Source organism: Corvus moneduloides, chromosome 3 (assembly GCF_009650955.1).
Source record: "Corvus moneduloides isolate bCorMon1 chromosome 3, bCorMon1.pri, whole genome shotgun sequence".
In the NCBI taxonomy this organism is placed as follows: domain Eukaryota; kingdom Metazoa; phylum Chordata; class Aves; order Passeriformes; family Corvidae; genus Corvus; species Corvus moneduloides.
The window spans coordinates 3523029-3586825 of NC_045478.1; the positions used below are offsets into that span (position 1 = coordinate 3523029).

The 63797-nt window shown below is 55.3% G+C and overlaps 1 protein-coding gene and 3 long non-coding RNA genes across 5 annotated transcripts in view; 2 read left to right on the forward strand and 2 right to left on the reverse strand.

The window, feature by feature from the left end:
• The first annotated feature begins 11304 nt into the window (after positions 1 to 11304).
• On the forward strand, positions 11305 to 13890 carry LOC116442134. The gene is made up of 4 exons (XR_004239413.1): positions 11305 to 11392; positions 12396 to 12483; positions 13070 to 13178; positions 13654 to 13890. It is a non-coding gene; the product is annotated as an uncharacterized LOC116442134 (long non-coding RNA).
• An 11851-nt stretch (positions 13891 to 25741) lies between these two features.
• LOC116441835 lies at positions 25742 to 27525 on the forward strand. Its single transcript, XR_004239257.1, has 3 exons — positions 25742 to 25797; positions 26801 to 26888; positions 27465 to 27525. It is a non-coding gene; the product is annotated as an uncharacterized LOC116441835 (long non-coding RNA).
• Positions 27526 to 54419: 26894 nt separating this feature from the next.
• Positions 54420 to 58074, reverse strand: LOC116441799 (gallinacin-1-like). The gene is made up of 4 exons (XM_032104121.1): positions 57793 to 58074; positions 56702 to 56789; positions 54601 to 54709; positions 54420 to 54511 (listed from the first exon to the last, which is right to left on the reverse strand). Exons 2-4 carry the CDS (start codon positions 56757 to 56759, stop codon positions 54499 to 54501), a joined length of 180 nt encoding a protein of 59 aa, XP_031960012.1. The 5' UTR covers positions 56760 to 56789; positions 57793 to 58074; the 3' UTR covers positions 54420 to 54498.
• Positions 58075 to 62415: 4341 nt separating this feature from the next.
• The window catches only part of LOC116442079, a 2123-nt gene continuing 741 nt past the window's right edge, over positions 62416 to 63797 (reverse strand). For both annotated transcript variants that reach the window (XR_004239373.1, XR_004239372.1), the window contains 3 exons: positions 63710 to 63797; positions 63175 to 63279; positions 62416 to 62660 (listed from right to left, as the gene is read on the reverse strand). The exon at positions 63710 to 63797 ends at the window's right edge or, in 1 of these variants, runs on beyond it. This is a non-coding gene — a long non-coding RNA (uncharacterized LOC116442079). The remainder of the gene's footprint in view (positions 62661 to 63174; positions 63280 to 63709) is intronic.

The following is a 63797-nucleotide window of genomic DNA, read 5'->3' on the forward strand; positions in this document are numbered from 1 at the left end:
CAGTGGGGTTTTCCAGGTCCTGGGAGGTGATCAGGTTTCTCAGGTATTTATAACATTTGGGAGGGATTTGCTGTGAGGAAGGTCTGGGCAGCTGAGGATCCAGCACAGCAACTCGTGCAGCTCATGCTGCTCTTTCCCTGGGTCTTTGCCCACGGGCACACGTTGCAGTAGAAAAAATGAACTCTGACTGGAGAGTTTAAGATGTTGGGTTTGGTTCTCAGGTCATTGGAGACAGGGACTCAGAACCAGCACCGGTTCCTCTGGAACCAGACACATTTTTTACAGTTAAGCCATACTCACTTTGGCCTCTTTCACTTTGCAGGATCCTCCTTGGGTCCAACAAACAGGAAACAATGTCAGAAAGAAAAGGGGTACTGCTCACTCCTGAACTGCTCTTTCCCCTATGGCATCGCAGGAAAATGTTCCAGGTTTTACTTCTGCTGCAAAAGGTAAGTTTTGGAATTACAAAAGCTGCTGTCATGGCAGAAGGTGTTTAAGGGTCCATTAGCAGCAAATGGCTCAGTGCCCTTCATGTCCTAGGCAGAGCTGAGGGGAGGGAAGGGAAGGTGATTGGAAGTGCCCCAAGAGGGGCTGCAGCAGCCCCAGGTCAGCCAGGGCCTCCCCACTCTCCTCCAGCCCCAGGGGCGTCATTCAGGCTCTGCAGAGGACTTGCCCAAGACTCCAAAGAGTGAAACACTCCCTGTCCTTGGGCAGCACTGAGGACATGATCCAGGTTTGCTGCATCTGCACGCACTCGGAGCCAGGGCTGCCAGCACTGAGATAGCCCAGGTCCAACCTGTCTGCACCAAGGACTGCAGCTCACCTCCCCGAGCCTGAGTCTGCTGCAGCACCCACTGGGCATTGCAGGGCAGGGGGAGAGGGTGGCAGGACAAGTTACAGCAGCTGATGGGCTGGTTTTGTTTCTTTCAACAGAATCTGGGGTTGAGACCCTGAAATTCCCAAGCAGGACATTCCCTCGCTTCTGGCTCCTGGACCCATCTCCTGATGTCCCCTCCCGTCCCTGCCTGTGCCGTGCCCAGCTGCGGTGACAGCAGCAGTGGCAGCTGCTCCTGCTGGGCGCTGCTGGGCTGGAGCCCTCTGCTGCCAGCGCCGGTGTCTCTGGGGCAGGGGCTGCTTTTCGCGGCTTGAATAAAGACTTGGAGCACGTTGGCATTGCAGGGCTGGGCCGTGTGTGCGTGTGCTGCTGCCGGAGGGGTGCTGTGCCTGCTGCCTCTGGGGGTGGTACTGGCTTGGTGGCAGCACAAGGCCCTGGGGATGGTGCTGGCGGTGAGCAGCGTGTGTCCCTGGGGATGCTGCTGCCTGGCCGTGTTTGGGGATGCTGAGCCTGGCAGTGCCTGCTGGGCCAGGCTGTGTGGGGTGCCTGTGCTGGAGCTGCCCTGCACACGCTCCCTCTGGGGGAGCAGGAACTTTGTCCCGGTGTTTATAGGCCCAGATATCGTTCTTTTCTCAGGACCAAACTCCCATGCCAGAAAGACACGGGCTAGGAACTGTGGAGATAGGGGCAAAACCTCATCCCTAAAATAGCCACACCTTGGTTACAAGGTCCCAGCTCCTGTCCCAGCTGCAAAACCTGCGGCAGGAACCATTCCTTAAAGGGATGGCAGTGAAGAACCTCAGGGAGCATGGCACAGCCACCAGGAGAACTCACATGTGACTCATGAGATTGATAGGGATAAAATAAATACCTGAACCAAAAGCTTTGCTTTGTCTTCTCTCCTCTGCATTATGTCTGTATGGAACACTCGGTAGCCACAGCACAGCTTCCCTGTAGCATCACTTAAATCCTCCCTGTGTCCGTGCATTCAATTCATTATTATCTTACCTGCTGCTCCCTGCAGCATCAGGAGGAGGGCACAGAGGACGGGCTGGAGCCACCCGTAGCCCAAAAGTTCCTTTTCCTGATTCTCCCCCTGCACCAGAGAAAAGGAGGCCTTGGTTCCCTCTTCTGACACCTCTGAGAAGGATTCCCAAGCCAGGGCCTTGCGTCATCCTGCCTTGTGTAAGGACCCTGCGGTGCTGCCGTTTGCTGGACACATCCAGGGACACAGACACGCAGGGACACAGCCACACAGACCCTGCTCACTGGAAACCAGCACCACCCTGCTGCTCTGGCACAGGGTGGAACTTTTTCTGAGTCCCTTCAAGAAACACTCCCAGTAAAACCCACCCTCACTAATGTGGGCAGGTGGTGCCTCTGCTTCTGCTCAGCATGCAGAGTCCATCTCCTGCATTTTTGGGGATTGTCACCTTGTCACTGTGCCTTCACATCTCAGGGCTGTGCAGGAGAAAAGGTTGAGATGCCAGGTTCCACTGCCAAATCCCCAGCAGCTCAGCCCCTGCAGCCTGGGGGGACCAGATTGCTCTGCCAAACACCTGGAGAGGCAGCTGCCAAACTGGGCACAGGGCACAGCCCCTCCTGCCCAGCAACCACTGTCACTTCTCTCAGTGGCATGGCTGGCATCAAACACACTGGATTCACAAGCAGTGACTGCATCATCTTGTATTTCTTCACCTTGCTTGGCATTTGCAGGGGATACTGGTTTTTTGGATCACCTGGGCTACAGAACTTACCATCTATCCTGCTGTTGCTCTCACTTTACCTGAAGAGCCACGAGAGAAAACCCTGTTTATCCCCCTGACATGCCAGCTGCACAGACCTCTTGTCTAGCAAGGTGTTCTTGCAGTGTCCAAACTTGTTTTCCATATTCTGTGAGTTTTTGCCCATCCCACACCAATTGGTGATTCCATCAGAGGAGAAGAGACAAAGGATAGGAGTGAAGGAAATGGTTTCCCACTGAGAGAGTTTAAATAAGATATTGGGAAGAAATTCTTGATTCTGAGGTTGGGGAGGACCTGGCACAGGTTGTTGCTGCCCCTGGATCCCTGGAAGTGTGCAAGTGTTTCTTGTCCAGGCTGAACGGAGCTTGGAGCAACCTGGGATAGTGGAAGGTGTCCCTGCCCATGGCAGGAGGGGGGGAAAGAGAGGATCTTTAAGATCCCTTCCAACCCAAAGCAGCCCAGGATGAGTCTGTGGAGGAAGGATTCTGCTTCCCCCAGGCCTGGGCTGGTGCTGGTGGCTGCACCCAGCAGTTCCTGTGCCCATCCCAAAGATTCCCCAGCTGGCCCCACAGCCCGCTGCCGCTGTGCCGCGGGTGTCACAAGAGGTGTTGCATGGGGACAACGGTGACGATTGCAACAGCCCCAGGAGGCACCTCAGCCTCTGTCCCTGCAGCAGGGAGGGACCAGCGCCAGCCCCAGCAGCCCCACGCACATGGGGCACTCTCGGGTTGGCCCCGGGCACTTGTGCCAGCAGCAACTGGGGCCTGTCCCACCCACCAGCACTGCTATAAATCCAGCGTGGTTGGGGCACAGGGACACTCCCCCATCGGGACTCCTCACACAAGTGATTCCAGGTTGCTTTGTTACAGACCCTTTCTGCCTTGGTGTGCTCTGACCGACACCTCCATCAGGTAGGTCACTAGGTGGTCACTTCCAGGCCCTCAAGACACTTCCCTGCCCTCCTGCTCCTTCCTGGCTCAGTGCTGCAAAGGGATGGGCAATGTGCTGGCTGGGAATCCTGAGAATGCTCTGGAATTAGGGATAAACACTCCCAAGTGAGCTGGGAAGACTTTCCTGACCTCAGGAAGGCAGAGGGGATTGTGCAGGGTGTTTGGGCAGCCAGCTTTGGGCTGGCTGGGGGATGGAGAGCACTGGATAAGACTTCATTTAGCTTGGCCTCTCCAGGAACAAGGATTCGCCTAAATCCTTGACCCTGGCTTGGCTCTCGATGTGTCCCCTCTGCAGCCCTGAGAAGACCCAGGACAGGCATCAGCCATGAGGATCCTCTACCTGCTCTTCCCCTTGTTCCTCCTGTTGGTCCACAGTGCTGCAGGTGAGAGGGACAGAGGGGAGATGGCTGAGGTGTGAGCCTCAGCCAGTGGGGTTTTCCAGGTCCTGGGAGGTGATCAGGTTTCTCAGGTATTTATAACATTTGGGAGGGATTTGCTGTGAGGAAGGTCTGGGCAGCTGAGGATCCAGCACAGCAACTCGTGCAGCTCATGCTGCTCTTTCCCTGGGTCTTTGCCCACGGGCACACGTTGCAGTAGAAAAAATGAACTCTGACTGGAGAGTTTAAGATGTTGGGTTTGGTTCTCAGGTCATTGGAGACAGGGACTCAGAACCAGCACCGGTTCCTCTGGAACCAGACACATTTTTTACAGTTAAGCCATACTCACTTTGGCCTCTTTCACTTTGCAGGATCCTCCTTGGGTCCAACAAACAGGAAACAATGTCAGAAAGAAAAGGGGTACTGCTCACTCCTGAACTGCTCTTTCCCCTATGGCATCGCAGGAAAATGTTCCAGGTTTTACTTCTGCTGCAAAAGGTAAGTTTTGGAATTACAAAAGCTGCTGTCATGGCAGAAGGTGTTTAAGGGTCCATTAGCAGCAAATGGCTCAGTGCCCTTCATGTCCTAGGCAGAGCTGAGGGGAGGGAAGGGAAGGTGATTGGAAGTGCCCCAAGAGGGGCTGCAGCAGCCCCAGGTCAGCCAGGGCCTCCCCACTCTCCTCCAGCCCCAGGGGCGTCATTCAGGCTCTGCAGAGGACTTGCCCAAGACTCCAAAGAGTGAAACACTCCCTGTCCTTGGGCAGCACTGAGGACATGATCCAGGTTTGCTGCATCTGCACACACTCAGAGCCAGGGCTGCCAGCACTGAGATAGCCCAGGTCCAACCTGTCTGCACCAAGGACTGCAGCTCACCTCCCCGAGCCTGAGTCTGCTGCAGCACACACTGGGCATTGCAGGGCAGGGGGAGAGGGTGGCAGGACAACTTACAGCAGCTGATGGGCTGGTTTTGTTTCTTTCAACAGAATCTGGGGTTGAGACCCTGAAATTCCCAAGCAGGACATTCCCTTGCTTCTGGCTCCTGGACCCATCTCCTGATGTCCCCTCCCGTCCCTGCCTGTGCCGTGCCCAGCTGCGGTGACAGCAGCAGTGGCAGCTGCTCCTGCTGGGCGCTGCTGGGCTGGAGCCCTCTGCTGCCAGCGCCGGTGTCTCTGGGGCAGGGGCTGCTTTTCGCGGCTTGAATAAAGACTTGGAGCACGTTGGCATTGCAGGGCTGGGCCGTGTGTGCGTGTGCTGCTGCCGGAGGGGTGCTGTGCCTGCTGCCTCTGGGGGTGGCACTGGCTTGGTGGCAGCACAAGGCCCTGGGGATGGTGCTGGCGGTGAGCAGCGTGTGTGTCCCTGGGGATGCTGCTGCCTGGCCGTGTTTGGGGATGCTGAGCCTGGCAGTGCCTGCTGGGCCAGGCTGTGTGGGGTGCTTGGGGTGGAGCTGCCCTGAACACACTCCCTCTGGGGGAACAGGAACATTGTCCCGGTGTTTATAGGCCCAGATATCATTCTTTTCTCAGGACCCAACTCCCATGCCAGAAAGACACGGGCTAGGAACTGTGGAGATAGGGGCAAAACCTCATCCCTAAAATAGTCACACCTTGGTCACAAGGTCCCAGCTCCAGTCCCAGCGGCAAAACCTGCAGCAGGAACCATTCCTTAAAGGGATGGCAGTGAGGAACCTCAGGGAGCATGGCACAGCCACCAGGAGAACTCACATGTGACTCATGAGATTGATAGGGATAAAATAAATACCTGAACCAAAAGCTTTGCTTTGTCTTCTCTCCTCTGCATTATGTCTGTATGGAACACTCAGTAGCCACAGCACAGCTTCCCTGTAGCATCACTTAAATCCTCCCTGTGTCCGTGCATTCAATTCATTATTATCTTACCTGCTGCTCCCTGCAGCATCAGGAGGAGAGCACAGAGGACAGGCTGGAGCCACCAGTAGCCCAAAAGTTCCTTTTCCTGATTCTCCCCCTGCACCAGAGAAAAGGAGGCCTTGGTTCCCTCTTCTGACACCTCTGAGAAGGATTCCCAAGCCAGGGCCTTGCGTCATCCTGCCTTGTGTAAGGACCCTGCGGTGCTGCCGTTTGCTGGACACACCAGGGACACAGACACGCAGGGACACAGCCACACAGACCCTGCTCACTGGAAACCAGCACCACCCTGCTGCTCTGGCACAGGGTGGAACTTTTTCTGAGTCCCTTCAAGAAACACTCCCAGTAAAACCCACCCTCACTAATGTGGGCAGGTGGTGCCTCTGCTTCTGCTCAGCATGCAGAGTCCATCTCCTGCATTATGGGGGATTGTCACCTTGTCACTGTGCCTTCACATCTCAGGGCTGTGCAGGAGAAAAGGTTGAGATGCCAGGTTCCACTGCCAAATCCCCAGCAGCTCAGCCCCGCAGCCTGGGGGGACCAGATTGCTCTGCCAAACACCTGGAGAGGCAGCTGCCAAACTGGGCACAGGGCACAGCCCCTCCTGCCCAGCAAGCACTGTCACTTCTCCCAGTGGCATGGCTGGCATCAAACACACTGGATTCACAAGCAGTGACTGCATCATCTTGTATTTCTTCACCTTGCTTGGCATTTGCAGGGGATACTGGTTTTTTGGATCACCTGGGCTACAGAACTTACCATCTATCCTGCTGTTGCTCTCACTTTACCTGAAGAGCCACGAGAGAAAACCCTGTTTATCCCCCTGACATGCCAGCTGCACAGACCTCTTGTCTAGCAAGGTGTTCTTGCAGTGTCCAAACTTGTTTTCCATATTCTGTGAGTTTTTGCCCATCCCACACCAATTGGTGATTCCATCAGAGGAGAAGAGACAAAGGATAGGAGTGAAGGAAATGGTTTCCCACTGAGAGAGTTTAAATAAGATATTGGGAAGAAATTCTTGATTCTGAGGTTGGGGAGGACCTGGCACAGGTTGTTGCTGCCCCTGGATCCCTGGAAGTGTGCAAGTGTTTCTTGTCCAGGCTGAACGGAGCTTGGAGCAACCTGGGATAGTGGAAGGTGTCCCTGCCCATGGCAGGAGGGGGGGAAAGAGAGGATCTTTAAGATCCCTTCCAACCCAAAGCAGCCCAGGATGAGTCTGTGGAGGAAGGATTCTGCTTCCCCCAGGCCTGGGCTGGTGCTGGTGGCTGCACCCAGCAGTTCCTGTGCCCATCCCAAAGATTCCCCAGCTGGCCCCACAGCCCGCTGCCGCTGTGCCGCGGGTGTCACAAGAGGTGTTGCATGGGGACAACGGTGACGATTGCAACAGCCCCAGGAGGCACCTCAGCCTCTGTCCCTGCAGCAGGGAGGGACCAGCGCCAGCCCCAGCAGCCCCACGCACATGGGGCACTCTCGGGTTGGCCCCGGGCACTTGTGCCAGCAGCAACTGGGGCCTGTCCCACCCACCAGCACTGCTATAAATCCAGCGTGGTTGGGGCACAGGGACACTCCCCCATCGGGACTCCTCACACAAGTGATTCCAGGTTGCTTTGTTACAGACCCTTTCTGCCTTGGTGTGCTCTGACCGACACCTCCATCAGGTAGGTCACTAGGTGGTCACTTCCAGGCCCTCAAGACACTTCCCTGCCCTCCTGCTCCTTCCTGGCTCAGTGCTGCAAAGGGATGGGCAATGTGCTGGCTGGGAATCCTGAGAATGCTCTGGAATTAGGGATAAACACTCCCAAGTGAGCTGGGAAGACTTTCCTGACCTCAGGAAGGCAGAGGGGATTGTGCAGGGTGTTTGGGCAGCCAGCTTTGGGCTGGCTGGGGGATGGAGAGCACTGGATAAGACTTCATTTAGCTTGGCCTCTCCAGGAACAAGGATTCGCCTAAATCCTTGACCCTGGCTTGGCTCTCGATGTGTCCCCTCTGCAGCCCTGAGAAGACCCAGGACAGGCATCAGCCATGAGGATCCTCTACCTGCTCTTCCCCTTGTTCCTCCTGTTGGTCCACAGTGCTGCAGGTGAGAGGGACAGAGGGGAGATGGCTGAGGTGTGAGCCTCAGCCAGTGGGGTTTTCCAGGTCCTGGGAGGTGATCAGGTTTCTCAGGTATTTATAACATTTGGGAGGGATTTGCTGTGAGGAAGGTCTGGGCAGCTGAGGATCCAGCACAGCAACTCGTGCAGCTCATGCTGCTCTTTCCCTGGGTCTTTGCCCACGGGCACACGTTGCAGTAGAAAAAATGAACTCTGACTGGAGAGTTTAAGATGTTGGGTTTGGTTCTCAGGTCATTGGAGACAGGGACTCAGAACCAGCACCGGTTCCTCTGGAACCAGACACATTTTTTACAGTTAAGCCATACTCACTTTGGCCTCTTTCACTTTGCAGGATCCTCCTTGGGTCCAACAAACAGGAAACAATGTCAGAAAGAAAAGGGGTACTGCTCACTCCTGAACTGCTCTTTCCCCTATGGCATCGCAGGAAAATGTTCCAGGTTTTACTTCTGCTGCAAAAGGTAAGTTTTGGAATTACAAAAGCTGCTGTCATGGCAGAAGGTGTTTAAGGGTCCATTAGCAGCAAATGGCTCAGTGCCCTTCATGTCCTAGGCAGAGCTGAGGGGAGGGAAGGGAAGGTGATTGGAAGTGCCCCAAGAGGGGCTGCAGCAGCCCCAGGTCAGCCAGGGCCTCCCCACTCTCCTCCAGCCCCAGGGGCGTCATTCAGGCTCTGCAGAGGACTTGCCCAAGACTCCAAAGAGTGAAACACTCCCTGTCCTTGGGCAGCACTGAGGACATGATCCAGGTTTGCTGCATCTGCACACACTCAGAGCCAGGGCTGCCAGCACTGAGATAGCCCAGGTCCAACCTGTCTGCACCAAGGACTGCAGCTCACCTCCCCGAGCCTGAGTCTGCTGCAGCACACACTGGGCATTGCAGGGCAGGGGGAGAGGGTGGCAGGACAACTTACAGCAGCTGATGGGCTGGTTTTGTTTCTTTCAACAGAATCTGGGGTTGAGACCCTGAAATTCCCAAGCAGGACATTCCCTTGCTTCTGGCTCCTGGACCCATCTCCTGATGTCCCCTCCCGTCCCTGCCTGTGCCGTGCCCAGCTGCGGTGACAGCAGCAGTGGCAGCTGCTCCTGCTGGGCGCTGCTGGGCTGGAGCCCTCTGCTGCCAGCGCCGGTGTCTCTGGGGCAGGGGCTGCTTTTCGCGGCTTGAATAAAGACTTGGAGCACGTTGGCATTGCAGGGCTGGGCCGTGTGTGCGTGTGCTGCTGCCGGAGGGGTGCTGTGCCTGCTGCCTCTGGGGGTGGCACTGGCTTGGTGGCAGCACAAGGCCCTGGGGATGGTGCTGGCGGTGAGCAGCGTGTGTGTCCCTGGGGATGCTGCTGCCTGGCCGTGTTTGGGGATGCTGAGCCTGGCAGTGCCTGCTGGGCCAGGCTGTGTGGGGTGCTTGGGGTGGAGCTGCCCTGAACACACTCCCTCTGGGGGAACAGGAACATTGTCCCGGTGTTTATAGGCCCAGATATCATTCTTTTCTCAGGACCCAACTCCCATGCCAGAAAGACACGGGCTAGGAACTGTGGAGATAGGGGCAAAACCTCATCCCTAAAATAGTCACACCTTGGTCACAAGGTCCCAGCTCCAGTCCCAGCGGCAAAACCTGCAGCAGGAACCATTCCTTAAAGGGATGGCAGTGAGGAACCTCAGGGAGCATGGCACAGCCACCAGGAGAACTCACATGTGACTCATGAGATTGATAGGGATAAAATAAATACCTGAACCAAAAGCTTTGCTTTGTCTTCTCTCCTCTGCATTATGTCTGTATGGAACACTCAGTAGCCACAGCACAGCTTCCCTGTAGCATCACTTAAATCCTCCCTGTGTCCGTGCATTCAATTCATTATTATCTTACCTGCTGCTCCCTGCAGCATCAGGAGGAGAGCACAGAGGACAGGCTGGAGCCACCAGTAGCCCAAAAGTTCCTTTTCCTGATTCTCCCCCTGCACCAGAGAAAAGGAGGCCTTGGTTCCCTCTTCTGACACCTCTGAGAAGGATTCCCAAGCCAGGGCCTTGCGTCATCCTGCCTTGTGTAAGGACCCTGCGGTGCTGCCGTTTGCTGGACACACCAGGGACACAGACACGCAGGGACACAGCCACACAGACCCTGCTCACTGGAAACCAGCACCACCCTGCTGCTCTGGCACAGGGTGGAACTTTTTCTGAGTCCCTTCAAGAAACACTCCCAGTAAAACCCACCCTCACTAATGTGGGCAGGTGGTGCCTCTGCTTCTGCTCAGCATGCAGAGTCCATCTCCTGCATTATGGGGGATTGTCACCTTGTCACTGTGCCTTCACATCTCAGGGCTGTGCAGGAGAAAAGGTTGAGATGCCAGGTTCCACTGCCAAATCCCCAGCAGCTCAGCCCCGCAGCCTGGGGGGACCAGATTGCTCTGCCAAACACCTGGAGAGGCAGCTGCCAAACTGGGCACAGGGCACAGCCCCTCCTGCCCAGCAAGCACTGTCACTTCTCCCAGTGGCATGGCTGGCATCAAACACACTGGATTCACAAGCAGTGACTGCATCATCTTGTATTTCTTCACCTTGCTTGGCATTTGCAGGGGATACTGGTTTTTTGGATCACCTGGGCTACAGAACTTACCATCTATCCTGCTGTTGCTCTCACTTTACCTGAAGAGCCACGAGAGAAAACCCTGTTTATCCCCCTGACATGCCAGCTGCACAGACCTCTTGTCTAGCAAGGTGTTCTTGCAGTGTCCAAACTTGTTTTCCATATTCTGTGAGTTTTTGCCCATCCCACACCAATTGGTGATTCCATCAGAGGAGAAGAGACAAAGGATAGGAGTGAAGGAAATGGTTTCCCACTGAGAGAGTTTAAATAAGATATTGGGAAGAAATTCTTGATTCTGAGGTTGGGGAGGACCTGGCACAGGTTGTTGCTGCCCCTGGATCCCTGGAAGTGTGCAAGTGTTTCTTGTCCAGGCTGAACGGAGCTTGGAGCAACCTGGGATAGTGGAAGGTGTCCCTGCCCATGGCAGGAGGGGGGGAAAGAGAGGATCTTTAAGATCCCTTCCAACCCAAAGCAGCCCAGGATGAGTCTGTGGAGGAAGGATTCTGCTTCCCCCAGGCCTGGGCTGGTGCTGGTGGCTGCACCCAGCAGTTCCTGTGCCCATCCCAAAGATTCCCCAGCTGGCCCCACAGCCCGGTGCCGCTGTGCCGCGGGTGTCACAAGAGGTGTTGCATGGGGACAACGGTGACGATTGCAACAGCCCCAGGAGGCACCTCAGCCTCTGTCCCTGCAGCAGGGAGGGACCAGCGCCAGCCCCAGCAGCCCCACGCACATGGGGCACTCTCGGGTTGGCCCCGGGCACTTGTGCCAGCAGCAACTGGGGCCTGTCCCACCCACCAGCACTGCTATAAATCCAGCATGGTTGGGGCAAAGCAGCATTCCCTGACCCCAGGGGCATCTGGACACAGCCATTCCTGTTGGGGTTGCTGCTGCCTGAGCACCCACATCTTTGCCAGGGAGGTGAGTGTGGGCTCTCTTTCTGGAATCCTGCCTGCTCAGCATCTCAGCTCAAAGCCTGGCACAGCAGAGTCTCCTAAAGGACAAACTGCTGGAAGTATCCAGGTGGAAAATTAGGCCCTCAGAGATTCCTGGGAAAGAGGGTGAAAGTCCTCACGTGAGTCTGAGAGTCCCAAACCTGTGGAAGGTTGACCTGAGTCTTCCTAAGCCCAGGAGAGACTGGAACAGTGCCTTGATGCTGCAGGAGGGAGACGAGATCATTGTTGGGAGAATGGGGACTTTCCCTGGCAAAATAGGGAGACACTTTTCCCAAAGCAGCACCGAGATTTCCCATCCTTTCAAGCTTTCAGCAATTCCAAAGGCTGATTTCTGCTTCCATTTCTGGGCACCAAGACACTTGCCTGGCCTCTGGCTGCTTGCTGGGTCGGTGCTGCCCAGGGCAGGGGCAGCAAGTGTGGGGCTGGGGAATGTCTTTGCTGGGAATCCTGGGAATGCTCTGGGGCTGGGGATGGGCACTGCCAGGCTGAGCTGGCAGGACTCTGCTGAGCTCAGGGAAGCAGCGGGGATTGGTCCAGGGCTTTTGGGACATGTGTTGGATTCATGAAGCCTGAGGGAGTAACAGTCCTTTAGCTCCATAACTTTCAATGGCAGCTTTTCCTCCGCAATTCCAAACTTCTCTGTCCATTGTTTTGTTTGAATTGGCAACCCTTGGCCCCATGTTAGAACTGCCATCAGTTCTCTGGGGAAGGGCTTTGGAAAGCCTTCAAGGCAGTTAAAGGAAAAGGATCAGCTGAGGCAATCGATTTCCAAGAGACTGAGACATGAAACGCCCCCAAAGCTTGGTGTGCAGCACACACCTAAGGAAAGCTTTTAACTGAACAGCAGAGGAATCATCATCTGCTGTGGCTGGAAGCAGCCCCTCTGCAGTGTGGTGAACCACAGAGCCCAGGCTCCTGCCCCACCTGGGGTCCTGCATGTCCCCATTGCCTTGGTGTCCCCTCTGCAGCCCTGTGAAGAGCCGCGAGAGGCAGCAGCCATGAAGATCCTGTTCCTGCTCTTCCCCCTGATCCTCCTGCTGGTGCAGGGTGCTGCAGGTGAGAATGGAGGTGGGGAAATGGGGAAAGTGTGAGCCCCCAGCAGCAGGGGAATTCAGTGTCCCTGGAAGAGAGTGTGTTTGTGGGAGTGATGAGACGATAACAGGGCATTGAGGTCAAAGGTGTTTCTCCAGTGATCTTCCAACTGGTCACAGATTTGGGGTGGAGAAATCCCATGCAGACAGAATCCCACCTCCATCTGTGTGTCACTAATGGGTTTGGTTTCAGGCTCCAAGCCTGCACCCAGCTGTTCCTGTTTGGGAGTCTCTGGATGATCTCTTGCCCTGCACAGGGATGGCAGAGAGCCCCAGGGCTGTTGGGATGGAGGGCGTTGCCTGGGGCACAAAGGTGTCCCTTCTCATCCAGTGGTTCATCCACTGAGTGTCCCAAAACCTCATCAGCCCAAGGGATGATCCCTGCAAGGGCTGCACAAGGACTTTGCATCAGAGGTCACACAAATCATGGCACAGGCAGGGCAGGGACATGGGATGTGAGGAGTCGCTGCCTGCCAGCGGGACTGCAAGCACACCCTGCTCTGCCAGACTGTTGCTGTAATTGCTCTGTGTGCTTTTGTCCATGGAAACAGGAGGTTCAGCTGCATGCAGGCGCCGAGGGGGACACTGCACCTATGGGGGTTGCCCCTACCCTGGAAAACCTATTGGAAGTTGTTCATCACTAAGGGTGTGCTGCAAAGGGTAAGGACAAGATTCCTGCTTGAAGAAAGATTTTCATCCTTTTTCCCTAGAGGGGTCTGTCACTGATTTCTTTCTAGCAAAGACGTGATAAAATCTCTCCTGCTTTTATAATTAAACTAAGAGGCCCGAAAGAGAAGGGAAAAGCCCTTGGGGATTTGGAGCTGTCCTGAATCAGGCTGCAGCAGCCCCAGGACAACCAGGGCCTCCCAACTCAACCAAGACACCAAAGGGTGAAACATTTGCTGTCCTTGGGCAGCACTGAGGACATGATCCAGGTTTGCTGCATCTGCACACACTCAGAGCCAGGGCTGCCAGCACTGAGATAGCCCAGGTCCAACCTGTCTGCACCAAGGACTGCAGCTCACCTCCCCGAGCCTGAGTCTGCTGCAGCACCCACTGGGCATTGCAGGGCAGGGGGAGAGGGGGGCAGGACAAGTTACAGCAGCTGATGGGCTGGTTTTGTTTCTTTCGACAGATTCTGGGGTTGAAATTCCCAAGCAGGACATTCTCTTGCTTCTGGCTCCTGGACCCATCTCCTGATGTCCCCTCCCGTCCCTGCCTGTGCCGTGCCCAGCTGCGGTGACAGCAGCAGTGGCAGCTGCTCCTGCTGGGCGCTGCTGGGCTGGAGCCCTCTGCTGCCAGCGCCGGTGTCTCTGGGGCAGGGGCTGCTTTTCGCGGCTTGAATAAAGACTTGGAGCACGTTGGCATTGCAGGGCTGGGCCGTGTGTGCGTGTGCTGCTGCCGGAGGGGTGCTGTGCCTGCTGCCTCTGGGGGTGGCACTGACTGGGTGGCAGCACAAGGCCCTGGGGATGGTGCTGGCGGTGAGCAGCGTGTGTGTCCCTGGGGATGCTGCTGCCTGGCCGTGTTTGGGGATGCTGAGCCTGGCAGTGCCTGCTGGGCCAGGCTGTGTGGGGTGCCTGTGCTGGAGCTGCCCTGCACACGCTCCCTCTGGGGGAGCAGGAACTTTGTCCCGGTGTTTATAGGCCCAGATATCATTCTTTTCTCAGGACCCAACTCCCATGCCAGAAAGACACGGGCTAGGAACTGTGGAGATAGGGGCAAAACCTCATCCCTAAAATAGTCACACCTTGGTCACAAGGTCCCAGCTCCAGTCCCAGCGGCAAAACCTGCAGCAGGAACCATTCCTTAAAGGGATGGCAGTGAGGAACCTTAGGGAGCATGGCACAGCCACCAGGAGAACTCACATGTGACTCATGAGATTGATAGGGATAAAATAAACACCTGAACCAAAAGCTTTGCTTTGTCTTCTCTCCTCTGCATTATGTCTGTATGGAACACTCAGTAGCCACAGCACAGCTTCCCTGTAGCATCACTTAAATCCTCCCTGTGTCCGTGCATTCAATTCATTATTATCTTACCTGCTGCTCCCTGCAGCATCAGGAGGAGGGCACAGAGGACAGGCTGGAGCCACCAGTAGCCCAAAAGTTCCTTTTCCTGATTCTCCCCCTGCACCAGAGAAAAGGAGGCCTTGGTTCCCTCTTCTGACACCTCTGAGAAGGATTCCCAAGCCAGGGCCTTGCGTCATCCTGCCTTGTGTAAGGACCCTGCGGTGCTGCCGTTTGCTGGACACATCCAGGGACACAGACACGCAGGGACACAGCCACACAGACCCTGCTCACTGGAAACCAGCACCACCCTGCTGCTCTGGCACAGGGTGGAACTTTTTCTGAGTCCCTTCAAGAAACACTCCCAGTAAAACCCACCCTCACTAATGTGGGCAGGTGGTGCCTCTGCTTCTGCTCAGCATGCAGAGTCCATCTCCTGCATTTTTGGGGATTGTCACCTTGTCACTGTGCCTTCACATCTCAGGGCTGTGCAGGAGGAAAGGTTGAGATGCCACGTTCCACTGCCAAATCCCCAGCAGCTCAGCCCCTGCAGCCTGGGGGGACCAGATTGCTCTGCCAAACACCTGGAGAGGCAGCTGCCAAACTGGGCACAGGGCACAGCCCCTCCTGCCCAGCAACCACTGTCACTTCTCTCAGTGGCATGGCTGGCATCAAACACACTGGATTCACAAGCAGTGACTGTATCATCTTGTATTTCTTCACCTTGCTTGGCATTTGCAGGGGATACTGGTTTTTTGGATCACCTGGGCTACAGAACTTACCATCTATCCTGCTGTTGCTCTCACTTTACCTGAAGAGCCACGAGAGAAAACCCTGTTTATCCCCCTGACATGCCAGCTGCACAGACCTCTTGTCTAGCAAGGTGTTCTTGCAGTGTCCAAACTTGTTTTCCATATTCTGTGAGTTTTTGCCCATCCCACACCAATTGGTGATTCCATCAGAGGAGAAGAGACAAAGGATAGGAGTGAAGGAAATGGTTTCCCACTGAGAGAGTTTAAATAAGATATTGGGAAGAAATTCTTGATTCTGAGGTTGGGGAGGACCTGGCACAGGTTGTTGCTGCCCCTGGATCCCTGGAAGTGTGCAAGTGTTTCTTGTCCAGGCTGAATGGAGCTTGGAGCAACCTGGGATAGTGGAAGGTGTCCCTGCTCATGGCAGGAGGGGGGGAAAGAGAGGATCTTTAAGATCCCTTCCAACCCAAAGCAGCCCAGGATGAGTCTGTGGAGGAAGGATTCTGCTTCCCCCAGGCCTGGGCTGGTGCTGGTGGCTGCACCCAGCAGTTCCTGTGCCCATCCCAAAGATTCCCCAGCTGGCCCCACAGCCCGCTGCCGCTGTGCCGCGGGTGTCACAAGAGGTGTTGCATGGGGACAACGGTGACGATTGCAACAGCCCCAGGAGGCACCTCAGCCTCTGCCCCTGCAGCAGGGAGGGACCAGCGCCAGCCCCAGCAGCCCCACGCACATGGGGCACTCTCGGGTTGGCCCCGGGCACTTGTGCCAGCAGCAACTGGGGCCTGTCCCACCCACCAGCACTGCTATAAATCCAGCGTGGTTGGGGCAAAGCAGCATTCCCTGACCCCAGGGGCATCTGGACACAGCCATTCCTGTTGGGGTTGCTGCTGCCTGAGCACCCACATCTTTGCCAGGGAGGTGAGTGTGGGCTCTCTTTCTGGAATCCTGCCTGCTCAGCATCTCAGCTCAAAGCCTGGCACAGCAGAGTCTCCTAAAGGACAAACTGCTGGAAGTATCCAGGTGGAAAATTAGGCCCTCAGAGATTCCTGGGAAAGAGGGTGAAAGTCCTCACGTGAGTCTGAGAGTCCCAAACCTGTGGAAGGTTGACCTGAGTCTTCCTAAGCCCAGGAGAGACTGGAACAGTGCCTTGATGCTGCAGGAGGGAGACGAGATCATTGTTGGGAGAATGGGGACTTTCCTTGGCAAAATAGGGAGACATTTTTCCCACAGCAGCACCGAGATTTCCCACCCTTTCAGGCTTTCAGCAATTCCAAAGGCTGATTTCTGCTTCCATTTCTGGGCACCAAGACACTTGCCTGGCCTCTGGCTGCTTGCTGGGTCGGTGCTGCCCAGGGCAGGGGCAGCAAGTGTGGGGCTGGGGAATGTCTTTGCTGGGAATCCTGGGAATGCTCTGGGGCTGGGGATGGGCACTGCCAGGCTGAGCTGGCAGGACTCTGCTGAGCTCAGGGAAGCAGCGGGGATTGGTCCAGGGCTTTTGGGACATGTGTTGGATTCATGAAGCCTGAGGGAGTAACAGTCCTTTAGCTCCATAACTTTCAATGGCAGCTTTTCCTCCGCAATTCCAAACTTCTCTGTCCATTGTTTTGTTTGAATTGGCAACCCTTGGCCCCATGTTAGAACTGCCATCAGTTCTCTGGGGAAGGGCTTTGGAAAGCCTTCAAGGCAGTTAAAGGAAAAGGATCAGCTGAGGCAATCGATTTCCAAGAGACTGAGACATGAAACGCCCCCAAAGCTTGGTGTGCAGCACACACCTAAGGAAAGCTTTTAACTGAACAGCAGAGGAATCATCATCTGCTGTGGCTGGAAGCAGCCCCTCTGCAGTGTGGTGAACCACAGAGCCCAGGCTCCTGCCCCACCTGGGGTCCTGCATGTCCCCATTGCCTTGGTGTCCCCTCTGCAGCCCTGTGAAGAGCCGCGAGAGGCAGCAGCCATGAAGATCCTGTTCCTGCTCTTCCCCCTGATCCTCCTGCTGGTGCAGGGTGCTGCAGGTGAGAATGGAGGTGGGGAAATGGGGAAAGTGTGAGCCCCCAGCAGCAGGGGAATTCAGTGTCCCTGGAAGAGAGTGTGTTTGTGGGAGTGATGAGACGATAACAGGGCATTGAGGTCAAAGGTGTTTCTCCAGTGATCTTCCAACTGGTCACAGATTTGGGGTGGAGAAATCCCATGCAGACAGAATCCCACCTCCATCTGTGTGTCACTAATGGGTTTGGTTTCAGGCTCCAAGCCTGCACCCAGCTGTTCCTGTTTGGGAGTCTCTGGATGATCTCTTGCCCTGCACAGGGATGGCAGAGAGCCCCAGGGCTGTTGGGATGGAGGGCGTTGCCTGGGGCACAAAGGTGTCCCTTCTCATCCAGTGATTCATCCACTGAGTGTCCCAAAACCTCATCAGCCCAAGGGATGATCCCTGCAAGGGCTGCACAAGGACTTTGCATCAGAGGTCACACAAATCATGGCACAGGCAGGGCAGGGACATGGGATGTGAGGAGTCGCTGCCTGCCAGCGGGACTGCAAGCACACCCTGCTCTGCCAGACTGTTGCTGTAATTGCTCTGTGTGCTTTTGTCCATGGAAACAGGAGGTTCAGCTGCATGCAGGCGCCGAGGGGGACACTGCACCTATGGGGGTTGCCCCTACCCTGGAAAACCTATTGGAAGTTGTTCATCACTAAGGGTGTGCTGCAAAGGGTAAGGACAAGATTCCTGCTTGAAGAAAGATTTTCATCCTTTTTCCCTAGAGGGGTCTGTCACTGATTTCTTTCTAGCAAAGACGTGATAAAATCTCTCCTGCTTTTATAATTAAACTAAGAGGCCCGAAAGAGAAGGGAAAAGCCCTTGGGGATTTGGAGCTGTCCTGAATGGGGCTGCAGCAGCCCCAGGACAACCAGGGCCTCCCAACTCAACCAAGACACCAAAGGGTGAAACATTTGCTGTCCTTGGGCAGCACTGAGGACATGATCCAGGTTTGCTGCATCTGCACACACTCAGAGCCAGGGCTGCCAGCACTGAGATAGCCCAGGTCCAACCTGTCTGCACCAAGGACTGCAGCTCACCTCCCCGAGCCTGAGTCTGCTGCAGCACCCACTGGGCATTGCAGGGCAGGGGGAGAGGGGGGCAGGACAAGTTACAGCAGCTGATGGGCTGGTTTTGTTTCTTTCGACAGATTCTGGGGTTGAAATTCCCAAGCAGGACATTCTCTTGCTTCTGGCTCCTGGACCCATCTCCTGATGTCCCCTCCCGTCCCTGCCTGTGCCGTGCCCAGCTGCGGTGACAGCAGCAGTGGCAGCTGCTCCTGCTGGGCGCTGCTGGGCTGGAGCCCTCTGCTGCCAGCGCCGGTGTCTCTGGGGCAGGGGCTGCTTTTCGCGGCTTGAATAAAGACTTGGAGCACGTTGGCATTGCAGGGCTGGGCCGTGTGTGCGTGTGCTGCTGCCGGAGGGGTGCTGTGCCTGCTGCCTCTGGGGGTGGCACTGACTTGGTGGCAGCACAAGGCCCTGGGGATGGTGCTGGCGGTGAGCAGCGTGTGTGTCCCTGGGGATGCTGCTGCCTGGCCGTGTTTGGGGATGCTGAGCCTGGCAGTGCCTGCTGGGCCAGGCTGTGTGGGGTGCCTGTGCTGGAGCTGCCCTGCACACGCTCCCTCTGGGGGAGCAGGAACTTTGTCCCGGTGTTTATAGGCCCAGATATCATTCTTTTCTCAGGACCCAACTCCCATGCCAGAAAGACACGGGCTAGGAACTGTGGAGATAGGGGCAAAACCTCATCCCTAAAATAGTCACACCTTGGTCACAAGGTCCCAGCTCCAGTCCCAGCGGCAAAACCTGCAGCAGGAACCATTCCTTAAAGGGATGGCAGTGAGGAACCTTAGGGAGCATGGCACAGCCACCAGGAGAACTCACATGTGACTCATGAGATTGATAGGGATAAAATAAACACCTGAACCAAAAGCTTTGCTTTGTCTTCTCTCCTCTGCATTATGTCTGTATGGAACACTCAGTAGCCACAGCACAGCTTCCCTGTAGCATCACTTAAATCCTCCCTGTGTCCGTGCATTCAATTCATTATTATCTTACCTGCTGCTCCCTGCAGCATCAGGAGGAGGGCACAGAGGACAGGCTGGAGCCACCAGTAGCCCAAAAGTTCCTTTTCCTGATTCTCCCCCTGCACCAGAGAAAAGGAGGCCTTGGTTCCCTCTTCTGACACCTCTGAGAAGGATTCCCAAGCCAGGGCCTTGCGTCATCCTGCCTTGTGTAAGGACCCTGCGGTGCTGCCGTTTGCTGGACACATCCAGGGACACAGACACGCAGGGACACAGCCACACAGACCCTGCTCACTGGAAACCAGCACCACCCTGCTGCTCTGGCACAGGGTGGAACTTTTTCTGAGTCCCTTCAAGAAACACTCCCAGTAAAACCCACCCTCACTAATGTGGGCAGGTGGTGCCTCTGCTTCTGCTCAGCATGCAGAGTCCATCTCCTGCATTTTTGGGGATTGTCACCTTGTCACTGTGCCTTCACATCTCAGGGCTGTGCAGGAGGAAAGGTTGAGATGCCACGTTCCACTGCCAAATCCCCAGCAGCTCAGCCCCTGCAGCCTGGGGGGACCAGATTGCTCTGCCAAACACCTGGAGAGGCAGCTGCCAAACTGGGCACAGGGCACAGCCCCTCCTGCCCAGCAACCACTGTCACTTCTCTCAGTGGCATGGCTGGCATCAAACACACTGGATTCACAAGCAGTGACTGTATCATCTTGTATTTCTTCACCTTGCTTGGCATTTGCAGGGGATACTGGTTTTTTGGATCACCTGGGCTACAGAACTTACCATCTATCCTGCTGTTGCTCTCACTTTACCTGAAGAGCCACGAGAGAAAACCCTGTTTATCCCCCTGACATGCCAGCTGCACAGACCTCTTGTCTAGCAAGGTGTTCTTGCAGTGTCCAAACTTGTTTTCCATATTCTGTGAGTTTTTGCCCATCCCACACCAATTGGTGATTCCATCAGAGGAGAAGAGACAAAGGATAGGAGTGAAGGAAATGGTTTCCCACTGAGAGAGTTTAAATAAGATATTGGGAAGAAATTCTTGATTCTGAGGTTGGGGAGGACCTGGCACAGGTTGTTGCTGCCCCTGGATCCCTGGAAGTGTGCAAGTGTTTCTTGTCCAGGCTGAATGGAGCTTGGAGCAACCTGGGATAGTGGAAGGTGTCCCTGCTCATGGCAGGAGGGGGGGAAAGAGAGGATCTTTAAGATCCCTTCCAACCCAAAGCAGCCCAGGATGAGTCTGTGGAGGAAGGATTCTGCTTCCCCCAGGCCTGGGCTGGTGCTGGTGGCTGCACCCAGCAGTTCCTGTGCCCATCCCAAAGATTCCCCAGCTGGCCCCACAGCCCGCTGCCGCTGTGCCGCGGGTGTCACAAGAGGTGTTGCATGGGGACAACGGTGACGATTGCAACAGCCCCAGGAGGCACCTCAGCCTCTGCCCCTGCAGCAGGGAGGGACCAGCGCCAGCCCCAGCAGCCCCACGCACATGGGGCACTCTCGGGTTGGCCCCGGGCACTTGTGCCAGCAGCAACTGGGGCCTGTCCCACCCACCAGCACTGCTATAAATCCAGCGTGGTTGGGGCAAAGCAGCATTCCCTGACCCCAGGGGCATCTGGACACAGCCATTCCTGTTGGGGTTGCTGCTGCCTGAGCACCCACATCTTTGCCAGGGAGGTGAGTGTGGGCTCTCTTTCTGGAATCCTGCCTGCTCAGCATCTCAGCTCAAAGCCCGGCACAGCAGAGTCTCCTAAAGGACAAACTGCTGGAAGTATCCAGGTGGAAAATTAGGCCCTCAGAGATTCCTGGGAAAGAGGGTGAAAGTCCTCACGTGAGTCTGAGAGTCCCAAACCTGTGGAAGGTTGACCTGAGTCTTCCTAAGCCCAGGAGAGACTGGAACAGTGCCTTGATGCTGCAGGAGGGAGACGAGATCATTGTTGGGAGAATGGGGACTTTCCCTGGCAAAATAGGGAGACATTTTTCCCACAGCAGCACCGAGATTTCCCATCCTTTCAGGCTTTCAGCAATTCCAAAGGCTGATTTCTGCTTCCATTTCTGGGCACCAAGACACTTGCCTGGCCTCTGGCTGCTTGCTGGGTCGGTGCTGCCCAGGGCAGGGGCAGCAAGTGTGGGGCTGGGGAATGTCTTTGCTGGGAATCCTGGGAATGCTCTGGGGCTGGGGATGGGCACTGCCAGGCTGAGCTGGCAGGACTCTGCTGAGCTCAGGGAAGCAGCGGGGATTGGTCCAGGGCTTTTGGGACATGTGTTGGATTCATGAAGCCTGAGGGAGTAACAGTCCTTTAGCTCCATAACTTTCAATGGCAGCTTTTCCTCCGCAATTCCAAACTTCTCTGTCCATTGTTTTGTTTGAATTGGCAACCCTTGTCCCCATGTTAGAACTGCCATCAGTTCTCTGGGGAAGGGCTTTGGAAAGCCTTCAAGGCAGTTAAAGGAAAAGGATCAGCTGAGGCCATCGATTTCCAAGAGACTGAGACATGAAACGCCCCCAAAGCTTGGTGTGCAGCACACACCTAAGGAAAGCTTTTAACTGAACAGCAGAGGAATCATCATCTGCTGTGGCTGGAAGCAGCCCCTCTGCAGTGTGGTGAACCACAGAGCCCAGGCTCCTGCCCCACCTGGGGTCCTGCATGTCCCCATTGCCTTGGTGTCCCCTCTGCAGCCCTGTGAAGAGCCGCGAGAGGCAGCAGCCATGAAGATCCTGTTCCTGCTCTTCCCCCTGATCCTCCTGCTGGTGCAGGGTGCTGCAGGTGAGAATGGAGGTGGGGAAATGGGGAAAGTGTGAGCCCCCAGCAGCAGGGGAATTCAGTGTCCCTGGAAGAGAGTGTGTTTGTGGGAGTGATGAGAAGATAACAGGGCATTGAGGTCAAAGGTGTTTCTCCAGTGATCTTCCAACTGGTCACAGATTTGGGGTGGAGAAATCCCATGCAGACAGAATCCCACCTCCATCTGTGTGTCACTAATGGGTTTGGTTTCAGGCTCCAAGCCTGCACCCAGCTGTTCCTGTTTGGGAGTCTCTGGATGATCTCTTGCCCTGCACAGGGATGGCAGAGAGCCCCAGGGCTGTTGGGATGGAGGGCGTTGCCTGGGGCACAAAGGTGTCCCTTCTCATCCAGTGGTTCATCCACTGAGTGTCCCAAAACCTCATCAGCCCAAGGGATGATCCCTGCAAGGGCTGCACAAGGACTTTCCATCAGAGGTCACACAAATCATGGCACAGGCAGGGCAGGGACATGGGGTGTGAGGAGTCGCTGCCTGCCAGCGGGACTGCAAGCACACCCTGCTCTGCCAGACTGTTGCTGTAATTGTTGAGTGTGCTTTTGTCCATGGAAACAGGAGGTTCAGCTGCATGCAGGCGCCGAGGGGGACACTGCACCTATGGGGGTTGCCCCTACCCTGGAAAACCTATTGGAAGTTGTTCATCACTAAGGGTGTGCTGCAAAGGGTAAGGACCAGATTCCTGCTTGAAGAAAGATTTTCATCCTTTTTCCCTAGAGGGGTCTGTCACTGATTTCTTTCTAGCAAAGACGTGATAAAATCTCTCCTGCTTTTATAATTAAACTAAGAGGCCCGAAAGAGAAGGGAAAAGCCCTTGGGGATTTGGAGCTGTCCTGAATCAGGCTGCAGCAGCCCCAGGACAACCAGGGCCTCCCAACTCAACCAAGACACCAAAGGGTGAAACATTTGCTGTCCTTGGGCAGCACTGGGGACATGATCCAGGTTTGCTGCATCTGCACACACTCAGAGCCAGGGCTGCCAGCACTGAGATAGCCCAGGTCCAACCTGTCTGCACCAAGGACTGCAGCTCACCTCCCCGAGCCTGAGTCTGCTGCAGCACCCACTGGGCATTGCAGGGCAGGGTGAGAGGGGGGCAGGACAAGTTACAGCAGCTGATGGGCTGGTTTTGTTTCTTTCGACAGATTCTGGGGTTGAAATTCCCAAGCAGGACATTCCCTCGCTTCTGGCTCTTGGACCCATCTCCTGATGTCCCCTCCCGTCCCTGCCTGTGCCGTGCCCAGCTGCGGTGACAGCAGCAGTGGCAGCTGCTCCTGCTGGGCGCTGCTGGGCTGGAGCCCTCTGCTGCCAGCGCCGGTGTCTCTGGGGCAGGGGCTGCTTTTCGCGGCTTGAATAAAGACTTGGAGCACGTTGGCATTGCAGGGCTGGGCCGTGTGTGCGTGTGCTGCTGCCGGAGGGGTGCTGTGCCTGCTGCCTCTGGGGGTGGCACTGGCTTGGTGGCAGCACAAGGCCCTGGGGATGGTGCTGGCGGTGAGCAGCGTGTGTGTCCCTGGGGATGCTGCTGCCTGGCCGTGTTTGGGGATGCTGAGCCTGGCAGTGCCTGCTGGGCCAGGCTGTGTGGGGTGCCTGTGCTGGAGCTGCCCTGCACACGCTCCCTCTGGGGGAACAGGAACTTTGTCCCGGTGTTTATAGGCCCAGATATCATTCTTTTCTCAGGACCCAACTCCCATGCCAGAAAGACACGGGCTAGGAACTGTGGAGATAGGGGCAAAACCTCATCCCTAAAATAGTCACACCTTGGTCACAAGGTCCCAGCTCCAGTCCCAGCGGCAAAACCTGCAGCAGGAACCATTCCTTAAAGGGATGGCAGTGAGGAACCTCAGGGAGCATGGCACAGCCACCAGGAGAACTCACATGTGACTCATGAGATTGATAGGGATAAAATAAATACCTGAACCAAAAGCTTTGCTTTGTCTTCTCTCCTCTGCATTATGTCTGTATGGAACACTCAGTAGCCACAGCACAGCTTCCCTGTAGCATCACTTAAATCCTCCCTGTGTCCGTGCATTCAATTCATTATTATCTTACCTGCTGCTCCCTGCAGCATCAGGAGGAGGGCACAGAGGACGGGCTGGAGCCACCCGTAGCCCAAAAGTTCCTTTTCCTGATTCTCCCCCTGCACCAGAGAAAAGGAGGCCTTGGTTCCCTCTTCTGACACCTCTGAGAAGGATTCCCAAGCCAGGGCCTTGCGTCATCCTGCCTTGTGTAAGGACCCTGCGGTGCTGCCGTTTGCTGGACACATCCAGGGACACAGACACGCAGGGACACAGCCACACAGACCCTGCTCACTGGAAACCAGCACCACCCTGCTGCTCTGGCACAGGGTGGAACTTTTCCTGAGTCCCTTCAAGAAACACTCCCAGTAAAACCCACCCTCACTAATGTGGGCAGGTGGTGCCTCTGCTTCTGCTCAGCATGCAGAGTCCATCTCCTGCATTATGGGGGATTGTCACCTTGTCACTGTGCCTTCACATCTCAGGGCTGTGCAGGAGAAAAGGTTGAGATGCCAGGTTCCACCGCCAAATCCCCAGCAGCTCAGCCCCGCAGCCTGGGGGGACCAGATTGCTCTGCCAAACACCTGGAGAGGCAGCTGCCAAACTGGGCACAGGGCACAGCCCCTCCTGCCCAGCAAGCACTGTCACTTCTCTCAGTGGCATGGCTGGCATCAAACACACTGGATTCACAAGCAGTGACTGCATCATCTTGTATTTCTTCACCTTGCTTGGCATTTGCAGGGGATACTGGTTTTTTGGATCACCTGGGCTACAGAACTTACCATCTATCCTGCTGTTGCTCTCACTTTACCTGAAGAGCCACGAGAGAAAACCCTGTTTATCCCCCTGACATGCCAGCTGCACAGACCTCTTGTCTAGTAAGGTGTTCTTGCAGTGTCCAAAGTTCTTTTCCATATTCTGTGAGTTTTTGCCCATCCCACACCAATTGGTGATTCCATCAGAGGAGAAGAGACAAAGGATAGGAGTGAAGGAAATGGTTTCCCACTGAGAGAGTTTAAATAAGATATTGGGAAGAAATTCTTGATTCTGAGGTTGGGGAGGACCTGGCACAGGTTGTTGCTGCCCCTGGATCCCTGGAAGTGTGCAAGTGTTTCTTGTCCAGGCTGAACGGAGCTTGGAGCAACCTGGGATAGTGGAAGGTGTCCCTGCCCATGGCAGGAGGGGGGGAAAGAGAGGATCTTTAAGATCCCTTCCAACCCAAAGCAGCCCAGGATGAGTCTGTGGAGGAAGGATTCTGCTTCCCCCAGGCCTGGGCTGGTGCTGGTGGCTGCACCCAGCAGTTCCTGTGCCCATCCCAAAGATTCCCCAGCTGGCCCCACAGCCCGCTGCCGCTGTGCCGCGGGTGTCACAAGAGGTGTTGCATGGGGACAACGGTGACGATTGCAACAGCCCCAGGAGGCACCTCAGCCTCTGTCCCTGCAGCAGGGAGGGACCAGCGCCAGCCCCAGCAGCCCCACGCACATGGGGCACTCTCGGGTTGGCCCCGGGCACTTGTGCCAGCAGCAACTGGGGCCTGTCCCACCCACCAGCACTGCTATAAATCCAGCGTGGTTGGGGCAAAGCAGCATTCCCTGACCCCAGGGGCATCTGGAAACAGCCATTCCTGTTGGGGTTGCTGCTGCCTGAGCACCCACATCTTTGCCAGGGAGGTGAGTGTGGGCTCTCTTTCTGGAATCCTGCCTGCTCAGCATCTCAGCTCAAAGCCTGGCACAGCAGAGTCTCCTGAAGGACAAACTGCTGGAAGTATCCAGGTGGAAAATTAGGCCCTCAGAGATTCCTGGGAAAGAGGGTGAAAGTCCTCACGTGAGTCTGAGAGTCCCAAACCTGTGGAAGGTTGACCTGAGTCTTCCTAAGCCCAGGAGAGACTGGAACAGTGCCTTGATGCTGCAGGAGGGAGACGAGATCATTGTTGGGAGAATGGGGACTTTCCCTGGCAAAATAGGGAGACACTTTTCCCAAAGCAGCACCGAGATTTCCCATCCTTTCAAGCTTTCAGCAATTCCAAAGGCTGATTTCTGCTTCCATTTCTGGGCACCAAGACACTTCCCTGGCCTCTGGCTGCTTGCTGGGTCGGTGCTGCCCAGGGCAGGGGCAGCAAATGTGGGGCTGGGGAATGTCTTTGCTGGGAATCCTGGGAATGCTCTGGGGCTGGGGATGGGCACTGCCAGGCTGAGCTGGCAGGACTCTGCTGAGCTCAGGGAAGCAGCGGGGATTGGTCCAGGGCTTTTGGGACATGTGTTGGATTCATGAAGCCTGAGGGAGTAACAGTCCTTTAGCTCCATAACTTTCAATGGCAGCTTTTCCTCTGCAATTCCAAACTTCTCTGTCCATTGTTTTGTTTGAATTGGCAACCCTTGTCCCCATGTTAGAACTGCCATCAGTTCTCTGGGGAAGGGCTTTGGAAAGCCTTCAAGGCAGTTAAAGGAAAAGGATCAGCTGAGGCCATCGATTTCCAAGAGACTGAGACATGAAACGCCCCCAAAGCTTGGTGTGCAGCACACACCTAAGGAAAGCTTTTAACTGAACAGCAGAGGAATCATCATCTGCTGTGGCTGGAAGCAGCCCCTCTGCAGTGTGGTGAAGCACAGAGCCCAGGCTCCTGCCCCACCTGGGGTCCTGCATGTCCCCATTGCCTTGGTGTCCCCTCTGCAGCCCTGTGAAGAGCCGCGAGAGGCAGCAGCCATGAAGATCCTGTTCCTGCTCTTCCCCCTGATCCTCCTGCTGGTGCAGGGTGCTGCAGGTGAGAATGGAGGTGGGGAAATGGGGAAAGTGTGAGCCCCCAGTAGTGGCAAACACGGAAGAGAGTGTGTTTGTGGGAGTGATGAGAAGATAACAGGGCATTGAGGTCAAAGGTGTTTCTCCAGTGATCTTCCAACTGGACGCAGATTTGGGGTGGAGAAATCCCATGCAGACAGAATCCCACCTCCATCTGTGTGTCACTAATGGGTTTGGTTTCAGGCTCCAAGCCTGCACCCAGCTGTTCCTGTTTGGGAGTCTCTGGATGATCTCTTGCCCTGCACAGGGATGGCAGAGAGCCCCAGGGCTGTTGGGATGGAGGGCGTTGCCTGGGGCACAAAGGTGTTCCTTCTCATCCAGTAGTTCATCCACTGAGTGTCCCAAAACCTCATCAGCCCAAGGGATGGTCCCTGCAAGGGCTGCACAAGGACTTTCCATCAGAGGTCACACAAATCATGGCACAGGCAGGGCAGGGACATGGGATGTGAGGAGTCGCTGCCTGCCAGCAGGACTGCAAGCACACCTTGCTCTGCCAGACTGTTGCTGTAATTGTTGAGTGTGCTTTTGTCCATGGAAACAGGAGGTTCAGCTGCATGCAGGCGCCGAGGGGGACTCTGCACCTATGGGGGTTGCCCCTACCCTGGAAAACCTATTGGACGTTGTTCATCACTAAGGGTGTGCTGCAAAGGGTAAGGACCAGATTCCTGCTTGAAGAAAGATTTTCATCCTTTTTCCCTAGAGGGGTCTGTCACTGATTTCTTTCTAGCAAAGACGTGATAAAATCTCTCCTGCTTTTATAATTAAACTAAGAGGCCCGAAAGAGAAGGGAAAAGCCCTTGGGGAATTGGAGCTGTCCTGAATGGGGCTGCAGCAGCCCCAGGACAACTCACCCAAGACACCGAAGGGTGAAACATTTGCTGTCCTTGGGCAGCACTGAGGACATGATCCAGGTTTGCTGCATCTGCACACACTCAGAGCCAGGGCTGCCAGCACTGAGATAGCCCAGGTCCAACCTGTCTGCACCAAGGACTGCAGCTCACCTCCCCGAGCCTGAGTCTGCTGCAGCACCCACTGGGCATTGCAGGGCAGGGGGAGAGGGTGGCAGGACAAGTTACAGCAGCTGATGGGCTGGTTTTGTTTCTTTCGACAGATTCTAAGGTTGAAATTCCCAAGCAGGACATTCCCTCGCTTCTGGCTCCTGGACCCATCTCCTGATGTCCCCTCCCGTCCCTGCCTGTGCCGTGCCCAGCTGCGGTGACAGCAGCAGTGGCAGCTGCTCCTGCTGGGCGCTGCTGGGCTGGAGCCCTCTGCTGCCAGCGCCGGTGTCTTTGGGGCAGGGGCTGCTTTTCGCGGCTTGAATAAAGACTTGGAGCACGTTGGCATTGCAGGGCTGGGCCGTGTGTGCGTGTGCTGCTGCCGGAGGGGTGCTGTGCCTGCTGCCTCTGGGGGTGGCACTGGCTTGGTGGCAGCACAAGGCCCTGGGGATGGTGCTGGCGGTGAGCAGCGTGTGTGTCCCTGGGGATGCTGCTGCCTGGCCGTGTTTGGGGATGCTGAGCCTGGCAGTGCCTGCTGGGCCAGGCTGTGTGGGGTGCCTGTGCTGGAGCTGCCCTGCACACGCTCCCTCTGGGGGAACAGGAACTTTGTCCCGGTGTTTATAGGCCCAGATATCATTCTTTTCTCAGGACCCAACTCCCATGCCAGAAAGACACGGGCTAGGAACTGTGGAGATAGGGGCAAAACCTCATCCCTAAAATAGCCACACCTTGGTTACAAGGTCCCAGCTCCAGTCCCAGCGGCAAAACCTGCAGCAGGAACCATTCCTTAAAGGGATGGCAGTGAGGAACCTCAGGGAGCATGGCACAGCCACCAGGAGAACTCACATGTGACTCATGAGATTGATAGGGATAAAATAAATACCTGAACCAAAAGCTTTGCTTTGTCTTCTCTCCTCTGCATTATGTCTGTATGGAACACTCGGTAGCCACAGCACAGCTTCCCTGTAGCATCACTTAAATCCTCCCTGTGTCCGTGCATTCAATTCATCATTATCTTACCTGCTGCCCCCTGCAGCATCAGGAGGAGAGCACAGAGGACGGGCTGGAGCCACCCGTAGCCCAAAAGTTCCTTTTCCTGATTCTCCCCCTGCACCAGAGAAAAGGAGGCCTTGGTTCCCTCTTCTGACACCTCTGAGAAGGATTCCCAAGCCAGGGCCTTGCGTCATCCTGCCTTGTGTAAGGACCCTGCGGTGCTGCCGTTTGCTGGACACATCCAGGGACACAGACACGCAGGGACACAGCCACACAGACCCTGCTCACTGGAAACCAGCACCACCCTGCTGCTCTGGCACAGGGTGGAACTTTTCCTGAGTCCCTTCAAGAAACACTCCCAGTAAAACCCACCCTCACTAATGTGGGCAGGTGGTGCCTCTGCTTCTGCTCAGCATGCAGAGTCCATCTCCTGCATTTTTGGGGATTGTCACCTTGTCACTGTGCCTTCGCATCTCAGGGCTGTGCAGGAGAAAAGGTTGAGATGCCAGGTTCCACTGCCAAATCCCCAGCAGCTCAGCCCCTGCAGCCTGGGGGGACCAGATTGCTCTGCCAAACACCTGGAGAGGCAGCTGCCAAACTGGGCACAGGGCACAGCCCCTCCTGCCCAGCAAGCACTGTCACTTCTCCCAGTGGCATGGCTGGCATCAAACACACTGGATTCACAAGCAGTGACTGCATCATCTTGTATTTCTTCACCTTGCTTGGCATTTGCAGGGGATACTGGTTTTTTGGATCACCTGGGCTACAGAACTTACCATCTATCCTGCTGTTGCTCTCACTTTACCTGAAGAGCCACGAGAGAAAACCCTGTTTATCCCCCTGACATGCCAGCTGCACAGACCTCTTGTCTAGTAAGGTGTTCTTGCAGTGTCCAAACTTGTTTTCCATATTCTGTGAGTTCTTGCCCATCCCACACCAATTGGTGATTCCATCAGAGGAGAAGAGACAAAGGATAGGAGTGAAGGAAATGGTTTCCCACTGAGAGAGTTTAAATAAGATATTGGGAAGAAATTCTTGATTCTGAGGTTGGGGAGGACCTGGCACAGGTTGTTGCTGCCCCTGGATCCCTGGAAGTGTGCAAGTGTTTCTTGTCCAGGCTGAACGGAGCTTGGAGCAACCTGGGATAGTGGAAGGTGTCCCTGCCCATGGCAGGAGGGGGGGAAAGAGAGGATCTTTAAGATCCCTTCTAACCCAAACCAGTCCAGGATGAGTCTATGGAGGAAGGATTCTGCTTCCCCCAGGCCTGGGCTGGTGCTGGTGGCTGCACCCAGCAGTTCCTGTGCCCATCCCAAAGATTCCCCAGCTGGCCCCACAGCCCGCTGCCGCTGTGCCGCGGGTGTCACAAGAGGTGTTGCATGGGGACAACGGTGATGATTGCAACAGCCCCAGGAGGCACCTCAGCCTCTGTCCCTGCAGCAGGGAGGGACCAGCGCCAGCCCCAGCAGCCCCACGCACATGGGGCACTCTCGGGTTGGCCCCGGGCACTTGTGCCAGCAGCAACTGGGGCCTGTCCCACCCACCAGCACTGCTATAAATCCAGCGTGGTTGGGGCAAAGCAGCATTCCCTGACCCCAGGGGCATCTGGACACAGCCATTCCTGTTGGGGTTGCTGCTGCCTGAGCACCCACATCTTTGCCAGGGAGGTGAGTGTGGGCTCTCTTTCTGGAATCCTGCCTGCTCAGCATCTCAGCTCAAAGCCCGGCACAGCAGAGTCTCCTGAAGGACAAACTGCTGGAAGTATCCAGGTGGAAAATTAGGCCCTCAGAGATTCCTGGGAAAGAGGGTGAAAGTCCTCACGTGAGTCTGAGAGTCCCAAACCTGTGGAAGGTTGACCTGAGTCTTCCTAAGCCCAGGAGAGACTGGAACAGTGCCTTGATGCTGCAGGAGGGAGACGAGATCATTGTTGGGAGAATGGGGACTTTCCCTGGCAAAATAGGGAGACACTTTTCCCACAGCAGCACCGAGATTTCCCATCCTTTCAGGCTTTCAGCAATTCCAAAGGCTGATTTCTGCTTCCATTTCTGGGCACCAAGACACTTCCCTGGCCTCTGGCTGCTTGCTGGGTCGGTGCTGCCCAGGGCAGGGGCAGCAAGTGTGGGGCTGGGGAATGTCTTTGCTGGGAATCCTGGGCATGCTCTGGGGCTGGGGATGGGCACTGCCGGGCTGAGCTGGCAGGACTCTGCTGAGCTCAGGGAAGCAGCGGGGATTGGTCCAGGGCTTTTGGGACATGTGTTGGATTCATGAAGCCTGAGGGAGTAACAGTCCTTTAGCTCCATAACTTTCAATGGCAGCTTTTCCTCCGCAATTCCAAACTTCTCTGTCCATTGTTTTGTTTGAATTGGCAACCCTTGTCCCCATGTTAGAACTGCCATCAGTTCTCTGGGGAAGGGCTTTGGAAAGCCTTCAAGGCAGTTAAAGGAAAAGGATCAGCTGAGGCCATCGATTTCCAAGAGACTGAGACATGAAACGCCCCCAAAGCTTGGTGTGCAGCACACACCTAAGGAAAGCTTTTAACTGAACAGCAGAGGAATCATCATCTGCTGTGGCTGGAAGCAGCCCCTCTGCAGTGTGGTGAACCACAGAGCCCAGGCTCCTGCTCCACCTGGGGTCCTGCATGTCCCCATTGCCTTGGTGTCCCCTCTGCAGCCCTGTGAAGAGCCGCGAGAGGCAGCAGCCATGAAGATCCTGTTCCTGCTCTTCCCCCTGATCCTCCTGCTGGTGCAGGGTGCTGCAGGTGAGAATGGAGGTGGGGAAATGGGGAAAGTGTGAGCCCCCAGCAGCAGGGGAATTCAGTGTCCCTGGAAGAGAGTGTGTTTGTGGGAGTGATGAGAAGATAACAGGGCATTGAGGTCAAAGGTGTTTCTCCAGTGATCTTCCAACTGGTCACAGATTTGGGGTGGAGAAATCCCATGCAGACAGAATCCCACCTCCATCTGTGTGTCACTAATGGGTTTGGTTTCAGGCTCCAAGCCTGCATCCAGCTGTTCCTGTTTGGGAGTCTCTGGATGATCTCTTGCCCTGCACAGGGATGGCAGAGAGCCCCAGGGCTGTTGGGATGGAGGGCGTTGCCTGGGGCACAAAGGTGTTCCTTCTCATCCAGTGGTTCATCCACTGAGTGTCCCAAAACCTCATCAGCCCAAGGGATGATCCCTGCAAGGGCTGCACAAGGACTTTGCATCAGAGGTCACACAAATCATGGCACAGGCAGGGCAGGGACATGGGATGTGAGGAGTCGCTGCCTGCCAGCGGGACTGCAAGCACACCCTGCTCTGCCAGACTGTTGCTGTAATTGTTGAGTGTGCTTTTGTCCATGGAAACAGGAGGTTCAGCTGCATGCAGGCGCCGAGGGGGACACTGCACCTATGGGGGTTGCCCCTACCCTGGAAAACCTATTGGAAGTTGTTCATCACTAAGGGTGTGCTGCAAAGGGTAAGGACCAGATTCCTGCTTGAAGAAAGATTTTCATCCTTTTTCCCTAGAGGGGTCTGTCACTGATTTCTTTCTAGCAAAGACGTGATAAAATCTCTCCTGCTTTTATAATTAAACTAAGAGGCCCGAAAGAGAAGGGAAAAGCCCTTGGGGATTTGGAGCTGTCCTGAATCAGGCTGCAGCAGCCCCAGGACAACCAGGGCCTCCCAACTCAACCAAGACACCAAAGGGTGAAACATTTGCTGTCCTTGGGCAGCACTGAGGACATGATCCAGGTTTGCTGCATCTGCACACACTCAGAGCCAGGGCTGCCAGCACTGAGATAGCCCAGGTCCAACCTGTCTGCACCAAGGACTGCAGCTCACCTCCCCGAGCCTGAGTCTGCTGCAGCACCCACTGGGCATTGCAGGGCAGGGTGAGAGGGGGGCAGGACAAGTTACAGCAGCTGATGGGCTGGTTTTGTTTCTTTCGACAGATTCTGGGGTTGAAATTCCCAAGCAGGACATTCCCTCGCTTCTGGCTCCTGGACCCATCTCCTGATGTCCCCTCCCGTCCCTGCCTGTGCCGTGCCCAGCTGCGGTGACAGCAGCAGTGGCAGCTGCTCCTGCTGGGCGCTGCTGGGCTGGAGCCCTCTGCTGCCAGCGCCGGTGTCTCTGGGGCAGGGGCTGCTTTTCGCGGCTTGAATAAAGACTTGGAGCACGTTGGCATTGCAGGGCTGGGCCGTGTGTGCGTGTGCTGCTGCCGGAGGGGTGCTGTGCCTGCTGCCTCTGGGGGTGGCACTGGCTTGGTGGCAGCACAAGGCCCTGGGGATGGTGCTGGCGGTGAGCAGCGTGTGTGTCCCTGGGGATGCTGCTGCCTGGCCGTGTTTGGGGATGCTGAGCCTGGCAGTGCCTGCTGGGCCAGGCTGTGTGGGGTGCCTGTGCTGGAGCTGCCCTGCACACACTCCCTCTGGGGGAACAGGAACATTGTCCCGGTGTTTATAGGCCCAGATATCATTCTTTTCTCAGGACCCAACTCCCATGCCAGAAAGACACGGGCTAGGAACTGTGGAGATAGGGGCAAAACCTCATCCCTAAAATAGCCACACCTTGGTCACAAGGTCCCAGCTCCAGTCCCAGCAGCAAAACCTGCAGCAGGAACCATTCCTTAAAGGGATGGCAGTGAGGAACCTCAGGGAGCATGGCACAGCCACCAGGAGAACTCACATGTGACTCATGAGATTGATAGGGGTAAAATAAATACCTGAACCAAAAGCTTTGCTTTGTCTTCTCTCCTCTGCATTATGTCTGTATGGAACACTCGGTAGCCACAGCACAGCTTCCCTGTAGCATCACTTAAATCCTCCCTGTGTCCGTGCATTCAATTCATCATTATCTTACCTGCTGCCCCCTGCAGCATCAGGAGGAGGGCACAGAGGACGGGCTGGAGCCACCCGTAGCCCAAAAGTTCCTTTTCCTGATTCTCCCCCTGCACCAGAGAAAAGGAGGCCCTGGTTCCCTCTTCTGACACCTCTGAGAAGGATTCCCAAGCCAGGGCCTTGCATCATCCTGCCTTGTGTAAGGACCCTGCGGTGCTGCCGTTTGCTGGACACATCCAGGGACACAGACACGCAGGGACACAGCCACACAGACCCTGCTCACTGGAAACCAGCACCACCCTGCTGCTCTGGCACAGGGTGGAACTTTTCCTGAGTCCCTTCAAGAAACACTCCCAGTAAAACCCACCCTCACTAATGTGGGCAGGTGGTGCCTCTGCTTCTGCTCAGCATGCAGAGTCCATCTCCTGCATTTTTGGGGATTGTCACCTTGTCACTGTGCCTTCGCATCTCAGGGCTGTGCAGGAGAAAAGGTTGAGATGCCAGGTTCCACTGCCAAATCCCCAGCAGCTCAGCCCCTGCAGCCTGGGGGGACCAGATTGCTCTGCCAAACACCTGGAGAGGCAGCTGCCAAACTGGGCACAGGGCACAGCCCCTCCTGCCCAGCAAGCACTGTCACTTCTCCCAGTGGCATGGCTGGCATCAAACACACTGGATTCACAAGCAGTGACTGCATCATCTTGTATTTCTTCACCTTGCTTGGCATTTGCAGGGGATACTGGTTTTTTGGATCACCTGGGCTACAGAACTTACCATCTATCCTGCTGTTGCTCTCACTTTACCTGAAGAGCCACGAGAGAAAACCCTGTTTATCCCCCTGACATGCCAGCTGCACAGACCTCTTGTCTAGTAAGGTGTTCTTGCAGTGTCCAAACTTGTTTTCCATATTCTGTGAGTTCTTGCCCATCCCACACCAATTGGTGATTCCATCAGAGGAGAAGAGACAAAGGATAGGAGTGAAGGAAATGGTTTCCCACTGAGAGAGTTTAAATAAGATATTGGGAAGAAATTCTTGATTCTGAGGTTGGGGAGGACCTGGCACAGGTTGTTGCTGCCCCTGGATCCCTGGAAGTGTGCAAGTGTTTCTTGTCCAGGCTGAACGGAGCTTGGAGCAACCTGGGATAGTGGAAGGTGTCCCTGCCCATGGCAGGAGGGGGGGAAAGAGAGGATCTTTAAGATCCCTTCCAACCCAAAGCAGCCCAGGATGAGTCCGTGGAGGAAGGATTCTGCTTCCCCCAGGCCTGGGCTGGTGCTGGTGGCTGCACCCAGCAGTTCCTGTGCCCATCCCAAAGATTCCCCAGCTGGCCCCACAGCCCGCTGCCGCTGTGCCGCGGGTGTCACAAGAGGTGTTGCATGGGGACAACGGTGACGATTGCAACAGCCCCAGGAGGCACCTCAGCCTCTGCCCCTGCAGCAGGGAGGGACCAGCGCCAGCCCCAGCAGCCCCACGCACATGGGGCACTCTCGGGTTGGCCCCGGGCACTTGTGCCAGCAGCAACTGGGGCCTGTCCCACCCACCAGCACTGCTATAAATCCAGCGTGGTTGGGGCAAAGCAGCATTCCCTGACCCCAGGGGCATCTGGACACAGCCATTCCTGTTGGGGTTGCTGCTGCCTGAGCACCCACATCTTTGCCAGGGAGGTGAGTGTGGGCTCTCTTTCTGGAATCCTGCCTGCTCAGCATCTCAGCTCAAAGCCTGGCACAGCAGAGTCTCCTGAAGGACAAACTGCTGGAAGTATCCAGGTGGAAAATTTGGCCCTCAGAGATTCCTGGGAAAGAGGGTGAAAGTCCTCACGTGAGTCTGAGAGTCCCAAACCTGTGGAAGGTTGACCTGAGTCTTCCTAAGCCCAGGAGAGACTGGAACAGTGCCTTGATGCTGCAGGAGGGAGACGAGATCATTGTTGGGAGAATGGGGACTTTCCCTGGCAAAATAGGGAGACATTTTTCCCACAGCAGCACCGAGATTTCCCACCCTTTCAGGCTTTCAGCAATTCCAAAGGCTGATTTTTGCTTCCATTTCTGGGCACCAAGACACTTGCCTGGCCTCTGGCTGCTTGCTGGGTCGGTGCTGCCCAGGGCAGGGGCAGCAAGTGTGGGGCTGGGGAATGTCTTTGCTGGGAATCCTGGGCATGCTCTGGGGCTGGGGATGGGCACTGCCGGGCTGAGCTGGCAGGACTCTGCTGAGCTCAGGGAAGCAGCGGGGATTGGTCCAGGGCTTTTGGGACATGTGTTGGATTCATGAAGCCTGAGGGAGTAACAGTCCTTTAGCTCCATAACTTTCAATGGCAGCTTTTCCTCCGCAATTCCAAACTTCTCTGTCCATTGTTTTGTTTGAATTGGCAACCCTTGGCCCCATGTTAGAACTGCCATCAGTTCTCTGGGGAAGGGCTTTGGAAAGCCTTCAAGGCAGTTAAAGGAAAAGGATCAGCTGAGGCCATCGATTTCCAAGAGACTGAGACATGAAACGCCCCCAAAGCTTGGTGTGCAGCACACACCTAAGGAAAGCTTTTAACTGAACAGCAGAGGAATCATCATCTGCTGTGGCTGGAAGCAGCCCCTCTGCAGTGTGGTGAACCACAGAGCCCAGGCTCCTGCTCCACCTGGGGTCCTGCATGTCCCCATTGCCTTGGTGTCCCCTCTGCAGCCCTGTGAAGAGCCGCGAGAGGCAGCAGCCATGAAGATCCTGTTCCTGCTCTTCCCCCTGATCCTCCTGCTGGTGCAGGGTGCTGCAGGTGAGAATGGAGGTGGGGAAATGGGGAAAGTGTGAGCCCCCAGCAGCAGGGGAATTCAGTGTCCCTGGAAGAGAGTGTGTTTGTGGGAGTGATGAGACGATAACAGGGCATTGAGGTCAAAGGTGTTTCTCCAGTGATCTTCCAACTGGTCACAGATTTGGGGTGGAGAAATCCCATGCAGACAGAATCCCACCTCCATCTGTGTGTCACTAATGGGTTTGGTTTCAGGCTCCAAGCCTGCATCCAGCTGTTCCTGTTTGGGAGTCTCTGGATGATCTCTTGCCCTGCACAGGGATGGCAGAGAGCCCCAGGGCTGTTGGGATGGAGGGCGTTGCCTGGGGCACAAAGGTGTTCCTTCTCATCCAGTGGTTCATCCACTGAGTGTCCCAAAACCTCATCAGCCCAAGGGATGATCCCTGCAAGGGCTGCACAAGGACTTTGCATCAGAGGTCACACAAATCATGGCACAGGCAGGGCAGGGACATGGGATGTGAGGAGTCGCTGCCTGCCAGCGGGACTGCAAGCACACCCTGCTCTGCCAGACTGTTGCTGTAATTGTTGAGTGTGCTTTTGTCCATGGAAACAGGAGGTTCAGCTGCATGCAGGCGCCGAGGGGGACACTGCACCTATGGGGGTTGCCCCTACCCTGGAAAACCTATTGGAAGTTGTTCATCACTAAGGGTGTGCTGCAAAGGGTAAGGACCAGATTCCTGCTTGAAGAAAGATTTTCATCCTTTTTCCCTAGAGGGGTCTGTCACTGATTTCTTTCTAGCAAAGACGTGATAAAATCTCTCCTGCTTTTATAATTAAACTAAGAGGCCCGAAAGAGAAGGGAAAAGCCCTTGGGGATTTGGAGCTGTCCTGAATCAGGCTGCAGCAGCCCCAGGACAACCAGGGCCTCCCAACTCAACCAAGACACCAAAGGGTGAAACATTTGCTGTCCTTGGGCAGCACTGAGGACATGATCCAGGTTTGCTGCATCTGCACACACTCAGAGCCAGGGCTGCCAGCACTGAGATAGCCCAGGTCCAACCTGTCTGCACCAAGGACTGCAGCTCACCTCCCCGAGCCTGAGTCTGCTGCAGCACCCACTGGGCATTGCAGGGCAGGGGGAGAGGGTGGCAGGACAACTAACAGCAGCTGATGGGCTGGTTTTGTTTCTTTCGACAGATTCTGGGGTTGAAATTCCCAAGCAGGACATTCCCTCGCTTCTGGCTCCTGGACCCATCTCCTGATGTCCCCTCCCGTCCCTGCCTGTGCCGTGCCCAGCTGCGGTGACAGCAGCAGTGGCAGCTGCTCCTGCTGGGCGCTGCTGGGCTGGAGCCCTCTGCTGCCAGCGCCGGTGTCTCTGGGGCAGGGGCTGCTTTTCGCGGCTTGAATAAAGACTTGGAGCACGTTGGCATTGCAGGGCTGGGCCGTGTGTGCGTGTGCTGCTGCCGGAGGGGTGCTGTGCCTGCTGCCTCTGGGGGTGGCACTGACTTGGTGGCAGCACAAGGCCCTGGGGATGGTGCTGGCGGTGAGCAGCGTGTGTGTCCCTGGGGATGCTGCTGCCTGGCCGTGTTTGGGGATGCTGAGCCTGGCAGTGCCTGCTGGGCCAGGCTGTGTGGGGTGCCTGTGCTGGAGCTGCCCTGCACACGCTCCCTCTGGGGGAACAGGAACATTGTCCCGGTGTTTATAGGCCCAGATATCATTCTTTTCTCAGGACCCAACTCCCATGCCAGAAAGACACGGGCTAGGAACTGTGGAGATAGGGGCAAAACCTCATCCCTAAAATAGCCACACCTTGGTCACAAGGTCCCAGCTCCAGTCCCAGCAGCAAAACCTGCAGCAGGAACCATTCCTTAAAGGGATGGCAGTGAGGAACCTCAGGGAGCATGGCACAGCCACCAGGAGAACTCACATGTGACTCATGAGATTGATAGGGGTAAAATAAATACCTGAACCAAAAGCTTTGCTTTGTCTTCTCTCCTCTGCATTATGTCTGTATGGAACACTCGGTAGCCACAGCACAGCTTCCCTGTAGCATCACTTAAATCCTCCCTGTGTCCGTGCATTCAATTCATTATTATCTTACCTGCTGCTCCCTGCAGCATCAGGAAGAGGGCACAGAGGACGGGCTGGAGCCACCAGTAGCCCAAAAGTTCCTTTTCCTGATTCTCCCCCTGCACCAGAGAAAAGGAGGCCTTGGTTCCCTCTTCTGACACCTCTGAGAAGGATTCCCAAGCCAGGGCCTTGCGTCATCCTGCCTTGTGTAAGGACCCTGCGGTGCTGCCGTTTGCTGGACACATCCAGGGACACAGACACGCAGGGACACAGCCACACAGACCCTGCTCACTGGAAACCAGCACCACCCTGCTGCTCTGGCACAGGGTGGAACTTTTCCTGAGTCCCTTCAAGAAACACTCCCAGTAAAACCCACCCTCACTAATGTGGGCAGGTGGTGCCTCTGCTTCTGCTCAGCATGCAGAGTCCATCTCCTGCATTTTTGGGGATTGTCACCTTGTCACTGTGCCTTCACATCTCAGGGCTGTGCAGGAGAAAAGGTTGAGATGCCAGGTTCCACCGCCAAATCCCCAGCAGCTCAGCCCCGCAGCCTGGGGGGACCAGATTGCTCTGCCAAACACCTGGAGAGGCAGCTGCCAAACTGGGCACAGGGCACAGCCCCTCCTGCCCAGCAAGCACTGTCACTTCTCCCAGTGGCATGGCTGGCATCAAACACACTGGATTCACAAGCAGTGACTGCATCATCTTGTATTTCTTCACCTTGCTTGGCATTTGCAGGGGATACTGGTTTTTTGGATCACCTGGGCTACAGAACTTACCATCTATCCTGCTGTTGCTCTCACTTTACCTGAAGAGCCACGAGAGAAAACCCTGTTTATCCCCCTGACATGCCAGCTGCACAGACCTCTTGTCTAGTAAGGTGTTCTTGCAGTGTCCAAACTTGTTTTCCATATTCTGTGAGTTTTTGCCCATCCCACACCAATTGGTGATTCCATCAGAGGAGAAGAGACAAAGGATAGGAGTGAAGGAAATGGTTTCCCATTGAGAGAGTTTAAATAAGATATTGGGAAGAAATTCTTGATTCTGAGGTTGGGGAGGACCTGGCACAGGTTGTTGCTGCCCCTGGATCCCTGGAAGTGTGCAAGTGTTTCTTGTCCAGGCTGAACGGAGCTTGGAGCAACCTGGGATAGTGGAAGGTGTCCCTGCCCATGGCAGGAGGGGGGGAAAGAGAGGATCTTTAAGATCCCTTCCAACCCAAAGCAGCCCAGGATGAGTCCGTGGAGGAAGGATTCTGCTTCCCCCAGGCCTGGGCTGGTGCTGGTGGCTGCACCCAGCAGTTCCTGTGCCCATCCCAAAGATTCCCCAGCTGGCCCCACAGCCCGGTGCCGCTGTGCCGCGGGTGTCACAAGAGGTGTTGCATGGGGACAACGGTGACGATTGCAACAGCCCCAGGAGGCACCTCAGCCTCTGCCCCTGCAGCAGGGAGGGACCAGCGCCAGCCCCAGCAGCCCCACGCACATGGGGCACTCTCGGGTTGGCCCCGGGCACTTGTGCCAGCAGCAACTGGGGCCTGTCCCACCCACCAGCACTGCTATAAATCCAGCGTGGTTGGGGCAAAGCAGCATTCCCTGACCCCAGGGGCATCTGGACACAGCCATTCCTGTTGGGGTTGCTGCTGCCTGAGCACCCACATCTTTGCCAGGGAGGTGAGTGTGGGCTCTCTTTCTGGAATCCTGCCTGCTCAGCATCTCAGCTCAAAGCCTGGCACAGCAGAGTCTCCTGAAGGACAAACTGCTGGAAGTATCCAGGTGGAAAATTTGGCCCTCAGAGATTCCTGGCAAAGACGGTGAAAGTCCTCACGTGAGTCTGAGAGTCCCAAACCTGTGGAAGGTTGACCTGAGTCTTCCTAAGCCCAGGAGAGACTGGAACAGTGCCTTGATGCTGCAGGAGGGAGACGAGATCATTGTTGGGAGAATGGGGACTTTCCTTGGCAAAATAGGGAGACACTTTTCCCACAGCAGCACCGAGATTTCCCATCCTTTCAGGCTTTCAGCAATTCCAAAGGCTGATTTCTGCTTCCATTTCTGGGCACCAAGACACTTGCCTGGCCTCTGGCTGCTTGCTGGGTCGGTGCTGCCCAGGGCAGGGGCAGCAAGTGTGGGGCTGGGGAATGTCTTTGCTGGGAATCCTGGGAATGCTCTGGGGCTGGGGATGGGCACTGCCAGGCTGAGCTGGCAGGACTCTGCTGAGCTCAGGGAAGCAGCGGGGATTGGTCCAGGGCTTTTGGGACATGTGTTGGATTCATGAAGCCTGAGGGAGTAACAGTCCTTTAGCTCCATAACTTTCAATGGCAGCTTTTCCTCCGCAATTCCAAACTTCTCTGTCCATTGTTTTGTTTGAATTGGCAACCCTTGGCCCCATGTTAGAACTGCCATCAGTTCTCTGGGGAAGGGCTTTGGAAAGCCTTCAAGGCAGTTAAAGGAAAAGGATCAGCTGAGGCCATCGATTTCCAAGAGACTGAGACATGAAACGCCCCCAAAGCTTGGTGTGCAGCACACACCTAAGGAAAGCTTTTAACTGAACAGCAGAGGAATCATCATCTGCTGTGGCTGGAAGCAGCCCCTCTGCAGTGTGGTGAACCACAGAGCCCAGGCTCCTGCCCCACCTGGGGTCCTGCATGTCCCCATTGCCTTGGTGTCCCCTCTGCAGCCCTGTGAAGAGCCGCGAGAGGCAGCAGCCATGAAGATCCTGTTCCTGCTCTTCCCCCTGATCCTCCTGCTGGTGCAGGGTGCTGCAGGTGAGAATGGAGGTGGGGAAATGGGGAAAGTGTGAGCCCCCAGCAGCAGGGGAATTCAGTGTCCCTGGAAGAGACTGTTTGTGGGAGTGATGAGACGATAACAGGGCATTGAGGTCAAAGGTGTTTCTCCAGTGATCTTCCAACTGGTCACAGATTTGGGGTGGAGAAATCCCATGCAGACAGAATCCCACCTCCATCTGTGTGTCACTAATGGGTTTGGTTTCAGGCTCCAAGCCTGCACCCAGCTGTTCCTGTTTGGGAGTCTCTGGATGATCTCTTGCCCTGCACAGGGATGGCAGAGAGCCCCAGGGCTGTTGGGATGGAGGGCGTTGCCTGGGGCACAAAGGTGTTCCTTCTCATCCAGTGGTTCATCCACTGAGTGTCCCAAAACCTCATCAGCCCAAGGGATGATCCCTGCAAGGGCTGCACAAGGACTTTGCATCAGAGGTCACACAAATCATGGCACAGGCAGGGCAGGGACATGGGATGTGAGGAGTCGCTGCCTGCCAGCGGGACTGCAAGCACACCCTGCTCTGCCAGACTGTTGCTGTAATTGCTCTGTGTGTGTCTTTCCCCATGGAAACAGGGGATATGCTTAGATGCACGCTCCAACGGGGATACTGTGCCTTTGGGCCTTGTCGCGACCCCTCAACAGCTATTGGAAGATGTTCACCAGTCAGTGAGTGCTGCAAAAGGTAAGGACCTGATCCCCGCCGGAAGAAAGATTTTCATCCTTTTTCCCTAGAGGAGTCTATCACTGATTTCTTTCTAGCAAAGACGTGATAAAATCTCTCCTGCTTTTATAATTAAACTAAGAGGCCCGAAAGAGGAGGGAAAAGCCCTTGGGGAATTGGAGCTGTCCTGAATCAGGCTGCAGCAGCCCCAGGACAACCAGGGCCTCCCAACTCACATAAGACACCAAAGGGGGAAACATTTGCTGTCCTTGGGCAGCACTGAGGACATGATCCAGGTTTTGCTGCATCTGCACACACTCAGAGCCAGGGCTGCCAGCACTGAGATAGCCCAGGTCCAACCTGTCTGCACCAAGGACTGCAGCTCACCTCCCCGAGCCTGAGTCTGCTGCAGCACCCACTGGGCATTGCAGGACAGGGGGAGAGGGTGGCAGGACAAGTTACAGCAGCTGATGGGCTGGTTTTGTTTCTTTCGACAGATTCTGGGCTTGACACCCTGAAATTCCCAAGCAGGACATTCCCTCGCTTCTGGCTCCTGGACCCATCTCCTGATGTCCCCTCCTGTCCCTGCCTGTGCCGTGCCCAGCTGCGGTGACAGCAGCAGTGGCAGCTGCTCCTGCTGGGCGCTGCTGGGCTGGAGCCCTCTGCTGCCAGCGCCGGTGTCTCTGGGGCAGGGGCTGCTTTTCGCGGCTTGAATAAAGACTTGGAGCACGTTGGCATTGCAGGGCTGGGCCGTGTGTGCGTGTGCTGCTGCCTCCTGTCTCTTTGGTGCCGTCCCAACCCATCCCAGATGTCCCAGAGTTCCCACCACACTTTTGACTGGGATCTCCATCTGCCTCATGTGCCATGGGGCTGAACTCTGCAGTGCAGTGTCTGCTCATTTCCCTCCCTCCTTCCAGCCCCACAGCACCAACCCCTCTATCAGCCCACAGCCTCTGTCCCCACTCCATCCCTTCTGGAGGAGCCTGATCCTGCAGACGGCCCCCAGGAGTGCTTAGCATGCCTTCAGGGGAAACAGGTGTCTCAGGCTGGCTGTACAGCCTCTCCACAGGGTGATGTCGCCAAAGGGTCCCTTGGGCTAAATCCTGAAAATGTCCATAAATATCTCCCAGCAGGGCAAAAGACGGGTGTCTTCTCTCTGCCAGCTCAAACTGGTGTTACAACACTGTTCACTTCCAACAGCCAGTGGCCTCAGCACTCCTGTGAGTGCAGACTCAGCTCTGCAGGGTCAATTCATGTGTGCTGGGGCTGGCGCTGGTCCCTCCCTGCTGCAGGGACAGAGGCTGAGGTGCCTCCTGGGGCTGTTGCAATCGTCACCGTTGTCCCCATGCAACACCTCTTGTGACACCCGCGGCACAGCGGCAGCGGGCTGTGGGGCCAGCTGGGGAATCTTTGGGATGGGCACAGGAACTGCTGGGTGCAGCCACCAGCACCAGTTCAGTTCTGGTGACAGTGCTTGCTGGGCAGGAGGGGCTGTGCCCTGTGCCCAGTTTGGCAGCTGCCTCTCCAGGTGTTTGGCAGAGCAATCTGGTCCCCCCAGGCTGCAGGGGCTGAGCTGCTGGGGATTTGGCAGTGGAACCTGGCATCTCAACCTTTTCTCCTGCACAGCCCTGAGATGTGAAGGCACAGTGACAAGGTGACAATCCCCAAAAATGCAGGAGATGGACTCTGCATGCTGAGCAGAAGCAGAGGCACCACCTGCCCACATTAGTGAGGGTGGGTTTTACTGGGAGTGTTTCTTGAAGGGACTCAGAAAAAGTTCCACCCTGTGCCAGAGCAGCAGGGTGGTGCTGGTTTCCAGTGAGCAGGGCCTGTGTGGCTGTGTCCCTGCGTGTCTGTGTCCCTGGATGTGTCCAGCAAACGGCAGCACCGCAGGGTCCTTACACAAGGCAGGATGACGCAAGGCCCTGGCTTGGGAATCCTTCTCAGAGATGTCAGAAGAGGGAACCAAGGCCTCCTTTTCTCTGGTGCAGGGGGAGAATCAGGAAAAGGAACTTTTGGGCTGGACATTTTGAATACTCAAGGGACTCCAGCCTGTCTTCTGTGGTCTCCTCTTGTTTATGTTGGAGGGAGTAGCAGGTAAAATAGAAATGAATTAAATATATGAAAAAATGTAGGGTTTAAGTGATGCTACAGTGAAGCTGTGCTGTGGATATTGAGCTTTTCCTATAAACAGAATCAATATGAAAGAAGATAAAAGCCAAACCTTTCTGTACAGGTATTTATTTTACCTCTAGTGAGATCATGAGTCACATGTGAGTTCTGGTGTCTGTGCCTTGCTCCTTGGGGTCCCTCACCCTTCCATACCTTCAAGGAATGGCTCCTGCTGCAGGTTTTACAGCTAGGACTGGGGCTGGGACCTTGTAACCAAGGTGTGGCTATTTTAGGGATGAGGTTTTGCCCCTATCTCCACAGTTCCTAGCCCGTGTCTCTCTGAGTCCACAGCACTGTGCACAGAACAGTGGAGAGGCGGAGGAGAAGGGAGGAAGGGAAATCCTGCTACACCCTCAGAGTCCTGCTTTGTGCAGGGATGGAGGCATCAGATATGTTGGGGAGTCTCTGCTGAAGGCTGCTATGAGGAGGTCCCGAGTGTGTCCCAAGCAAGTGCTGTAAACATCACCCATCTTCCACTGGAAAACTTCCCCTGGATGTTGGAGACAGGGGACACTGGGCAGCCCAGGGATATGGGGACAGCCCTGGGCTGGCATTGCTGCCCTGCCCAGCCTGCAGCTGCTGCTGGGGCTGCAGGGACCTGGCATCCTCTGCCAGGTCCCAGAGCTCTGCAGAGCCCAGGCAGCCTCGGCACAGAGGGCACTCCAGCCAGTGCCCAGACAACAACGGGTTGGAGAGGGGATTCCCAGGGTGTGTACAGATGAACACACAAGCACAGAGGTGCAGGTTGAGATTCCCAATGGCAGCAATGTCCTGCCCCATTTGGGCATATGGGACATCCCTGCAGAGAACCCAGGGAGCTCCTTTCCCACTGAGCAGCAGGATAGTGCCTCCCTTGAGCTCATCCTCACTTGTGCTGAGCTCCCCCACAGGAAAGGACCATCACCCGCCTCAAAGTGAGTGATAGGGAAGTAGGGTCCTGAGAAAAGAATGATATCTGGGCCTATAAAAATCAGGACATGGTTCCTGTTCCCTGTGAGGGAGCGTGTGCAGGGCAGCTCCAGCACAGGCACCCCACACAGCCTGGCCCAGCAGGCACTGCCAGGCTCAGCATCCCCAAACACGGCCAGGCAGCAGCATCCCCAGGGACACACACGCTGCTCACCGCCAGCACCATCCCCAGGGCCTTGTGCTGCCACCAAGCCAGTGCCACCCCCAGAGGCAGCAGGCACAGCACCCCTCCGGCAGCAGCACACGCACACACGGCCCAGCCCTGCAATGCCAACGTGCTCCAAGTCTTTATTCAAGCCGCGAAAAGCAGCCCCTGCCCCAGAGACACCGGCGCTGGCAGCAGAGGGCTCCAGCCCAGCAGCGCCCAGCAGGAGCAGCTGCCACTGCTGCTGTCACCGCAGCTGGGCACGGCACAGGCAGGGACGGGAGGGGACATCAGGAGATGGGTCCAGGAGCCAGAAGCGAGGGAATGTCCTACTTGGGAATTTCAGGGTCTCATCCCCAGGTACTGTAAGAAGAAGGAAAACAAGCCCATCAGCTGCTGTAACTTGTCCTGCCACCCTCTCCCCCTGCCCTGCAATGCCCAGTGGGTGCTGCAGCAGACTCAGGCTCAGGGAGGTGAGCTGCAGTCCTTGGTGCAGACAGGTTGGACCTGGGCTATCTCAGTGCTGGCAGCCCTGGCTCTGAGTGTGTGCAGATGCAGCAAAACCTGGATCATGTCCTCGGTGCTGCCCAAGGACAGCAAATGTTTCTCCCTTTGGTGTCTTGGTTGAGTTGGGAGAGCCTGGTTGTCCTGGGGCTGCTGCAGCCTGATTCAGGACAGCTCCAAATCCCCAAGGGCTTTTCCCTTCTCTTTCGGGCCTCTTAGTTTAATTATAAAAGCAGGAGAGATTTTATCAGGTGTTTGCTAGAAAGAAATCAGTGACAGACCCCTCTAGGGAAAAAGGATGAAAATCTTTCTTCAGGCAGGGATCTGCTCCTTACCGTTTGCAGCACACAGTGAGTGGTGAACATCTTCCAATAGGTTGTGCGGGGTAGGGGCAACTCCGAAAGGCACAGTGTCCCCCTCGGAGACTGCATGCAGTTGAAGTTCCTGTTTCCATGGAAAAAAGCACACTCAACAATTACAGCAACAGTCTGGCAGAGCAGGGTGTGCTTGCAGTCCCGCTGGCAGGCAGTGACTCCTCACATCCCATGTCCCTGCCCTGCCTGTGCCATGATTTGTGTGACCTCTGATGCAAAGTCCTTGTGCAGCCCTTGCAGGGATCATCCCTTGGGCTGATGAGGTTTTGGGACACTCAGTGGATGAACCACTGGATGAGAAGGGACACCTTTGTGCCCCAGGCAACGCCCTCCATCCCAACAGCCCTGGGGCTCTCTGCCATCCCTGTGCAGGGCAAGAGATCATCCAGAGACTCCCAAACAGGAACAGCTGGGTGCAGGCTTGGAGCCTGAAACCAAACCCATTAGTGACACACAGATGGAGGTGGGATTCTGTCTGCATGGGATTTCTCCACCCCAAATCTGTGACCAGTTGGAAGATCACTGGAGAAACACCTTTGACCTCAATGCCCTGTTATCGTCTCATCACTCCCACAAACACACTCTCTTCCAGGGACACTGAATTCCCCTGCTGCTGGGGGCTCACACTTTCCCCATTTCCCCACCTCCATTCTCACCTGCAGCACCCTGCACCAGCAGGAGGATCAGGGGGAAGAGCAGGAACAGGATCTTCATGGCTGCTGCCTCTCGCGGCTCTTCACAGGGCTGCAGAGGGGACACCAAGGCAATGGGGACATGCAGGACCCCAGGTGGGGCAGGAGCCTGGGCTCTGTGGTTCACCACACTGCAGAGGGGCTGCTTCCAGCCACAGCAGATGATGATTCCTCTGCTGTTCAGTTAAAAGCTTTCCTTAGGTGTGTGCTGCACACCAAGCTTTGGGGGCGTTTCATGTCTCAGTCTCTTGGAAATCGATGGCCTCAGCTGATCCTTTTCCTTTAACTGCCTTGAAGGCTTTCCAAAGCCCTTCCCCAGAGAACTGATGGCAGTTCTAACATGGGGCCAAGGGTTGCCAATTCAAACAAAACAATGGACAGAGAAGTTTGGAATTGCGGAGGAAAAGCTGCCATTGAAAGTTATGGAGCTAAAGGACTGTTACTCCCTCAGGCTTCATGAATCCAACACATGTCCCAAAAGCCCTGGACCAATCCCCGCTGCTTCCCTGAGCTCAGCAGAGTCCTGCCAGCTCAGCCTGGCAGTGCCCATCCCCAGCCCCAGAGCATTCCCAGGATTCCCAGCAAAGACATTCCCCAGCCCCACACTTGCTGCCCCTGCCCTGGGCAGCACCGACCCAGCAAGCAGCCAGAGGCCAGGCAAGTGTCTTGGTGCCCAGAAATGGAAGCAGAAATCAGCCTTTGGAATTGCTGAAAGCCTGAAAGGATGGGAAATCTCGGTGCTGCTGTGGGAAAAATGTCTCCCTATTTTGCCAGGGAAAGTCCCCATTCTCCCAACAATGATCTCGTCTCCCTCCTGCAGCATCAAGGCACTGTTCCAGTCTCTCCTGGGCTTAGGAAGACTCAGGTCAACCTTCCACAGGTTTGGGACTCTCAGACTCACATGAGGACTTTCGCCCTCTTTGCCAGGAATCTCTGAGGGCCAAATTTTCCACCTGGATACTTCCAGCAGTTTGTCCTTTAGGAGACTCTGCTGTGCTGGGCTTTGAGCTGAGATGCTGAGCAGGCAGGATTCCAGAAAGAGAGCCCACACTCACCTCCCTGGCAAAGATGTGGGTGCTCAGGCAGCAGCAACCCCAACAGGAATGGCTGTGTCCAGATGCCCCTGGGGTCAGGGAATGCTGCTTTGCCCCAACCACGCTGGATTTATAGCAGTGCTGGTGGGTGGGACAGGCCCCAGTTGCTGCTGGCACAAGTGCCCGGGGCCAACCCGAGAGTGCCCCATGTGCGTGGGGCTGCTGGGGCTGGCGCTGGTCCCTCCCTGCTGCAGGGACAGAGGCTGAGGTGCCTCCTGGGGCTGTTGCAATCGTCACCGTTGTCCCCATGCAACACCTCTTGTGACACCCGCGGCACAGCGGCACCGGGCTGGGCACGCGTGGGCTGGGATGGACAAGGCAGGCGGTTGATGTTGGGAAGAATAGAAATGAGGAAATGGTTTCCTTCTTTGTGTCCTCGGCGGGCTGTGGGGCCAGCTGGGGAATCTTTGGGATGGGGGGACAGCTCTGCACTGCAGAGGTGAAGGGAGCTCAAGGTGACAGCTCCGGAGTCAGTGCCAGGACAGGTGAGAACTCATTGAGCAAAGGTCATGGCAGGCAGGTGTGGCATTTAAGTAAAACCTTATAAAATGAAGGCCTTGTTGCTTTTGTAAAATTATGGCTCAGGCCTGTTACTTCGGCTAGAGAAGGACTGTGAGGAAAGTGTGTGAGAAGAAAAACAATTAGTTTTCACCCATGAGAATGTAGTATCAACAGAAGCAAGAAAGTTAAACAGTAGAAGGAGAAAACAGCAACATATCTGCACCTGTTATTTTTCTGAATGCTTGAACGCTTATGCCATAGGTAGCCAATGGTAGTATGTTGTGGTTAGTAATAGCCAATGAGTCTAAACTGTAGTAGTTTAGCAGCCAATGAATCTGTAACATGAATGATAACATATAAAAGATGTATAAAAGAGGCTGCTTTGTTTAATAAACAGCTTTCTGGCCCTTGAAAGAGGCACTGTCCGTGTGTGTCGTGACCGCCCCAACAGTGACAGGCCGGGATGTTCTGAACATCCCTCACCAAACTCTCCAGCTCTGCAAAGCAATGGCAGCGAAAACTTTTTGGGGATTGGTCCCTTGTCCCTGGCAACAATTGGCAGAACCAGAAAAAATGGCCTCAAGCAGAACCAGGGAAGGTTTAAACTGGATAGTAGGAACAATTTATTGGAGAAAAAAAAGGGTGGTCAATCATTGGAACATATTGCCCAGGGCAGTGGTAGAGTCAACATTCCTGGCAGGATTTAAAAAGCATGTAGATGTGGCACTTGGGGACATGTGTTAGTGCTGGGCTTGGCAGTGCTGGGGAATGGCTGGACTCGATGATCTCAGAGGGCTTTCCCAACATTAATGATTCCCTGATTCTCTGATTCTCTGAATCTCTGATTCTTGGGAGGGAAAGTCTTTAGTGAAACCATCAGGGTCACCATTTGCTCCCACATGCATGTGTACATGAACACACACACATGTATTGAACCACTCAAAACACAATGCCTGAGGTTTGCTTTGCACACAGGGAGAGGCCTCTGCCTTTGATGGAGCAGAGCACTGTCACCCCAGACTGCCTGAGATGGGCAGAAAGAAGAAGACAACCTGTTTGTTCCCTGTGGGGAAACAAATTCAGACATTTCCTGGCCATGGTCAATTGGAGCCATTTCACAGGTCAACCAGACCAGGAGCCCCATGGCCTCCTCCTCCTCCTGGCTGGTGGGATGGGAGTGTGGAGCAGCACAGCTCCCTCACAGCCACAGCAAGGAGGGCTGTGGCACTGGAACAGGACAAGGAGGAGCAGCAGGGAGAGCTTGTGGGGGTCACCACGGCCATGCCCACTCAAGGGACACAGCACCAGCACAGCTCTGCACACAAGGCTGTGGCTGTGAGGGACAAGGGACACCTGGGAATGGCAGGACCAGCTCAGGGATGCCACTTCCAACAGGGAGAGCGTGTGCAGGGCAGCTCCAGCACAGGCACCCCACACAGCCTGGCCCAGCAGGCACTGCCAGGCTCAGCATCCCCAAACACGGCCAGGCAGCAGCATCCCCAGGGACACACACGCTGCTCACCGCCAGCACCATCCCCAGGGCCTTGTGCTGCCACCAAGCCAGTGCCACCCCCAGAGGCAGCAGGCACAGCACCCCTCCGGCAGCAGCACACGCACACACGGCCCAGCCCTGCAATGCCAACGTGCTCCAAGTCTTTATTCAAGCCGCGAAAAGCAGCCCCTGCCCCAGAGACACCGGCGCTGGCAGCAGAGGGCTCCAGCCCAGCAGCGCCCAGCAGGAGCAGCTGCCACTGCTGCTGTCACCGCAGCTGGGCACGGCACAGGCAGGGACGGGAGGGGACATCAGGAGATGGGTCCAGGAGCCAGAAGCGAGGGAATGTCCTGCTTGGGAATTTCAGGGTCTCAACCCCAGACTCTGTAAGAAGAAAGGAAACCAGCCCATCAGCTGCTGTAAGTTATCCTGCCACCCTCTCCCCCTGCCCTGCAATGAAAACAAGTGCAGGGACATAACACTCAACCTACAGAGGCCAACTCCAGCTGTTAGAGGTATAAAGAGGAGTATCCTGTGCCTCACACTATTCCAGGGACAGCCTTCTCATTTGGCCAACAGAGCTGAGCTCTCTGCACTGACAGTGGGCAAACCTTGTGGGACTAAAGGAGTGTAGGGTAGAACTGGTTGACCTGGGGCTGCTGCAGCCCTATTCAGGGCAGGTCCAAACCCAAAAGGACTTTTCCTTTCTTTCCCTGGCTTTTGCCTTTGAGCATGAATGCATGAAGCTGTGAAGTAGGAGCTGGCTTGAAAGACAATAACAACTTTATCCATGATCAGGAGCAAACCATTTCCAGAACTTACGGTTTGCAGCAGTGACTCAATGTTGAACAAACTCCCGCGAATTTATACGGGAAACGACAGCCCCCCACAGCGCAGAATCCTCCCCGTCGGATGCACTTCTCATGTTTTCCTGCTGCCGTGGAAAATCATGCACAGGGAAAGAGTTAAAACCATAATCTGGGAGAGGAGTGTGTGAATGCACCTTCCTCTCTTCCCTTCTTACCTGCAGCACCCTGGACCAACAGGAGGAACAAGGGGAAGAGCAGGTACAGGATCCTCATGGCTGACACTTCTCTCAGGACTTCACAGGATTACAGAGGGGACACACCAAAACTCCTGGAGATAACAGCAATCAGTAACAGGACAAACTGCAAAGGGACTATCACAAGTGGCCTGTTCTATAGAATGGATCTCATGTATGCACCTTCAGGATTTCCTGGGAGCAGCTGGGGAACTATTGTCCTGTCAGGCAATTCCCATCATCTTATTCTCTATGAATTCTCTGTGAATTCTCTTAAGGGACATGTGGGAGAAGTAATGCCTGACTGTTGCACTTGTAGCCAAAACAGCTTTCAAAGACTTGTGGAAAGCACAAGCAGAATATTCCCCCTTGGAAGCTGTGCTCCCTCAGGCCTTTTGCATCCAACACTTCACTCTTGAGGAGAAATACATGTTTCTGGTGAGACAGAGCCAAGGGTGGGACAAGGCAGATTTTCAAATGCAGTTACTAGATGAAACATGTTGCTGCTGCTTTTATTCTCACACTTCTGCCTCTCCTTCTCCAAGAGCCAAAGCAGAGTTTGCCTGTCAGGTGGTGCTCATGCCAACACTCAACACAAAGCAAATAGTCAAACAAGAATTGGGAACTGACCTGGGTTCTGGAGTTATGGGAAATTCATGTCCCTGCCGATGCCTAGCACTTGGTGAAGGAGGGCTCTGACGATCACTATGGTCAATAGAACCATAGAGTGATAGAATGGTTTGGGACTGAAGGGATCCCTTATAGCTACTCTAAGTCCAACCCCCTTAACAATTAGCAGGTTCAGCTACATGACAGAATCACAATTGCCTTGGGGACAAAGCAGCCTTCCAAGTTAATGGAAGCTGAAAGAATGGTAAATCTCTGTACTGCTGCTTGAATAGCATCTCCCTACTTTGTCCAGCACAGTCTCCAGCTGCCCCAGAACAAGAAACCTCAGGGACCTCCCTCCAGCCTCCAAAATAATTTCTAGTGCCCGATTAAAGCAGGAAACCCAGATTATCTTTCAGCATATTCTGGGCTCTGATAATCACTGACTCATACTATTAGTGCTCTTCCTTAAAAAGCTCAAATGGCACCCAACAGTCTGTAAATAACAAAGTGTCAGGAACTGAAGAGAGAGGTGTAATGGGCAGCTCAAGTCCATTAGTCCTCAGGAGATCCCACAACCACTTACCTGATGAGGATTTTGGTGTTCAGCCTGTAAACAGAATGGCTGTGTCCAGATGCCCCTGGGGTCAGGGAATGCTGCTTTGCCCCAACCACGCTGGATTTATAGCAGTGCTGGTGGGTGGGACAGGCCCCAGTTGCTGCTGGCACAAGTGCCCGGGGCCAACCCGAGAGTGCCCCATGTGCGTGGGGCTGCTGGGGCTGGCGCTGGTCCCTCCCTGCTGCAGGGACAGAGGCTGAGGTGCCTCCTGGGGCTGTTGCAATCGTCACCGTTGTCCCCATGCAACACCTCTTGTGACACCCGCGGCACAGCGGCACCGGGCTGGGCACGCGTGGGCTGGGATGGACAAGGCAGGCGGTTGATGTTGGGAAGAATAGAAATGAGGAAATGGTTTCCTTCTTTGTGTCCTCAGCGGGCTGTGGGGCCAGCTGGGGAATCTTTGGGATGGGGGGACAGCTCTGCACTGCAGAAGTGAAGAGAGCTCAAGGTGACAGCTCTGGGGTCAGTGCCAGGACAGGTGAGAACTCACTGAGCAAAGGTCATGGCAGGCAGGTGTGGCATTTAAGTAAAACCTTATAAAATGAAGGCCTTGTTGCTTTTGTAAAATTATGGCTCAGGCCTGTTACTTCGGCTAGAGAAGGACTGTGAGGAAAGTGTGTGAGAAGAAAAACAATTAGTTTTCACCCATGAGAATGTAGTATCAACAGAAGCAAGAAAGTTAAACAGTAGAAGGAGAAAACAGCAACATATCTGCACCTGTTATTTTTCTGAATGCTTGAACGCTTATGCCATAGGTAGCCAATGGTAGTATGTTGTGGTTAGTAATAGCCAATGAGTCTAAACTGTAGTAGTTTAGCAGCCAATGAATCTGTAACATGAATGATAACATATAAAAGATGTATAAAAGAGGCTGCTTTGTTTAATAAACAGCTTTCTGGCCCTTGAAAGAGGCACTGTCCGTGTGTGTCGTGACCGCCCCAACAGCGACAGGCCGGGATGTTCTGAACATCCCTCACCAAACTCTCCAGCTCTGCAAAGCAATGGCAGCGAAAACTTTTTGGGGATTGGTCCCTTGTCCCTGGCAACAATTGGCAGAACCAGAAAAAAATGGCCTCAAGCAGAACCAGGGAAGGTTTAAACTGGATAGTAGGAACAATTTATTGGAGAAAAAAAAGGGTGGTCAATCATTGGAACATATTGCCCAGGGCAGTGGTAGAGTCAACATTCCTGGCAGGATTTAAAAAGCATGTAGATGTGGCACTTGGGGACATGTGTTAGTGCTGGGCTTGGCAGTGCTGGGGAATGGCTGGACTCGATGATCTCAGAGGGCTTTCCCAACATTAATGATTCCCTGATTCTCTGATTCTCTGATTCTTGGGAGGGAAAGTCTTTAGTGAAACCATCAGGGTCACCATTTGCTCCCACATGCATGTGTACATGAACACACACACATGTATTGAACCACTCAAAACACAATGCCTGAGGTTTGCTTTGCACACAGGGAGAGGCCTCTGCCTTTGATAGAGCAGAGCACTGTCACCCCAGACTGCCTGAGATGGGCAGAAAGAAGAAGACAACCTGTTTGTTCCCTGTGGGGAAACAAATTCAGACATTTCCTGGCCATGGTCAATTGGAGCCATTTCACAGGTCAACCAGACCAGGAGCCCCATGGCCTCCTCCTCCTCCTGGCTGGTGGGATGGGAGTGTGGAGCAGCACAGCTCCCTCACAGCCACAGCAAGGAGGGCTGTGGCACTGGAACAGGACAAGGAGGAGCAGCAGGGAGAGCTCGTGGGGGTCACCACGGCCGTGCCCACTCAAGGGACACAGCACCAGCACAGCTCTGCACACAAGGCTGTGGCTGTGAGGGACAAGGGACACCTGGGAATGGCAGGACCAGCTCAGGGATGCCACTTCCAACAGGGAGAGCGTGTGCAGGGCAGCTCCAGCACAGGCACCCCACACAGCCTGGCCCAGCAGGCACTGCCAGGCTCAGCATCCCCAAACACGGCCAGGCAGCAGCATCCCCAGGGACACACACGCTGCTCACCGCCAGCACCATCCCCAGGGCCTTGTGCTGCCACCAAGCCAGTGCCACCCCCAGAGGCAGCAGGCACAGCACCCCTCCGGCAGCAGCACACGCACACACGGCCCAGCCCTGCAATGCCAACGTGCTCCAAGTCTTTATTCAAGCCGCGAAAAGCAGCCCCTGCCCCAGAGACACCGGCGCTGGCAGCAGAGGGCTCCAGCCCAGCAGCGCCCAGCAGGAGCAGCTGCCACTGCTGCTGTCACCGCAGCTGGGCACGGCACAGGCAGGGACGGGAGGGGACATCAGGAGATGGGTCCAGGAGCCAGAAGCGAGGGAATGTCCTGCTTGGGAATTTCAGCCCCGCACACTGTAAGAATAAAGAATAAAGGAAACTTTGAACAGGTCTTTCAACGGACAAGGAAGGAAACTTTCCTCATCCAGGAATGCAGAATTTACCGTTTGCAGCATATGGTGAAGGCTGAGCAGTTTCCAATACGTCTTGTAGGGGGGCGACACTTCCAAAAAGCACAGTATCCTCCTAGTAGCTGGCATGCATTTTTAATTCCTGTTTCCATGGGGAAAGATGCATACAGAGCCATTAAATAAAAAACTGGGGACAGCAGTGTGCAGCTGTGGAAAGGGTGACACTCCCCGTGCATTTCAAGCCAATAGAAGGGCTCAGCTTCAACCTCCCCATAGCCACTCCAACTGCAGGAAGGACTCTTTCCCCCTAAATTGGGGACACACAAGAACAGAATGGGAAAGACCAGTGGGAGGTCAAGGAAGAGGTGTGCTGGCTCCCCAGCTGTATTCCCACCACTGCCTGGACCAGCACAGCTGGCAGGCAGGGCACTCCGCACAGAATCACAGAATAAGCTGAGCTGGAAGGGACCCACAAGGATCATCAAGTCCAGCTCCTGGCCTTGCACAGCATCATCCCCAAGAGTCGCATCATGTGCCCATGAGTATGGTCCAAATGCTCACTTAACTCCGTCAGGTTTGATGATGTGACCATTCCCTAGAGAGCCTGTTCAGTGCTCAGTCACCCTTGGGGTGAAGAACCTTTTCCTAATATCCAACCTAAACCTCCCTGACACAATATCAGGCCATTCCCTGCGGTCCTGTCACTGGTCACACAGAGCAGAGATCAGTGTCTGCTTCTCCTCTTCCCCTCACGAGGAAGTTGTAACTGTGATGAGTCTCCCCTCAGTCTCCTCCTCTCCAGGCTGAACACACCAAGTGGCTTCCTCAGCCACTCCCCACACGGCCTCCCCCCAAGGCCTTCACCATCTTTGTTGCCCTCCTTTAGACACCCTTAAAGAGTTTTATGTGTTTTTTATATTGTGGTGTCCAAAACTGCCCCAGGCTTGAGGTGAGGCCACCACAGTGCAGAGCAGAGCAAGACAATCCCCTCCCTTGACTGGCTGGTCATCCTGGGTGTGATGCCCTCCAGGACATGGTTGGCCCTCCTGGCTGCCAGGGCACTTCTGACTCATATTCAACTTGCCACTGACCAGGATCCCCAGGTCCCTTTCCTTGGCACAGTTTTCCAGCATTTTCCCTTACTCACTAATTCCCCGAGAAGCCTGAAGTCAGCTTCCTCATGTCCAGCCTTGAGGTTTTGCCAGCACTTTTCTGCCAGTCAAGAGAGATTTCAACCTTGATGGCTCATGGTTGCTGTGGCCAAGACAGCCGCAGTCCCCACTTGGCTCACAAGGTCCTCTCTGTTGTCAAGCAGCAGATCAAGGAGGGCATCTCTGTGAGTCAGCTCCCTTAGGACCTGCTCCATAAAGCTGTCATCCAGGTGTTTCAGGAATTTTCTGGCCCTAGTTGTACCAGGTGTTAGATGTTCCCAGTTGATTCCTGGCAAGCTGAGTCCTCCATAAAGACAAGGGCAGTTGATGTGGAAGGGTCCCATAGTTCCTCAAGGAACAATTCATTGGCTGCCAAGAGTTGCAAGGTTGTGATGAACTTCAGGGTTTCTGGATGGGTTCCTGAACTCAGGAACTCCCCCTGGACAGCTAAGTCTCAGCCTTGGTCATTCCTTCAGTCAAGGCCACTTGAACTTCACTGATATCCCAAGTCCCTCTCCTGGCTGTGCCATGATTTGTGTGACCTCTGATGGAAAGTCCTTGTGCAGCCCTTGCAGGGATCATCCCTTGGGCTGATGAGGTTTTGGGACACTCAGTGGATGAACCACTGGATGAGAAGGGACACCTTTGCGCCCCAGGCAACGCCCTCCATCCCAACAGCCCTGGGGCTCTCTGCCATCCCTGTGCAGGGCAAGAGATCATCCAGAGACTCCCAAACAGGAACAGCTGGGTGCAGGCTTGGAGCCTGAAACCAAACCCATTCCAGACTCACAGAAAAAGCCAGGATTCTCTTTCCATGGTCTCTCCCCACATGAAGTGTGTCTCCTAATGGAAGATCACCCAAAAAAACATTTCAAGCCCCTCTAACATTTGCCCCCTTCCTACTAATGGTGTCCCTTCCAGGGACATGGAAGACAGCAATAATGGAGGATCACACCTCCCCATTTCCCCACCTCCATTCTCACCTGCAGCACCCTGCACCAGCAGGAGGATCAGGGGGAAGAGCAGGAACAGGATCTTCATGGCTGCTGCCTCTCGCGGCTCTTCACAGGGCTGCAGAGGGGACACCAAGGCAATGGGGACATGCAGGACCCCAGGTGGGGCAGGAGCCTGGGCTCTGTGGTTCACCACACTGCAGAGGGGCTGCTTCCAGCCACAGCAGATGATGATTCCTCTGCTGTTCAGTTAAAAGCTTTCCTTAGGTGTGTGCTGCACACCAAGCTTTGGGGGCGTTTCATGTCTCAGTCTCTTGGAAATCGATTGCCTCAGCTGATCCTTTTCCTTTAACTGCCTTGAAGGCTTTCCAAAGCCCTTCCCCAGAGAACTGATGGCAGTTCTAACATGGGGCCAAGGGTTGCCAATTCAAACAAAACAGTGGACAGACAAGTTTGGAATTGCAGAGAAGAAGCTGCCATTGAAAGTTATGGAGCTAAAGGACTGTTACTCCCTCAGGCTTCATGAATCCAACACATGTCCCAAAAGCCCTGGACCAATCCCCGCTGCTTCCCTGAGCTCAGCAGAGTCCTGCCAGCTCAGCCTGGCAGTGCCCATCCCCAGCCCCAGAGCATTCCTAGGATTCCCAGCAAAGACATTCCCCAGCCCCACACTTGCTGCCCCTGCCCTGGGCAGCACCGACCCTGCAAGCAGCCAGAGGCCAGGCAAGTGTCTTGGTGCCCAGAAATGGAAGCAGAAATCAGCCTTTGGAATTGCTGAAAGCCTGAAAGGATGGGAAATCTCGGTGCTGCTGTGGGAAAAGTGTCTCCCTATTTTGCCAGGGAAAGTCCCCATTCTCCCAACAATGATCTCGTCTCCCTCCTGCAGCATCAAGGCACTGTTCCAGTCTCTCCTGGGCTTAGGAAGACTCAGGTCAACCTTCCACAGGTTTGGGACTCTCAGACTCACATGAGGACTTTCACCCTCTTTCCCAGGAATCTCTGAGGGCCTAATTTTCCACCTGGATACTTCCAGCAGTTTGTCCTTCAGGAGACTCTGCTGTGCCAGGCTTTGAGCTGAGATGCTGAGCAGGCAGGATTCCAGAAAGAGAGCCCACACTCACCTCCCTGGCAAAGATGTGGGTGCTCAGGCAGCAGCAACCCCAACAGGAATGGCTGTGTCCAGATGCCCCTGGGGTCAGGGAATGCTGCTTTGCCCCAACCACGCTGGATTTATAGCAGTGCTGGTGGGTGGGACAGGCCCCAGTTGCTGCTGGCACAAGTGCCCGGGGCCAACCCGAGAGTGCCCCATGTGCGTGGGGCTGCTGGGGCTGGCGCTGGTCCCTCCCTGCTGCAGGGACAGAGGCTGAGGTGCCTCCTGGGGCTGTTGCAATCGTCACCGTTGTCCCCATGCAACACCTCTTGTGACACCCGCGGCACAGCGGCAGCGGGCTGTGGGGCCAGCTGGGGAATCTTTGGGATGGGCACAGGAACTGCTGGGTGCAGCCACCAGGGACACCTGGGAATGGCAGGACCAGCTCAGGGATGCCACTTCCAACAGGGAGAGCGTGTGCAGGGCAGCTCCAGCACAGGCACCCCACACAGCCTGGCCCAGCAGGCACTGCCAGGCTCAGCATCCCCAAACACGGCCAGGCAGCAGCATCCCCAGGGACACACACGCTGCTCACCGCCAGCACCATCCCCAGGGCCTTGTGCTGCCACCAAGCCAGTGCCACCCCCAGAGGCAGCAGGCACAGCACCCCTCCGGCAGCAGCACACGCACACACGGCCCAGCCCTGCAATGCCAACGTGCTCCAAGTCTTTATTCAAGCCGCGAAAAGCAGCCCCTGCCCCAGAGACACCGGCGCTGGCAGCAGAGGGCTCCAGCCCAGCAGCGCCCAGCAGGAGCAGCTGCCACTGCTGCTGTCACCGCAGCTGGGCACGGCACAGGCAGGGACGGGAGGGGACATCAGGAGATGGGTCCAGGAGCCAGAAGCGAGGGAATGTCCTGCTTGGGAATTTCAACCCCAGAATCTGTCGAAAGAAACAAAACCAGCCCATCAGCTGCTGTAACTTGTCCTGCCACCCTCTCCCCCTGCCCTGCAATGCCCAGTGGGTGCTGCAGCAGACTCAGGCTCAGGGAGGTGAGCTGCAGCCCTTGGTGCAGACAGGTTGGACCTGGGCTATCTCAGTGCTGGCAGCCCTGGCTCTGAGTGTGTGCAGATGCAGCAAAACCTGGATCATGTTCCCGGTGCTGCCCAAGAACAGGGAGTGTTTCACTCTTTGGTGGCTTTGGTGAGTCCTGTGCAAAGCCTGAATGACCCCCCTGGGGCTGGAGGAGAGTGGGGAGGCCCTGGCTGACCGGGGCTGCTGCAGCCCCACTCTCAGGGCAGGTTCATGCACCTTCCGTTCCGTTCCCTTCCACTGCCTTCCCTTCCCTCCCCTCAGCTCTGCCTAGGACATGAAGGGCACTGAGCCATTTGCTGCTAATGGACTCTTAAACACCTTCTGCCATGACAGCAGCTTTTGTAATTCCAAAACTTACGGTTTGCAGCAGAAGAAAAACCTGGAACATTTTCCTACGACTAAAAAGGGGCCTGAGCATTTCAGAAATCCGCAGAACCCATTTTCTTTCTCACATTGTTCCTTATTTGTTGGAGCCAAGGAGGATCCTGCAAAGTGAAGGAGGCCAAAGTATGACTGGCATACTGCAAAAAATGTGTCTGGTTCTGAGTCCCAGTCTCCAATGACCTGAGAACGAAACCCAACATCTTAAACTCTCCAGTCAGAGTTCATTTTTTCTACTGCAACGTGTGCCCGTGGGCAAAGACCCAGGGAAAGAGCAGCATGAGCTGCACGAGTTGCTGTGCTGGATCCTCAGCTGCCCAGACCTTCCTCACAGCAAATCCCTCCCAAATGTTATAAATACCTGAGAAACCTGATCACCTCCCAGGACCTGGAAAACCCCACTGGCTGAGGCTCACACCTCAGCCATCTCCCCTCTGTCCCTCTCACCTGCAGCACTGTGGACCAACAGGAGGAACAAGGGGAAGAGCAGGTAGAGGATCCTCATGGCTGATGCCTGTCCTGGGTCTTCTCGGGGCTGCAGAGGGGACACATCGAGAGCCAAGCCAGGGTCAAGGATTTAGGGAAATCTTTGTTTCTGAAGAGGCCAAGCTAAATGAAGTCTTATCCAGTGCTCTCCATCCCCCAGCCAGCCCAAAGCTGGCTGCCCAAACACCCTGCACAATCCCCTCTGCCTTCCTGAGGTCAGGAAAGTCTTCCCAGCTCACTTGGGAGTGTTTATCCCTAATTCCAGAGCATTCTCAGGATTCCCAGCCAGCACATTGCCCATCCCTTTTCAGCACTGAGCCAGGAAGGAGCAGGAGGGCAGGGAAGTGTCTTGAGGGCCTGGAAGTGACCACCTAGTGACCTACCTGATGGAGGTGTCGGTCAGAGCACACCAAGGCAGAAAGGGTCTGTAACAAAGCAACCTGGAATCACTTGTGTGAGGAGTCCTGATGGGGGAGTGTCCCTGTGCCCCAACCACGCTGGATTTATAGCAGTGCTGGTGGTGGGACAGGCCCCAGTTGCTGCTGGCACAAGTGCCCGGGGCCAACCCGAGAGTGCCCCATGTGCGTGGGGCTGCTGGGGCTGGCGCTGGTCCCTCCCTGCTGCAGGGACAGAGGCTGAGGTGCCTCCTGGGGCTGTTGCAATCGTCACCGTTGTCCCCATGCAACACCTCTTGTGACACCCGCGGCACAGCGGCAGCGGGCTGTGGGGCCAGCTGGGGAATCTTTGGGATGGGCACAGGAACTGCTGGGTGCAGCCACCAGCACCAGCCCAGGCCTGGGGGAAGCAGAATCCTTCCTCCATAGACTCATCCTGGACTGGTTTGGGTTAGAAGGGATCTTAAAGATCCTCTCTTTCCCCCCCTCCTGCCATGGGCAGGGACACCTTCCACTATCCCAGGTTGCTCCAAGCTCCGTTCAGCCTGGACAAGAAACACTTGCACACTTCCAGGGATCCAGGGGCAGCAACAACCTGTGCCAGGCCCACCCCAACCTCAGAATCAAGAATTTCTTCCCAATATCTTAATTAAACTCTCTCAGTGGGAAACCATTTCTTTCACTCCTATCCTTTGTCTCTTCTCCTCTGATGGAATCACCAATTGGTGTGGGATGGGCAAAAACACAGAATATGGAAAAGAACTTTGGACACTGCAAGAACACCTTACTAGACAAGAGGTCTGTGCAGCTGGCATGTCAGGGGGATAAACAGGGTTTTCTCTCGTGGCTCTTCAGGTAAAGTGAGAGCAACAGCAGGATAGATGGTAAGTTCTGTAGCCCAGGTGATCCAAAAAACCAGTATCCCCTGCAAATGCCAAGCAAGGTGAAGAAATACAAGATGATGCAGTCACTGCTTGTGAATCCAGTGTGTTTGATGCCAGCCATGCCACTGGGAGAAGTGACAGTGCTTGCTGGGCAGGAGGGGCTGTGCCCTGTGCCCAGTTTGGCAGCTGCCTCTCCAGGTGTTTGGCAGAGCAATCTGGTCCCCCCAGGCTGCGGGGCTGAGCTGCTGGGGATTTGGCAGTGGAACCTGGCATCTCAACCTTTTCTCCTGCACAGCCCTGAGATGTGAAGGCACAGTGACAAGGTGACAATCCCCAAAAATGCAGGAGATGGACTCTGCATGCTGAGCAGAAGCAGAGGCACCACCTGCCCACATTAGTGAGGGTGGGTTTTACTGGGAGTGTTTCTTGAAGGGACTCAGAAAAAGTTCCACCCTGTGCCAGAGCAGCAGGGTGGTGCTGGTTTCCAGTGAGCAGGGCCTGTGTGGCTGTGTCCCTGCGTGTCTGTGTCCCTGGTGTGTCCAGCAAATGGCAGCACCGCAGGGTCCTTACACAAGGCAGGATGACGCAAGGCCCTGGCTTGGGAATCCTTCTCAGAGGTGTCAGAAGAGGGAACCAAGGCCTCCTTTTCTCTGGTGCAGGGGGAGAATCAGGAAAAGGAACTTTTGGGCTACTGGTGGCTCCAGCCTGTCCTCTGTGCCCTCCTCCTGATGCTGCAGGGAGCAGCAGGTAAGATAATAATGAATTGAATGCACGGACACAGGGAGGATTTAAGTGATGCTACAGGGAAGCTGTGCTGTGGCTACTGAGTGTTCCATACAGACATAAGGCAGAGGAAAGAAGACAAAGCAAAGCTTTTGGTTCAGGTATTTATTTTATCCCTATCAATCTCATGAGTCACATGTGAGTTCTCCTGGTGGCTGTGCCATGCTCCCTGAGGTTCTTCACTGCCATCCCTTTAAGGAATGGTTCCTGCTGCAGGTTTTGCAGCTGGGACAGGAGCTGGGACCTTGTAACCAAGGTGTGGCTATTTTAGGGATGAGGTTTTGCCCCTATCTCCACAGTTCCTAGCCTGTGTCTTTCTGGCATGGGAGTTGGGTCCTGAGAAAAGAACGATATCTGGGCCTATAAACACCGGGACAAAGTTCCTGTTCCCCCAGAGGGAGCGTGTGCAGGGCAGCTCCAGCACAGGCACCCCACGCAGCCTGGCCCAGCAGGCACTGCCAGGCTCAGCATCCCCAAACACGGCCAGGCAGCAGCATCCCCAGGGACACACACGCTGCTCACCGCCAGCACCATCCCCAGGGCCTTGTGCTGCCACCAAGCCAGTGCCACCCCCAGAGGCAGCAGGCACAGCACCCCTCCGGCAGCAGCACACGCACACACGGCCCAGCCCTGCAATGCCAACGTGCTCCAAGTCTTTATTCAAGCCGCGAAAAGCAGCCCCTGCCCCAGAGACACCGGCGCTGGCAGCAGAGGGCTCCAGCCCAGCAGCGCCCAGCAGGAGCAGCTGCCACTGCTGCTGTCACCGCAGCTGGGCACGGCACAGGCAGGGACGGGAGAGGACATCAGGAGATGGGTCCAGGAGCCAGAAGCGAGGGAATGTCCTGCTTGGGAATTTCAGGGTCTCAACCCCAGGTACTGTAAGAAGAAGGAAAACAAGCCCATCAGCTGCTGTAACTTGTCCTGCCACCCTCTCCCCCTGCCCTGCAATGCCCAGTGGGTGCTGCAGCAGACTCAGGCTCGGGGAGGTGAGCTGCAGTCCTTGGTGCAGACAGGTTGGACCTGGGCTATCTCAGTGCTGGCAGCCCTGGCTCTGAGTGTGTGCAGATGCAGCAAAACCTGGATCATGTTCCCGGTGCTGCCCAAGAACAGGGAGTGTTTCACTCTTTGGTGGCTTTGGTGAGTCCTGTGCAGACCCTGAATGAGCCTCCTGGGGCTGGAGGAGAGTGGGGAGGCCCTGGCTGACCTGGGGCTGCTGCAGCCCCACTCAAGGCAGATCATACCCAGAAGGATTTTTCCCTCCCGTCTTGGGCATCTTTCCCACAAGGAATGAAACAGGAGGTTCTTTATCAGACATTGACAGGAAATAAATTTGCAATACATTTCGTTGTGAAAAAAGGAGGAAATTCTTTCCTCTGCCAGGATTCCAGACCTTATCTCTTGCAGCACACACTGTACAGTGTGCATCTTCCAATGGGTCTTGCAGGGAACTGGCATCTCCCGTAAGTGCAGTATCCCCCTCTTTGCCTGCATCCAGCTGCATTTTGGGTTTCCATGGGGAAAGAAACACAGAACAATTAAATCAATCATCTGGGAGAGCAGTGTGTGGTTGCAAAAGGCTGATGCTGTTTGTGCATTTCTGGCCAGTGGATGGGCTCAGCTCCAACCTCCCCACAGCAAAGATCACATACAGGGCAAAAGAACATCCAGAGGCACCCAAACAGGAACAGCTGGGTGCAGGCTTGGAGCCTGAAACCAAACCCCTTCCTGACCCACAAAAGAAACCAGGATTCTACTTCCATGGTCTCTCTCCACTCCAAGTCTGTGTCCTGTTGAACAACCACTGGACAAACACCTCAATCCCCCCTTACCTTTGCATCACTCCCACTAATCCAACATCTCAGGACATGGAAAACCTCAGTAGTGGAGGATCACACCTGTCCCCATCTCCCCTCTTCCCCTCTCACCTGCAGCACCCTGCACCAGCAGGAGGATCAGGGGGAAGAGCAGGAACAGGATCTTCATGGCTGCTGCCTCTCGCGGCTCTTCACAGGG

What these genes read in the sequence shown, in the direction of transcription:
- LOC116441799 (XM_032104121.1), bottom strand. Translation starts at nt 56,759, where the DNA reads ATGAAGATCCTGTTCCTGCTCTTCCCCCTGATCCTCCTGCTGGTGCAG. An exon ending in GCTGGTGCAGGGTGCTGCAG is followed by an intron (nt 54,710 to 56,701) that starts GTGAGAATGGAG and finishes CCATGGAAACAG; the next exon opens with GAATTAAAAATGCATGCCAG.